The 53,530-nt window shown below is 34.0% G+C and overlaps 3 protein-coding genes across 3 annotated transcripts; all 3 read left to right on the forward strand.

Moving 5' to 3' along the window:
• The first annotated feature begins 11,345 nt into the window (after positions 1-11,345).
• LOC132552799 (uncharacterized) lies at positions 11,346-13,986 on the forward strand. Its single transcript, XM_060216993.1, has 2 exons — positions 11,346-12,530; positions 13,297-13,986. The coding sequence occupies exons 1-2, from the start codon at positions 11,406-11,408 to the stop codon at positions 13,708-13,710; spliced, it is 1,539 nt and encodes a 512-aa protein (XP_060072976.1). The 5' UTR covers positions 11,346-11,405; the 3' UTR covers positions 13,711-13,986.
• A 26,164-nt stretch (positions 13,987-40,150) lies between these two features.
• LOC132552803 (protein shisa-5-like) lies at positions 40,151-44,368 on the forward strand. The gene is made up of 4 exons (XM_060216998.1): positions 40,151-40,205; positions 41,969-42,080; positions 43,325-43,470; positions 44,190-44,368. The coding sequence occupies exons 1-4, from the start codon at positions 40,151-40,153 to the stop codon at positions 44,366-44,368; spliced, it is 492 nt and encodes a 163-aa protein (XP_060072981.1).
• Positions 44,369-46,231: 1,863 nt separating this feature from the next.
• Positions 46,232-51,478, forward strand: LOC132552804 (cysteine and tyrosine-rich protein 1-like). Its single transcript, XM_060216999.1, has 4 exons — positions 46,232-46,286; positions 50,159-50,288; positions 50,937-51,079; positions 51,318-51,478. The coding sequence occupies exons 1-4, from the start codon at positions 46,232-46,234 to the stop codon at positions 51,476-51,478; spliced, it is 489 nt and encodes a 162-aa protein (XP_060072982.1).
• Positions 51,479-53,530: the final 2,052 nt, after the last annotated feature.

Consider the following 53,530-nt stretch of genomic DNA (forward strand, 5'->3'; position numbering starts at 1 on the left):
ACAAATTCTATTTTATTCAGCTGAAATTGACTGGAGGTTTTTCCTGTATACTTCATATGAATAGGTCTGATAGACCAATCTCTCTGGCTTAATGTGGATACCATATCAGTGCAAAATGTCTTTATCTTCTCTAAGTAAATAAACTTAATAATAAATATCATTTTGAAGTATCCTATATTTCTCAATAAAAACTGAGAGGCCTGGTGGCCTTGACGGTTACCGGAGATAAGCAATATTGATTATAAAATTTAAGGGTAAGTAGCTATCAAGTGCCATGAAAAAGAAATTGTGACATTGATGATAGTAAGCCATTGTAAACACATGAAATCCATCAAAACTGCCATCCTATATTGATAACTCAATTGAAAATAAATGTCGTGTTCAAAAATACAATTTTCCTACAAAAATTGATAAAGTTAACCTGCTCCCCAAGGAGAAAGGTGAAACCCATTTTGGTACAGCACCTTAAGATGCTCCCATCCAAGAGAAGCATCTGATTCTAACATGTATGGGTGTTGAGAAGAAGATTTTTAAAATCTAAGTAAATTTGACCCTTTTTGGCCTTGAACATCAGCCCCTGGGGATAAGTCAAGATCATTATCAGCAATCATCCTTTGCTCATAATTTTAATGAAGTTTGAAATATATCCAATGGAAATTAAACCAATTATGCTCAAAAAGATATTTTCCTACATAAAATATAGCAAATTTTACTTCCTTCCCAAAGGGAAATTAGAGATCCTGGGGCCATAAAATGCACAATTTTGGTCAAGCACCTTAAGACACTTCCATCCATGAAGAGTATTTGATTCTACCATTGGGTGTTAAGTAGAAGATTTTTTAAATTTGAGCTAATTTGACACTTTTGCCCCTCCCCTTAGGCCCTTTTGGTTATCTTAGGCCAGGATAGGCTTCAGCAAAGTTTCAATCGGTTCAGGGTTTTTTGAGAAGATGTAAAAAATGTATAAAAGTTTTTCAGACGCATGACGCATGAGGCTGGACAAAGGTGATCGGAACAGGTGACCTTGAGACTTTGTCTCAGGTGACCTAATAATACACTGCACTGAATTGTAATGAAAATATCTTCTTTTCCATAATTTTGTTTATGAATAATTTAATTTATATACATGTCTATAACTTATAACTTACTTGTAGTTTGTGTTGCCTGTATAACAGGTTGAGTAGCAACTATCTCCCTTCTAAGTAAATCCTGTTCTTGACTCTTGCTACCAGTATTTTTTGTGTGCCCTGTGTTGAGTGTGGCTTGACTTGCAGCTGATGTTTGACTAAAAGCTGATGTTTCACCTGCAGTTGCTTGTTGTGACCTTTCCGAGTTTTTCCTCTGGTTATTCATCTGTACCTCAACTGATGCTGATGTAAGTAAATTGAAAACTGTTATGACATTTCGATGTATCATTAATATCTCCTTTGTTCTCCAATCATGAATAATATCTAGAACATTGATCTTGAATGAAGCTTTATTCTAGGAAAATGTATGACAGTTTTATGTTTACCTTCCCTCTCTGTTGTAATATATATATTAACAAGAATCTTGGTACACACCATTGTATGAACTTTAATTACTAAAGATATTATTATTTATTAATATATATATATTTATTAATAAAAGGAAACAAAGAAAACCTATATAACTATGTAGAGAAAAGATCCTTCTTTTACTTAAAAGAAATAATGTTAACAATGTTCAACAGACAAAATCCTAGATGGCTGCCTATCAGCCAATTTTTTTCAGTTTCGTGCCCAAATGGACCACGTGCAACAATGCACTATTGAGAGCTACATGTTTCTTATTGTTCTCAACAAATATTGATAAAGAAACAACAAAAAAATATTTCTGTCAAAATCTTCAATGTACAATGACAGCCTGCCAGCTATTTACTTGTTTACAATCAATCCCTATATGAAAAAATACCAGGGACTAACGAGTACCAACATATGAAAGTTGAGAATTATCCACTCAGTACTTCTCAAGAAAAAGTGATCAACTATTACAGTGTACTGTCAAAATCTATGATGGCAACTTAACAGCTACCTTTTTCTTCTTATCAGTTCCAAAAAGTACAACTCACAACTAGAGACAAAAGGGAACTTACATAAAAAAAATTGAAAATAATCCATTCAGTAGTTCTAAATAAATAGTGATAACAAAACACCATTTGTAAAAATCCAAGATGGCCACATATTGGATATTCAATCCTCATTACTTCAAACAAACACCCAGTAAGGATAGTGATAACATGAATAGTAAATGGATGGACAATAGATATACAGTAAGGTGATGAACCATGGATGAACGGCAATTTGAACAGGCCCCTATCTGATTATGGTGGGCTAAAAATATTATAGACGATCCTTAATCACAACAATTACTTAGTTTTAGCAGTTGATAATCAAATACATAAAATGATGTGATCAGTTTTTAGACATCAAGTGCTAAAAAGTCTGAGATCTTGTTGTAACAAGCATTAGAAATTCTGAACTTGTATTTTCACTTATCTCATACATCTGGAAAAAAGCTTTTCTTAGTAATTGGTAATAAATTACAACTACAAGGGTAAGTAAACCACTATATACCAAGAATTATACTTGATCTTTGCATTTTTAAGTTTTCTAATCAACAACTGAGTTCATTTGTTCCTTACATTGTGCCTGGGGCAAGCTGGCTGCGACATTCCCAACAGCTGATGATCCACCCAAAGCTAATGATCCATCCATAGTCGGCGGCCTTCCCACAGCTGATGATTTGCCAACAGTGGATGATCTACCCTTAGCAGATGAGCAATCAACAGCTGATGACCTGCCCACAGCTGATGACTTGCCCACAGCTGATGAACCTTTCACAGCTGATGACTTGCCCACAGCTGATGATTTATCCACCACTCGTGATCTAGCTGCAACTGGTGATTTGCCTCCAGTAACCTGCTGAGTATTGCTGTTATCAGACCTTTCACCTTCTATTCTCTGTGATCTTTCCCTCTGAGAGCTATGACCATGTGTGTTGGTGGCAGATGCTGTCAGTAAATTAATAAAGTTAATTGGAATTATAGATATAAACAAAGGATTTTTTTTCAATGACATGAAACACTTTGATTGATTTATATATTAGGTAATTATCGTGATAAGAATGCTAACCCTTAAATTATGTTGATTTTTTTTTCTTTTTTACAAAAAACAAAATGGGAGTATTTAATATAATTTGACTCATATGTTATAACAACTATTTTAGTTACCTCAATAGTTTTGTGACAATCAATGTATTCATCCTGCAATGCAAAGTTTGTTAAATGGAGAAAGTTGTTTTTAATCAAACTATGTTTTACAAGTCATACCATTAGCCAACCTTGGCTCATCAGTTTCAAGAGATCTGTTGAACTGGCTAAGGGATGGAGCATTGTCTCCCTGGGATATGCGTAGTAAAGATGTGCTACCAGGTGCTCCTGTTTCTACAAATTTAAAATGAGAAAATCTTCGAAAAAAAAAGAAAGTCAATTAATCAGAATTATTTTCACATGTCAAAATGACTGAGTAAATTTGCAGAGAATGCTATTTCTTTTTTAAAAATATATAAATATCATACCAAGGTTATATGTGTTGATAAAATAAATGTGTAATGTATGCATTCAAATCAATATTTTCTTAAAACAGGGTCCTTTTAGGATTAAATGTGGTCCTTTTTCATGTTTTGAATGACATATATATATTCCTGAAAATATATTGGATCTTTTTAATTTTTCATAACTCTAAAGGTTAAAGGGATGGCTTTAAAATAAACTCTGTATCACTATATACTACTAGTAACAATTATCAGAACTTATGATACATTGTCAGAATTATTGAGTGACTTTTTAACGATGAGATACAAAATAATGTCATACCACCTATTTTATGCAGCTTCAACTTTAGCTGCACCAGTCTGATATACAATGAGGGTCTGAACAGGAGCTGGCTTACATTTTAAAGGTTATCTTTTTTTTTAACAATTACATTATTTCAAATTTTGATTCCTGGATAAGAGAATTCCAGACGCTATAACTTTTCTTTTTTTGTCCTTTTCCTTTTTTTTAAGCTTATATTTCAGTCTTGATAAAGACAAACATCACTTTCAAATATGCCTTTGTCTGCTTTCTTCAATTAACTCTCGCATCACTACTATATATCCCGACTCTTTATTTCACAATATAGATCAGCTATTTTAATGATTTATAAAAGCAAGATACGTAGTTGTCAAGAGCAACATGTATAAATAAATGTATGTAGCTGATCTGCTACATACAGTCACATCTCCATTTTGTAGACACAAAAGAAAGAACTAGTCCTGTCCCCCCAATTTTGATACAAGCTCTTAACTTCAAATATCTATAAGCCATTTATAAGTTGTACCTTGTATTGGTTGCTGAGTAGACTGATGAACATCTCGATAACCATCCGTCTGTCCAGGAATGTGAGTTATATCCTTCATCATCATCTGAACTTTCTTCCATTCTTTTATGTCTGTTCCCCAGTCTGTTGTTGTAAATGATACATACCTGTTTAAACTTAGGTTTTTCAGAATTTCTTGTTCATTTATACCTATCAATATCGGAATCATTTTGCTGGCTGATGATGCAGGGTTGCTGTCATTTGAGTCGAGCAATGATTTGAAGGCAGACAGCTGGCAATAACGTGCCCAGCAATTGGACAAAAATCCAGGTGTCAAAATGACAATGGTGTACACTGACGAATCAATGACTTTAAATAATTCGGTGAATATATTTTGTCCCGGAAGAGCGTCCCTATCAACGTAATACGAGGAATCATAGCCCCATTCTTTTGCTTTTCCAATGAAATATTCTGTGACCTTCAGAGATAGTTCTGTATCTGGGGTTTTCGACAGTTTCGATTTTGCATTATTATATATAACATTGAAATGATAGGTTTTTCCTGTGGGTAATGAAACCCTTCGTCGCGGTCTAGAGCTCATAATGCCGACTAAGAAGACGGGATTCAAGTACTATCATGAAAATATCCACACGTTTACAACAAAACGAAAGTGGCAGATCAGCTACACTTCATAGAAATTTCCAACGACAAATCGTATTCTCGTTCTAGAGAAGTTAATAAATAATACACAAATCATAAAATTTGTGAAACACAGCCCTCACACGTTTTGGGGTATACTACATAAGTGTAAACACCTACATCCTTGTTGAATGTCACTTATCAGAACGAATTTAGGTTGCACAGAGGTCGGGTCTCTCGACTTTCTCCGTGTTCATCGACGTCAAATAGACGCTTATTCACAAATTCATCTGTGTCAGAAAAATGCTCATTTTGTTTTGTGTTCTAGTACATGATGTGTTATAAATCTATACGTCTGATATAAATATTGACATGAATATATGTATCGTTAATTTGTAGTATCGACAATGAATTAATGTCGATGCAACTTTTCACATCAAAAGAAATATGTCTAAATAGGACCAGGGACGTCCCTGATAGGACTATTGAATGAAGTTAGAAAAATGGTTGTCTTCTACGGAATCGCAAGTTCGATTCCCGGCGGAGGCATACTGCTTATTTCCTGTTACATTAAGAATGTCCCGAACCTCCTACATTTCAATTTTACTGTTTGTTTGAATATTTCTGTTCTCAACTACATAATATCTTTATTTCGGGGCTTTGAGTCTACTGAAGTATAAAATACCAATTATAATTATTTCAAGTACGGGCACACATATTTATCAGAAAATAATAGCAACACCTTAACTCTGGATCATCATGATAATCTTACGAAAGTTATGGGTTACAATACAGAACCACTACTCAGGATTGGGAAGTACACTTTAGCTGTAAATAATAGTTTCGAAACTTTAACCCTGTCATGTAGATTTGTTAGAAGAGAGTACTAGACCGACAATTTCTGTTTCAAAAACGATAATTCAATGTCGATATTCACATTTATTATATTGATATTTCATTTTTACTGATTATGTCGATTCTAAAATGAGAATATCTATAACAGCATAATCAATGTGAATATCGACATTGTGTTATTATTTTAGAGACAAAAATCAGTGTAGAAAAGTACCGATACAAGTAGTAACACTACTTTAACTGAAATTAATTCTTAGACAAAATTTCACGGAAAATAATTATACATAGCTTATGTAAGCCCACGTTTTGCCAATATGTTTGTTGGTTTTATATTTTATGTGGACAACCGAGGGGTCAATATCTCATCAAGTCTTGTCTTCAGGAAAAAAATGAATCTGAAGTTGAATGAAAGATGACAGATCATACATATTTTTTTATATAACCAAGGATTACGCACCAAATTAGTACACTAAAAACTATTGACAACTTAACCGCATATAATCTACAAATTGCGATCTGTTAAAAAAGTTAAAGCAGTATGTGCATATAGCCGTCGTTTCTAGATAAATGTATAAATACCATGTTCAGAACTGCATGAAATGAGAAGATCTTACATGGCACTCAACATGGACGAAATATGCTGTGAAATGTTCCAAACCATATCCCGAAATTTCAGTTCCTGGCAAACACACCCCTTTTTTTTTCTATGATTCAGTTTTAAAAAACTCACTTATGTCTCTACTGCATGTCAGATTCCTTAAGTTTTTTCATAAATTGTTAGCGAGCATTAAAACAATACAAATAAATAAATAAACAAATAAAGAAAGAAAGAAAGAAAGAAATAGATATTTAAACAAGAATCCAATAAGACTATGTCGAGTTAGGTTTCACTTTTAACATAGAAGTGTCTATTATTATTTTTATCTTTAGTGAGTGAGATATGGAGGTCATCGCTCCAGTCTACCAGCCCCTCCTCGTCTCTCCCACTCCCTAATTCCTTCACCCATTAGTGTCAGATTGTTGCTTGTCTCTGTTAATGTACTGGTAGAACCTGATAACCGGTCAGGAATATATACATCGTTACCATAATCTGATAGTTTAATGTTGGAAAACATTTTGGTGCTCCGTGAGAATCACACAAACTTTTATAATTATTTTTCCATGCTCGAGTCCTTTCCTGACTGTCAGCTCGCGTCGTTTTTTTTTTTTTTTTTTATTCTTTGTCCTCATCCCCATCTTCCGTTCGCGGTGTTCGTTCCTCCTTTCTCTATCTACATAATCTCCAGTAATTCTCTTCTCCTCTCTGTTCTCCCTATTTTTACTATCAAGCTCTGCTGTAATATCCTTATTTTTTCTTCACATACATTAAGCTCCAACTAGAACACCAGTGATAAATCTACATACGAGTCCAGAGTCCTGTACTCATAGATTTTTTTGGGGACTCATAGAATTTCTAGAAGTACTTAATTTTTACATAATGGGACCCATTGTTTTAGCAATAAAGTTGAAAATATCACAGGAAAATGATTTGTAGATTGATCACTGAAACACGACCATAAACCTTTGTCTATTTTGAATTCCCGATTCCCTAAATTCGTTCGCTTCTTTGCTCACTGGCCTCTTAATTTCTAATAAAACCTCCGTCCTTGCGTCCGTGTCTGAAAGCGAAGCCTATTCTTTGTCATTTCTTTCTATGCCTCGACGGTTTTCTTCAATGTAAATGGTACTCTATGAGCCCTTCTTCGCTTCATGCCTTACCCGCCCTTAATATTTCTGACAAATACACTTTTGTATACTTCCTTGATCTTTATCTGTTCCTTTTCCCTCATATATTTCCCACGTCCAACCCCTTTTCTTATTCTCTTACGCTTCTTGTTCTCGCTCCCACTATCATTTCTACTTTATTGTATTTTCCTTAAGTAAAACAACTAGTTGTCTCCCCTCCCAGTGCCTCAAGTATAGCTTAGATGATGTCCTTACGCAACCTTCAGACAAGTTTCTGTGGTCAATTATCAGATAAACGACCTCTCAGTTTTCTCGTTCCCCTTTCAACCTCCTATTTCCCACTTACTTCAGTAATAACGAGTGATTTTTACCTCTCGATTCTCCTATTTGGGCCCCTGTACACGTGTAGACGCCATCAAAATAACCAACGCCCATGATTAGCGTCCCCACCTGACTTTTCCCCTGGCCCAGGTTATAAGAACCATTATTTAAAGCCAATTGGTAACGTAATGTGTGGTTATGAGTATCTACAAAGGCGCCGTGCCAAGAAATGTCGGGTTTCGATACATGGTCAAACTACGCACTTCATAAACTGGTGCATTCATTGAAGCCTGTGAGGGTAAAATTGTGCTAAACCACTAACCATGTGACTCGGTTTGCGCGCGTATTTACATCACGTGCAATCAACAAAAGATAGCACAGGTATATATAACGCTATTTTAAGACAATCTCCAGATATTTCGTAGATCTACGCATCAGCTGACACTCTTTGTTAAGTTCTGAACTAAGGTAAGTGATATGTTTGTATATATATTGTATAACAGTAATTCCGATCTTACCTACCTGCATAAACAACTACTTAACTAGTTCAAATTTATCTGTACAAGTTAAATATTTGATACAATTAAAGTTATTATGTACACTATAAAACACACATTTACATATTCATTAAACTATTTTTATGAAACCGAAATTACAAGATTTGGGACATTTTTTCGTTCATGTTATTTTTTTTCGTTTAGCCAAGCCAATTTCGAATTTATGACTTAACAAAAAAATCGGCTGGATTTTCAATCTTTCTAAAATTTCTATTAGTCTGATAAAGGTCCCGTATTCAGAATAATTATAGTAAAAGAAAATGATAACAAAACACACCAAAAGAAATTTTAAAAACTGATCTATTCCATCTTTACCATATTGCAGAGAGTGAAAGGAGTTTAATGGTGTAAATTGAAGATGTATGTTTTCACGTGATGTTCACAAGACAAAAATACGTGTAGCGCTTTCGTATACAATGTACATGCTTACTACATGCTACAAAGAAGTTTAAAGTAGGTAGATGGGCAAAATTATCAAAACACTCTCCTTCTTTACATCAATCAGGTTAGCTGAATTCCACAGTATTAAATCGAAACACAGACGCATACACTGTATATAAGTACCAGGTACTTTCGAAAGGCTTTGATCTTAATATAGACACATTTACGTATACAACTATACATGCCTTTCAATAAAACAACACATATACGTTTTAATACGGATATATAGAATAAGATATTCTATCATGTTGAGAACCCTTTGTAAAACGCACGCATGCAAACTCCAACGTACTCATATCAGATGAACTGAGTAAGGTGCATGTGAATATCTAAAATTATTTACCTGAAATTATTATATCGACATACTTGTACATTAATTCCCGAAGAATTTATTCATAGAAAGCCTGGGTTGTTTATCCGAAAATACAGTTAAAACATACTAAACATACCTATTGAAATTGTTTACCTTAGAGAAACCCGATTAGATTAATGGAATAAAACTCTTCAAATATCAACGAATATTCGTCTTATCGAGATGACAATGCTTATTAACCTACAAGGAATGATGATTCAGTCGTGCACTTTCAAGTATTTCAAACTTTATATAATCTTTGTGATTTTCTAATTAATATCAATCCTATTGTTCATGACGAACGGGATCCGAATGTTTATAAAATTTGTTCTCTGCAGGTTCCACTTTGCACATGTTATGTTCTTCGTTCTCCATAATGCTCTCTACACAACTCACTCTCAGGTTTCCAGTGAACAAAAAATAAATAAATATACCCGGAATAGCCAGGTTTTACTGTATGTTGGTTTCCACTTTACAAATATTAAAAGACTTACTATGAAGAGCAGCAAGTTTAACCTAGTTATCGAGGTTTACATATATACAGTGTGTAACAGTGTCACAATTAGCAGGTTGCCTCAATTAAGAACTTCATCTTACATATGGACCTAGTCAAACAAACTGCACTTGAAATATAATCTATTCTTTTTCGCTCCACAAAGTACAACATTTGTTTGTTCTGCGTGAATTATAATTGCTTAATTCATTTATTGAGGGCGGGGTAAATTGAAGTAGTGCCCACTAAAACCACATCACTCTCTGGCATATCTCAGACAGTATTCCAACCTATCATTTTGGGCACAAGATATAAAGAACATCTTGGCTACAAATTATATGACGTACATAAAACCTCAGGACTCTTTTGACGTACAATTCTGTACTTTTAAAGTTTAACACTGAAAAGAAGAATTAATAAAAATCATTTTCTATCGAAATAAATTAATCATAGGTGTATTGTATACGTCTTGTATGTATGTAAACTTCAGTAAATTATATGTATCTTTTGTTTTTCTCTAGCCACCAGAGACATAAATCTTTACCGTTTCAAAATAGAATAACTCAGACTATTTTGCTCATTAGCTCTTATAGACAGGAAAAAACAAAGAATTCTCAGAACAGCAGTAAGCTTTTAGTTAACAACCTATACAGTTTAGGACGTGTGTTTTAAGTATAGTTCATTCTCGTCATATCCTACCTTTACATATATCTCTTTAAAACATAGCTAATTTTCTATACATAGTATCATCTTTGTATCATTTTAAACCCAATTTCTAATGCAATCAGGTAGATCTAAAGTAACATTTACAACACAGTGTCCACATTCACAGAAAAAGATGGCATTCTTTTACGGACAGTTACATATATTATACACTCATCTGAACCTTCCGCCATCCTTTGTTTTGTAAACAAACGCACGTGGCATATAGCCAATTTCCTGAAGCCAGTCGCAAACGATGTTTACAGCAACACCAAAAGAGATAACGAATATTGATTACCGAATTACTTATGCTGTGATATCTATGTTATCTCATTAAGATTCTTGATATTATTAGAAACCATATCAATTTATAAGGAACGCAGACATGACACCATATGTTTTACCTCATCTAAAGATTTCACAGATCTCCTATACTTGTTTAACATGCGGTACACGATAAGGCTTCGAACATGCATGCATGTAAATAAACGTGTTTTTATAATAACGAACGCAGCCTGCGGGCAAGTTTCAAGTGTATTCTGGATAAAAATAACATTTCCAGCTTATACCAAGATCTAAGTGTTCCATTAATGAAACCTAGTCAGGTGCATGTACGAGACCACATATTAGATATTATTGTAGTTTTGCCAAGAATAAAAAGAGATAGTTTTAACCTAAAGTAAATCATGCCTTAAGTGTGAGTCATTCACAGCAAACTTCACTAAGAGTAGACGTTTGTATGTATACATGCAGTTACCATATCACATTACCTTTACTATTTTCAGAATTTTGGAATGCCTGAATCTTCACATCAGCTGAACGCTAGTTCTAGCGTCGTTAGTAGTGGGGCTAACGGGCACGGCGGTAGTCATAGTACTGGGTCGTCCGTACAGGGCGGTACGGCAGTTTACAGAAATAACAACGGAGAGAAGAAATCTAAAATGGCCACTTCACAACCACCTCCGGTTTCAAGCAGTACCGATTTAATGACGCAAAAAGCTATTTTGGAACAAATATTTCTTAAGCGAGCAGAGGAAGGAGATTTTTGGTATGTTATTGTGGCAGAATGGCTTGAACAGTTGAAACGGTATCTTGGTATGCCAAGCAACCGGAAGTACTACCATCAGAGGTCATACCCCGGACCAATTATCACCAGACGAGACTACGCTCATACTGTTGACGTAGTACATGAAGACGCTTGGCGCATGCTCATACAATGGTACGGACTAGCGGACGGACATAAACCAATCAAATTGGTTGTTTATGGCTACAATAGATCGCCTGATATTGAACATAACATCAATGCATTCAAACTGATGTTGTCCAATTCTCCACCAGAAGATTTCCATAATGAAAAGTTCAGTAAAATGGAGAAAGTCGGCCATGTTGAATGGAAAGCACGCGCCTTGTACGGAATAGGGACAGACAAAAAGACACGCTTGTGGGGCAAACCTGATACGGATGGTGAGTGGAGGGCGCTTACGTGTCGAGACAAAGCTATTGGTAAATGTCTGGAAGTTGATTCAGATTTCATTCGCCCGATAGTTGCTATGGAGATTTGTGGGTGTGACGATATATGGGGACAAGCCCCTGAAGGAGTTGAACCAAGTCAGGAACCAGCTATAGGCCCACTCTATGAACATGACATTTTCGATGACGTCACAAGTACATGGGAAATTGACATTCATGATCAAATCGATCATATTGGTAAAAGTGTCATTGATGGCCTACATATGAACTTCAGTGCCTTTGTTCAAAGAGCAAAAGAATTTATTGACCAAAGAGATGCACAACTTCGTCAACGTGAAAGAGACATATCCGCGTGTGAAAACTTCGCTGATGACACGAGAAGGAGATTGGAAGAAAAGGAACGAACGCTGGACGTAGAACTGGCATCATGCCAAACTTTGGCCAAAGATTACGAAACGAAAAAAGCACAGTTAGCTTCCGAGCATGACCAAAAAGTGCAGGAACTGGCAGAGCTTGAACAGAGAAGAAAGGTTGACAATGAAAAAGAAAGAGAGAAATTTGAAACAGAGAGGAAGCGTTTTAATGAAGAGTTGGAGGTAAGTATCTATCAACTATTCAGGTATCATATAAAGATAGTTACAGGATCCCAAACGCTGGTTTCAGTCGGCCAACTCTTAGTAAAAAAGATAAAGGAAATACACGAAAGCTCACAAAATGCATTTTATGTTAAAGGTTAAAACATCTTTTTAAATGACTATTTCACAACGTTATTACACAACTCCTTCAAACACCCATCAGTATCGTGAAATATTTCGTATCGCAGTTTCCTGTCTATATTGACTAAATATTTATCACTACAATCGTATGCCACACTACAATCGTGTCACACTTACCTTAATGAAACGATTATCTGCGGCACATGTAAACCTCTTTGACGCCTAATTCAGTGTCACAAGTACTGCTCACGTCACCTCTTTGTTACAAACTCAAGCCAATACTGGTCACTCCTGAAATACCAGCACTCGTATGTATGATAAACATTTGTCAGTACAGACACACTTTACTTTTGTGATCAAATAAAAATCTGAGGTTTATAATATAACAAAAAAAAAGTGGAAATATTCCGACTTCCAGTCCTTACATTAGACGAACAAGCAATACCGATTTAGGCTATGTGGGCCTCTTGTTAAAATCATCTGTTGAGTTCGGTATCAAAATTACGAAATAATGTTTTTTTATCTGTCCATATCACCCAAAGATCACTCCGTCAGACGTCACAGGTCCATGCCATTGAACACAAGCAACGCTGAGAATATTTTGCGACACTATTACTGTGATCTTGATTTTTGTTTTCATTTCCAGAGAATGACAGAGCTAAATGAAATACAAGAAGGTCGGATAAAACTGGACATTGGTGGTGTACAGTACACGACATCACTGGCCACATTGAAAAAGGACTCCAACTCGATGTTGGCGGCCATGTTCAGTGGACGTCATCAACTTCGGACCGAAGCTGACGGAAGTTACTTCATTGACAGAGACGGTGCCCACTTCCGGTACATTCTTAATTATTTGAGAGACGGCGGAATAAAGGACGGGACATTGCCTAGCAATGACAATTTATGGCGGGAATTACTCACAGAAGCCGAATACTATCAGATCAGCGGGCTGGTCGATTATCTTTACACGTTATTATACAAACAAAGCGAACTCTTTTGTGTTGAGGATAAGGACGTACCGGAAGACGAAGATGATGGAAATGACACTTTTGTTTGAAATGGATACATGGAGTTATGATACAATCTTTTGTAAAATATCATAAAAATATTAGACAACACAGGGCAAGTTTGTCTCGTGATATCATATGCATTGTTGTGACAAACGGAACAAAAGTGTTTCAGAGAAAACAAATCACTTGAGTGCTGTTTAATTCTGAATGATTCGTTTTCACATGACGACATTTTGCAAAATGAAATGTTCACTTTCTCGTGGAACATAAATGAGCTTAATTAAGCATTTTAAAAAACTGTCAAAATGTTAGTAGTCTATACCACGAAGTAATTTTGTAATCAAATTCTTTATGGTATTGTATTGAGACATTAATTAAATTATATAGAAAAATATATACTTTCAAATTTCGTTGCTATTTCCGGTTTCCTTAAATTGATCTAATCTTCCTTTCCTCGGTAAATAGGCGTACCAACGGAACTCAAGATCTTGCTAACATACATAGACGAAGACTAAAAAAGTGGTATTTAAAAAATAACCCAAATAGCAGATATTTCTGAATTAATACTTACATGTACATAAAAATGGTACATCAGTTTTGCTTTCTAGGGGCTCTCAATAACCAGAGGAAAGCCATGCCAGCACAATCGCCGCTTTCTTCCACCAAGACTAAATCGCTATCGGTCATTTCTGTTAAGACGTTACTGACACTACCTAGAAACCAAACTTTCATCTTTGTGAAAATATTTACAGCTGGTTGAGGATTGACTCCATCAACAGCCAGCGAGTGAGTTACTTGAGTAAAGACCACATGTAATGAATGTCTGTAACAATATTACCATAGTTATTACCTTTTTGAGGTTTACGGTATGCTGTACTTCGTTTATATTGATGCCGTCAATTTCAAAAAGTGTCAAATTGTGTATAGATATTCGAATTTTAGACTGTGGTACTTCACTAATGTCATCCCTTACTCAAAATCCCGAATCCGTGCCTCTTTGATCCTGTGTATACAGCATTAACGAAACCTCCTGGTGTATAATCTAAGCAATCATCGGTGATTCTAATAATATTGATAATAAAAGTCTAACTTCAATGAAACATTGCTCGATGTATTAAATATAATCCATATTCGAGTTTGTTCACATTGAAACATGATGTTTCATTTTTCTTTAAAATTAAATTAAAAAGAGCAGGGAGGAAAATAATGAATAAATATCAATGTTTCTCAGTAGGATCGCTAATGATATATATTATATGTTAAGATCACTTACGGTGAAGTGTGCAATCAAGAGAGAACTTCGGGCCGCCTTCCCCTCGAACATGTGTTCGAGACGCACTGACGGCAGTGGATGATTTCAGTCGGGGTAGTTGGTTCCCTACCAATGATACGTTAGATCTTCCTGTGGGTTTCCCTCCAACATCCAAACCAATCCTTGATTATGTTCATTTTACATGTTTACACAACGCGGTGCCTTTTGTATAATGGATAACCAGAGCCTGATTTACTATACATATGAATTGGGCGTCTCATCAAAATTTAAGCGGTACACACAGTTTAGGCCAATCAAATAAATAAATTCCATGTGTAAGATAATTACCTGTTAAAAAAAATAAAAGTTAACTTTTAGACAGAAAACTTATGATTTTCATAAATATATTTACGATTACATACAACAAATTATAGTCATTTTGCGATTTATGGATTTTGATATTTTGGATCACAGGATTGCTTAGTTACCAGGACGTTGTTCTACAATTATGTATTGTTACATGTCCATGATCACTGATATAAATGCAATAACTCAAGGAGATTAATTGATGATATCAAGTTATATCAATTCTGCCAAACAATCTGAAAACTGTCGTAAATATTGACTATAACTAACTATACAAAGCCTAAAATTGGATTTGATTATCTAAATGTGCATTCCATATGTAAATATATGAATGTTATTGATGCTTCTGACAATTAGGAAACATACAATACGGAACACGTGTATACCCTCTATCGTATGTAAATGACCTCAGCTTGATGCACATGATCTTAATCTGGCGATTACCATAAACAGCTAAATGTTATGTAAAACGAAGGAAATGAAACAGTTTATTTGATCATTAATTTCTTTCAAAACTATGAAAGTTTGTATTTTGATTTGGAATCCTCTGCAAATATTCTATAAAAAAAGGTTCCACAATGTGACTTGAAAAGCTAACGAGGCTTCAAAAACTACTCTCCAGTGTATCAGTCGCGATCTCTTAACACCCTTCGCTTCCAAAGAAGTGCTAGAATACACACGTATTGACATGCGATGAGTTGGAACGCCCCGACACATGTGTTATATAGACCCCATCACATCTAGATAATAACCCTATAAAGAAAATGTTCGGCAGAAACAACTATCTGATAAAAATAGTTAGTATATATTGAGGTACGTTCTTTAGTAGGAAATCATCGAATGATAAATTACAATATGTATATACATTGTTGTATATATCAACGCCCTGACAGTAAGCAATGTATACTTATATTTTGTACACGATATTTACTAGATATATTAAATTGCGATTTCAATAAATCCTTATTTAGAAATACACCCACCAAATGGCTTTATTTCAGAATTGAGACGTCAAAATAATTTGTCTTTTTTTATATACATATCAAAGTGGCATTTTATATATGATAAGACTAAGCATATCCGATCCCACATGCAGGGCCCCAATTTCCCTAATACAGGAAGTTTCAATATGGCGACATTCTTTTTATTGTTGACAGGATACATTCTCCTTACAGGTATGTGCGTTCCGAACAAGAAGTAAACATTCTTTTAGATTTATAAAAAAAAAGTCAAATTAATTGTTAAGTCCATACATGAGACATTTATGAGACTTCCAAAAGACTGGATAAGTTGTACATAGACCCGCTAGTTATAACAGATACTGTTGTATGTGTACATTTTCTGACTTACTGAGAGCATTGGGATGTTATATGATATAATGTTAGTTTTGGTTTGTCACTGTTCTGATTAAAACACCTGCAAGTTGTCAAATGGGGAAATTGTTAAGGACAGTCCCATATGATTACACATGAAGCTGACAGAACGTAACACTAAGATTTAATGACTAGGCAGATTCGTTGTATTCATACTTACAGCTTCATACTCGATTAAAAAGAAAACAAAATAGAACGAAACGATAACGGAAATCATTCATGATCATTACTATGAGCGGGATATTGTATGTTTAGCTCGTTTATCATGCCAGGGTCATTTTGAGGCAGGTGCCCCCTGTAGTTGATGGTGGTTACCTCACTGAACAACATACGGGATGCCTGTCACTTGCAATTCAAAACAACTAGAGTTATGTTAAGGACACAGCCACGTCAACACCGACCGGTCCGTTTCTATTGCATATAACAACCCATGATTTACACAATTATTTTTAAACAGGGTAAAATATTTAAAGTAATTTCAACATGGAAGTGAAGTTAACTTTCTCGAACTAAGATACTCTTTCTTCATCAAGTAATTATTTTTACAATTACATTCGTTTGGTCGTGGGCGAGAGGTTTGATTCCTAGTATGGGCAGTTTGTGGAAGCTGATATCAAGGAGCGTTGTCGAGGTTATGCCTTTGTCAAGACAATCTCACAACAATTGGTCTAGAAGCGACAAGCCTCCCACATGATGTTCATTGAGATAATAGCCACCTACTGCAGGGAGCAATCGCTTCAAAATGAACAAAACCTACTTAAAATGACTTTACATCTCTCCCGCCGTTAATGTTAGTTACAGTTCTATCCAATGTATTGGGTTCTTGTTATTTCCATTCGTATTATGTACACTGTTTCACTTAAACATGTGTCACTAACTGGTAACTGACACTATTATATAAATAATAATCTTGCATTTTCTGAAAGGACGATCTGAGCAGCACTGTATATATACTGAATATCTTGCTTTACACGGATGTGAGATCAGAGCAGTGCTGTATAAAATTTGTATAATGACTATATTTACATGTGTACTGACTATATTTACATGTGTACTGACTATATTTACATGTATACTGACTATATTTACATGTGTACTGACTATATTTACATGTATACTGACTATATTTACATGTATACTGATCTGACTATATTTACATGTGTACTGACTATATTTACATGTATACTGACTATATTTAAAAGTATACTGACTATATTTACATGTATACTGGCCTGACTATATTTACATGTGTACTGTGTACTGACTATATTTACATGTATACTGGCCTGACTATATTTACGTGTGTACTGACTATATTTACATGTATACTGACTATATTTAAAAGTATACTGACTATATTTACATGTATACCGGCCTGACTATATTTACATGTGTACTGACTATATTTACATGTGTACTGACTATATTTACATGTATACTGACCTGACTATATTACATGTGTACTGACTATATTTACATGTATACTGGCCTGACTATATTTACATGTGTACTGACTATATTTACATGTGTACTGACTATATTTACATGTATACTGACTATATTTAAAAGTATACTGACTATATTTACATGTATACTGGCCTGACTATATTTACATGTGTACTGACTATATTTACATGTATACTGACTATATTTACATGTATACTGGCCTGACTATATTTACATGTGTACTGACTATATTTACATGTATACTGACTATATTTACATGTGTACTGACTATATTTACATGTATACTGGCCTGACTATATTTACGTGTGTACTGACTATATTTACATGTATACTGACGATATTTACATGTATACTGACTATATTTACATGTGTACTGACTATATTTACATGTATACTGACTATATTTAAATGTGTATACTGACTATATTTACATGTGTACTGACTATATTTTACATGTATACTGACTATATTTACATGTGTACTGACTACATTTACATGTGTGCTGACAATACATCTGTACTGACTATATTTACATGTGTACTGACTATATTTTACATGTATACTGACTATATTTACATGTGTACTGACTATATTTACATGTGTACTATATGTATACTGACTATATTTACATGTATACTGACTATATTTACATGTGTACTGACTATATACATGTATTGACTATATTTAAAAGTATACTGACTATATTTACATGTATACTGACTATATTTACATGTGTACTGACTATATTTTACATGTATACTGACTATATTTACATGTGTACTGACTACATTTACATGTGTGCTGACAATACATCTGTACTGACTATATTTACATGTGTACTGACTATATTTTACATGTATACTGACTATATTTACATGTGTACTGACTATATTTACATGTGTACTGACAACACATGTGTACTGACTATATTTACATGTATACTGGCCTGACTATATTTACATGTGTACTGACTATATTTACATGTATACTGGCCTGACTATATTTACATGTGCACTGACTATATTTACATGTATACTGACTATATTTACATGTATACTGACTATATTTACATGTGTACTGACTATATTTACATGTATACTGACTATATTTACATGTACTGACTATATTTACATGTATACTATATTTACATGTATACTGACTATATTTACATGTATACTGACTATATTTACATGTATACTGACTATATTTACATGTGTACTATATTTACTGACTATATATTTACATGTATACTGACTATATTTACATGTGTACTGACTATATTTACATGTATACTGACTATATATTTACATGTGTACTGACTATATTTTACATGTATACTGACTATATTTACATGTGTACTGACTATATTTACATGTATACTGACTATATTTACATGTATACTGACTATATTTTACATGTATACTGACTATATTTACATGTGTACTGACTATATTTTACATGTATACTGACTATATTTACATGTATACTGACTATATTTTACATGTATACTGACTATATTTACATGTATACTGACTATATTTACATGTATACTGGCCTGACTATATTTACATGTATACTGACTATATTTACATGTATACTGACTATATTTTACATGTATGCTGACTATATTTACATGTATACTGACTATATTTACATGTATACTGACTATATTTACATGTATACTGACTATATTTACATGTATACTGACTATATTTACATGTATACTGACTATATTTACATGTATACTGACTATATTTACATGTGTACTGACTATATTTACATGTATACTGACTATATTTACATGTATACTGACTATATTTTCATACTGACTATATTTACATGTGTACTGACTATATTTACATGTGTACTGACTATATTTACATGTATACTGACTATATTTACATGTATACTGACTATATTTACATGACTATATTTACTATATTTACATGTATACTGACTATATATTTACATGTATACTGACTATATTTACATGTATACTGACTATATATTTACATGTATACTGACTATATTTACATGTATACTGACTATATTTTACATGTGTACTATATTTACATGTATACTGACTATATTTACATGTATGACTATATTTACATGTGTATACTGACTATATTTACATGTATACTGACTATATTTACATGTATACTGACTATATTTACATGACTATATTTTACATGTATACTGACTATATTTACATGACTATATTTTACATGTATACTGACTATATTTACATGTGTACTGACTATATTTACATGTGTACTGACCTGACTATATTTACATGTGTACTGACTATATTTTACATGTATACTGACTATATTTACATGTGTACTATATTTACATGTGTACTGACTATATTTACATGTATACTGACCTGACTATATTTACATGTGTACTGACTATATTTACATGTATACTGACTATATTTACATGTGTACTGTATACTGACTATATTTACATGTGTACTGACTATATTTACATGTACTACTGACTATATTTTACATACATGTATACTGACTATATTTACATGTATACTGACTATATATTTACATGATATATTTACATGTATACTGACTATATTTACATGTATACTGACTATATTTACTGACTATATATTTACATGTATACTGACTATATTTACATGTATACTGACTATATTTACATGTATACTGACTATATTTACATGTGTACTGACTATATTTACATGTATACTGACTATATTTACATGTGTACTGTGTACTGACTATTTTACATGTATGCTGACTATATTTACATGTGTACTGACTATATTTACATGTATACTGACTATATTTACATGTGTACTGACTATATTTACATGACTATATTTACATGTGTACTGACTATATTTTACATGTATACTGACTATATTTACATGTGTACTGACTATATTTTACATGTATACTGACTATATTTACATGTGTACTATATTTACATGTGTACTGACTATATTTACATGTATACTGACCTGACTATATTTACATGTGTACTGACTATATTTTACATGTATACTGACTATATTTACATGACTATATTTACATACTGACTATATTTACATGTATACTGACTATATTTACATGTGTACTGACTATATTTACATGTATTTACTGACTGACTATATTTACATGTATACTGACTATATTTACATGTGTACTGACTATATTTACTGACTATATTTACATGTATACTGACTATATTTACATGTGTATGACTATATTTACTGACTATATATTTACATGTGTACTGACTATATTTACATGTATACTGACTATATTTACATGTGTACTGACTATATTTACATGTGTACTGACTATATTTACATGTATATTTACATGACTGACTATATTTACATGTGTACTGACTATATACTGACTGACTATATTTACATGTATACTGACTATATTTTACATGACTATATTTACATGTATACTGACTATATTTACATGTATACTGACTATATTTACATGTATACTGACTATATTTGACTATATTTACATGTATACTGACTATATTTTACATGTATACTGACTATATTTACATGTATACTGACTATATTTTACATGTGTACTGACTATATTTACATGTATACTGACTATATTTACATGTGTACTGACTATATTTACATGTGACTATATACATGTGTACTGACTATATTTACATGTGTACTGACTATATTTACATGTGTACTGACTATATTTTACATGTGTACTGACTATATTTACATGTATACTGGCCTGACTATATTTTACATGTGTACTGAATATATTTTACATGTGTACTGACTATATTTACATGTATACTGGCCTGACTATATTTACATGTGTACTGACTATATTTACATGTACTACTGACTATATTTACATGACTATATTTACATATACTGACTATATTTACATGTATACTGACTATATTTACATGTGTACTGACTATATTTACATGTGTACTGACTATATTTACATGTGTACTGACTATATTTACATGTATACATGTGTACTATATATTTACATGACTATATTTACATATACTGACTATATTTACATGTATACTGACTATATTTACATGTATACTGACTATATTTACATGTATACTGACTATATTTACATGTGTACTGACTATATTTACATGTATACTGACTATATTTACATGTGTACTGACTATATTTACATGTGTACTGACTATATTTACATGTATACTGACTATATTTACTGACTATATATTTACATGTATACTGACTATATATTTACATGTGTACTGACTATATTTACATGTGTACTGACTATATTTACATGTATACTGACTATATTTTACATGTGTACTGACTATATTTACATGTATACTGACTAAATTTACATGTATACTGACTATATTTACATGTATACTGACTATATTTTACATGTGTACTGACTATATTTACATGTATACTGGCCTGACTATATTTACATGTGTACTGACTATATTTACATGTGTACTGACCTGACTATATTTACATGTGTACTGACTATATTTTACATGTATACTGACTATATTTACATGTGTACTGACTATATTTACATGTATACTGACTATATTTACATGTATACTGACTATATTTACATGTATACTGACTATATTTTACATGTATGCTGACTATATTTACATGTGTACTGACTATATTTACATGTATACTGACTATATTTACATGTGTACTGACTATATTTACATGTATACTGACTATATTTACATGTGTACTGACTATATTTACATGTATACTGACTATATTTACATGTGTACTGACTATATTTTACATGTATACTGACTATATTTACATGTGTACTGACTATATTTACATGTGTACTGACAACACATGTGTACTGACTATATTTACATGTATACTGACTATATTTACATGTGTACTGACTATATTTACATGTGTACTGACTATATTTTACATGTGTACTGACTATATTTACTATATTTTACATGTGTACTGACTACTATATTTACATGTGTACTGACTATATTTACATGTGATACTGACTATATTTACATGTATACTGACTATATTTACATGTATACTGACTATATTTACATGTACTACTATATTTACATGTGTACTATATTTTACATGTGACTATATTTTACATGTATACTGACTATATTTACATGTATACTGACTATATTTACATGTACTATACTGACTATATTTACATGTATACTGACTATATTTACATACTGACTATATTTACATGTATACTGACTATATTTACATGTATACTGACTATATTTACATGTATACTGACTATATTTACATGTATATATATTTACTGACTATATATTTACATGTATACATGTATATTGACTATATTTACATGTATACTGACTATATTTACATGTGTACTGACTATATTTACATGTATACTGACCTGACTATATTACATGTGTACTGACTATATTTACATGTATACTGGCCTGACTATATTTACATGTGTACTGTACTGTATACTATATTTTACATGTGACTATATTTACTGTATACCTGACTATATTTTACATGTGTACTGACTATATTTTACATGTATACTGACTATATTTTACATGTGTACTGACTACATTTTACATGTGTACTGACTATATTTTACATGTATACTGACTATATTTACATGTATACTGACCTGACTATATTTTACATGTGTACTGACTATATTTTACATGTATACTGACTATATTTTACATGTATACTGACTATATTTACATGTATACTGACTATATTTTACATGTGTACTGACAATACATGTGTACTGACTATATTTTACATGTGTACTGACTATATTTACATGTATACTGGCCTGACTATATTTACATGTGTACTGACTATATTTTACATGTATTCTGACTATTTACTTTGACCAGAGGCGCGATCGGAGGAGTACTGCCACTACAGTTATACTGACGGGTCTGGTAACCAGCAGGAGGGAACATTGTTCTGTCCAACTGGGTGCTGCGGAACCCCTCAGGAAAGATCATGCTGTTCCTCGTAAGTTATAAGGATCACCATAGCTATCATTTTCTCTTTTCGGTTTCAAAACCATGGTTTTTGACGAATACTACGCAAATGAAGCTGTGTGTATATGAAAAAAACACGAGTGGCGTGCGCCTTTCCAAGAAGCGGTCAATATCAATCCTTTATCTTCATTATAACCTAGTCTTTACATCACCTCTTGGCGGATACCAGTTATAACTCATCGAGCTTGGTTCACAAGTGTGTAGTTTTCATCTCATGAAATGAAATATAATTGTTATTTATAAATTCAAGGAATACATTTGTATTTGCTTTATACATTTTTTCACATCTTTCATTGATGTCAGTTTGAAGTAGTATACTTGTGTGATCTGTTATAATCACTACATGGGATAAATTAATTATCTATAACAGATGTTACTCAAAACAAAGTTAATTCGGATTCGCAAGTATAAATACAAAAGACACACGGTTACAAGTTTCATATTTCACAATCTCTACCAGAGTTGTCTCTCTTTAGGTGTGTTGCCATACACTCAGGGAGATACCATTGATATTTCCACTGTAAATTCTGCAATCTGATTGGTTAAAAACGAATGGAAATATAATAAAAACTTTCATTGCGGAAATTTGTTATTAAAAAATACTTACTAAAATTTCATTTTGGTCACTTCACAATAGTTATGCATGTTTTATAAAAGGAAGCATATTAATTAAGAATGCTCGGGTTTAGTATTTCCAGTAGTAATGAGGTAATTTACTTACCACGGAAACTACTTATTTTAAGGAATGACGTCACGAGACGGTTGTAAAATCAAATAATGATAAGTAATATAAATCATCAGTTTATTCATTTATTTATATTTATCTATTTATTTGTTTATTTACTTTTGTTTCGGTGTTTGTGTTTTTTCCAGAGTTACGGCGACTGTGATCGGTATAGTGATATGTGGGACTGTATTATTGATATCAACAACAATCATTGTCATATGTTGTTGCTATAAAGCATCCAAAACATCAGTACAGATGATCAACGTCCCATCCGAGTTCGAGAGCAGTTTAGAATGTAAGTCAAGGACATATGTTTATACAAACCACTGACTTATATTTAGAGCTAAGTCCGTTTATAAACATATTGATTGACAGACGAGGTTTTCCTTGATCTGTATGAAATTTGTAGGCTCTCCGTCCTGGTGGAAAAGATAAGATATCTTCAATAGGTATGTTTTAACAACAATATGCAAACTGTTAAAACAGAGTATAATGTTCGAGATAAACAAGGAATATACTAGAATGAATTCTTGACATAATGTCTCTTTATAAACTGCAGAGCGGTTGAGTGACACAAGTCCATCGGAGCTCAAGTGTTATTTAGAATTAACCAATAGTTAGTGAAAAATTCACATTAATGCCAAGACAACATACAGCTGTGAAATGATTAAAAAAAGTTTCCAATTGAGGTCAATTAATGTTTAATCACTGGCTATCTGTCATCCCCCTTTTAACAACCGGGGCCAGTGGATCGCATTACGTAAGCAAGATGTATTTACATTTGGAATAAAGCTATTTCTTACTTAACAGGTGTGTCAAGAACCGAGAGCACATTAACACCTGCTGCGAGACATCCTCATTCCAACGACTACTACCCGCCGATACAGGAGGATGGCATAAGTCTTCCAAGCTATGATCCACCGCCATATTCCCTACATGAAATGAAAGAAACATGAACCTTCGTCTTAACCAGTGATCAGAATTCTTATAAATTTACATAGAAACAGATGTAATGGCATCAAGGCAGCAGGCGGAAATCTTCATACCGCCATTATCGCTCCGGACTCTACTGCAGTCGAAAGCCTTCGGACCGCCATTATCGCTCCGGACTCTACTGCAGTCGAAAGCCTTCGGACCGCCATTATCGCTCCGGACTCTACTGCAGTCGAAAGCCTTCGGACCGCCATTATCGCTCCGGACTCTACTGCAGTCGAAAGCCTTCGGACCGCCATTATCGCTCCGGACACTACTGCAGTCGAAAGCCTTCGGACCGCCATTATCGCTCCGCACTCTACTGCAGTCGAAAGCCTTCGGACCGCCATTATCGCTCCGGACACTACTGCAGTCGAAAGCCTTCGGACCGCCATTATCGCTCCGGACTCTACTGCAGTCGAAAGCCTTCGGACCGCCATTATCGCTCCGGACTCTACTGCAGTCGAAAGCCTTCGGACCGCCATTATCGCTCCGGACACTACTGCAGTCGAAAGCCTTCGGACCGCCATTATCGCTCCGCACTCTACTGCAGTCGAAAGCCTTCGGACCGCCATTATCGCTCCGGACACTACTGCAGTCGAAAGCCTTCGGACCGCCATTATCGCTCCGGACTCTACTGCAGTCGAAAGCCTTCGGACCGCCATTATCGCTCCGGACTCTACTGCAGTCGAAAGCCTTCGGACCGCCATTATCGCTCCGGACTCTACTGCAGTCGAAAGCCTTCGGACCGCCATTATCGCTCCGGACACTACTGCAGTCGAAAGCCTTCGGACCGCCATTATCGCTCCGGACTCCACTGCAGCCGTACTACTGTATTATCACAATAATCTGCCAGGGTTTAAAACGCTATAAAAGTTTTATATATCTTAATTTGAAATTTCATATCATCATTGGACACGTGATCACTGGATTCATTTGAACGCCTTGAAAGCTTATCATCGTGAAATCGACAGCATTCGTCCATATACAATTCATAACTCCTCCGTTTCTTTCGTCCTAAAAGTGTCCCAACTTCGTCATTCATTACTCTGCTCTAATTTGAACGCTAGGGTGTATGGTTGTCTTCCATGTAAATGAGTTTATCGTACATTTGTAGATAACGTACATTGTATGTATGGTCACCATGCTTTTCATACAATTAGCTTTCAGTTTCAAGCCACTGGATCTATACAACACATTCAAGATTAATTCGGTCACTCGGCTCACAGAATAGTTCTACTCGCGGCAAATAAGATGTGTTCAGTTAGAGAAAGTAGATTTGGGTAATTATGTCTGTATGGTAAGTTAGAGGAAAGACGGGGTAATTATGTCTTGTATGGTAAGTTTTATGAAAGAGGGTAATTAAAACTGATGGTAAGTTATATAGGAAAGACGGGGTAATTATGTCTGTATGGTAAGTTAGAGAAAAGACAGGGTAATTATGTCTGTATGGTAAGTTAGAGGAAAGACAGGGTTATTATGTCTGTATGGTAAGTTAAAGGAAAGACGGGGTAATTATGTCTGTATGGTAAGTTAGGGAAAAGACAGGGTAATTATGTCTATATTGTAAGTAAGAGGAAAGACGGGGTAATTATGTCTTTATGGTAAGTTAGAGAAAAGACAGAGTAATTATGTCTGTATGGTAAGTCGGAGGAAAGACGGGGTAATTATGTCTGTATGGTAAGTTAGGGGAAAGACGGGGTAATTATGTCTGTATGGTAGGTTAGAGAAAAGACAGGGTAATTATGTCCGTATGGTAAGTCAGAGGAAAGACGGGGTAATGTTGTCTGTATGGTAGGTTAGAGAAAAGACAAGGTAATTATGTCTGTATGGTAGGTTAGAAGAAAGACAGGGTAATTACGTCTGTATGGTAAGTTAGAGGAAAGACAGGGTAATTATGTCCGTATGGTAAGTCGGAGGAAAGACCGGGTAATCATGTATGTATGGTAAGTTAGAGGAAAGACGGGGTAATTATGTTTGTATGGTAGGTTAGAGAAAAGACAGGGTTATTATGTCTGTATGGTAAGTTAAAGGAAAGACGGTAATTATGTCTATATTGTAAGTAAGAGGAAAGACGGGGTAATTATGTCCGTATGGTAAGTTAGGGGAAAGACGGTAATTATGTCTGTATGGTAAGTCAGAGGAAGGACAGGGTAATTATGTCTGTTTGGCAAGTCAGAGAAAAGACGGGGTAATTATGTCTGTATGGTAGGTTAGAAGAAAGACAGGGTAATTACGTCTGTATGGTAAGTCGGAAGAAAGACGGGGTAATTATGTCTGTATGGTAAGTTAGGGGAAAGACGGGGTAATTATGTCTGTATGGTAGGTTAGAGAAAAGACAGGGTAATTATGTCTGTATGGTAAGTTAGAGGAAAGACGGGGTAATTATGTCTGTATGGTAAGTCAGAGGAAAGACGGGGTAATTATGTCTGTTTGGTAAGTTAGAGGAAAGTCGGGGTAATTATGTCGGTATGGTAGGTTAGAAGAAAGACGGGGTAATTATGTCTGTATGGTAAGTTAGAGGAAAGACTGGGTAATTATGTCTGTATGGTAAGTTAGAGGAAAGACGGTAATTATGTCTGGACGGTAAGTCAGAGGAAAGACGGGGTAATTATGTCTGTATGGTAGGTTAGAAGAAAGACAGGGTAATTATGTCTGTATGGTAAGTTAGAGGAAAGACAGGGTAATTATGTCTGTATGGTAAGTTAGAGAAGAGACAGGGTAATTATGTCCGTATGGTAAGTCGGAGGAAAAACCGGGTAAACATGTATGTATGGTAAGTTAGAGGAAAGACCGGGTAATTATGTCTGTATGGTAAGTTAAAGGAAAGACGGTAATTATGTCTGTATGGTAAGTTAGAAGAAAGACGGGGTAATTATGTCTGTATGGTAAGTTAGGGAAAAGACAGGGTAATTATGTCCGTATGGTAAGTTAAAGGAAAGACGGGGTAATTATGTCTGTATGGTAAGTTAGAAAAAAGACAGGGTAATTATGTCTGTATGGTAAGTTAGAAAAAAGACAGAGTAATTATGTCTTGATGGTAGGTTAGAAGAAAGACAGGGTAAATACGTCTGTATGATAAGTCGGAGGAAAGACGGAGTTATTATGTCTGTATGGTAAGTTAGGGGAAAGACGGGGTAATTATGTCTGTTTGGTAAGTTAGAGGAAAGACGGGGTAATTATGTTTTTATGGTAAGTCAGAGGAAAGACAGGGTAATTATGTTTGTATGGTACGTTAGAAGAAAGACGGGGTAATTATGTCTGTATGGTAAGTTAGAGGAAAGACGGGGTAATTATGTCTGTATGGTAGGTTAGAAGAAAGACAGGGTAATTATGTCTGTATGGTAAGTTAGAGGAAAGACGGGGTAATTATGTCTGTATGGTAAGTCAGAGGAAAGACCGGGTAATCATGTTTGTATGGTAAGTTAAAGGAAAGACGGGGTAATTATGTCTGTATGGTAAGTTAGAGGAAAGACAGGGTAATTATGTCTGTATGGTAAGTTAGAAGAGGAAAGACAGGGGGTAGTTAGAGAAAGAGTAATTATGTCTGTATTATGTCTGTATGGTAGGTCAAGGAAAGACAGGGTAATTATGTCTGTATGATAAGTAAAGAGGAAAGACGGGGTAATTATGAGTAGAAAGACAGGGTAATTATGTCTGTAAGGTAAGTCAGAGGAAAGACGGGGTAATTATGTCTGTATGGTAAGTTAGAGGAAAGACGGGGTAATTATGTCTGTATGGTAAGTCAAAGAAATAAAGGGTAATTATGTCTGTATGGTAAGTCAGAGGAAGGACAGGGTAATTATGTCTGTATGGTAAGTCAGAGGAAAGACGGGGTAATGTTGTCTGTATGGTAGGTTAGAGAAAAGACAGGGTAATTATGTCTGTATTATAGGTTAGAAGAAAAACAGGGTAATTATGTCTGTATGGTAAGTCAGAGGAAAGACGGAGTAATTATGTCTGTTTGGTAAGTTAGAGGAAAGACGGGGTAATTATGTCTGTATGGTAAGTCAGAGGAAAGACAGGGTAATTATGTCTGTATGGTAAGTTAGAGGAAATGTCTGTATGGTAATGGTAAAATATGTCTGTATGGTAAGTAAGACGGGGTAATTATGTCTGTATGGTAGGTTAGAGAAAAGACAGGGTAATTATGTCTGTATGGTAAGTTAGAGAAAAGACAGGGTAATTATGTCCGTATGGTAAGTCGGAGGAAAGACCGGGTAATCATGTATGTATGGTAAGTTAGAGGAAAGACAGGGTAATTATGTCTGTATGGTAGGTTAGAGAAAAGACAGGGTAATTATGTCCGTATGGTAAGTCAGAGGAAAGACAGGGTTATAATGTCTGTATGGTATGTCTGTATGGTAGTTAGAGAAAGACAGGGTAATTATGTCTGTAAGGTAAGTCAGAGGAAGGACTGGGTAATTATGTCTGTATGGTAAGTTAGAGGAAAGACGGTAATTATGTCTGGATGGTAGGTTAGAAGAAAGACAGGGTAATTATGTCTGTATGGTAAGTTAGAGGAAAAGTAATTACAGTAAAAGAAAGGGTAATTATGTCTGTATGGTAAGTTAATGGATAGACGGGGTAATTATGTCTGTATGGTAGGTTAGAGAAAAGACAGGGTAATTATGTCTGTATGGTAGGTTAGAAGAAAAACAGGGTAATTATGTCTGTTTGGTAAGTTAGAGAAAAGACAGGGTAATTATGTCTGTATGGTAAGTCAGAGGAAAGGCAGGGTAATTATGTCTGTATAGTAGGTTAGAGAAAAGACGGGGTAATTATGTCTGTATGGTAGGTCAAAGAAAGACAGGGTAATTATGTCTGTAAGGTAAGTCAGAGGAAGGACTGGGTAATTATGTCTGTATGGTAAGTTAGAGGAAAGACGGTAATTATGTCTGGATGGTAGGTTAGAAGAAAGACAGGGTAATTATGTCTGTATGGTAAGTTAGAGAAAAGACAGGGTAATTATGTCCGTATGGTAAGTTAGAGGAAAGACGGGGTAATTATGTCTGTATGGTAAGTTAGAGGAAAGACGGTAATTATGTCTGGATGGTAAGTCAGAGGAAAGACGGGGTAATATTGTCTGTATGGTAGGTTAGAGGAAAGACATGGTAAGTATGTCTGTTTGGTAAGTTAGGGGAAAGACAAGGTAATTATGTCTGTAGGTAAGTCAGAGGAAGGACTGGGTAATTATGTCTGTATGTTAAGTGAGAGGAAATTCGTTAGAAGAAAGACGGGGTAATTATGTCTGTATGGTAAGTTAGGGGAAAGACGGGGTAATTATGTCTGTATGGTAGGTTAGAGAAAAGACAGGGTAATTATGTCTGTATGGTAAGTTAGAGAAAAGACAGGGTAATTATGTCTGTATGGTAAGTTAGAGAAAAGACAGGGTAATTATGTCTGTATGGTAAGTTAGAGGAAAGACGGGGTAATTATGTCTGTATGGTAAGTCAGAGGAAAGACTGGGTAATTATGTCTGTATGGTAAGTTAGAGGAAAGACAGGGTAATTATGTCTGTATGGTAAGTCAGAGGAAAGACGGGGTAATTATGTCTGTATGGTAAGTTAAAGGAAAGACGGGGTAATTATGTCTGTATGGTAAGTCAGAGGAAAGACAGGATAATTATGTCTGTATGGTATATTAGAGGAAAGACAGGGTAATTATGTCTGTTTGGTAAGTTAGAGGAAAGACGGGGTAATTATGTCTGTATGGTAAGTTAGAGGAAAGACAGGGTAATTATGTCTGTATGGTAAGTCAGAGGAAAGACAGGATAATTATGTCTGTATGGTAGGTTGGAAGACAGACGAAGTAATTATTTCTGTTTGGTAAGTTAGAAGAAAGACGGGGTAATTATGTCTGTTTGGTAAGTCGGAGGAAAGACGGGGTAATTATGTCTGTATGGTAAGTCAGAGGAAAGGCAGGGTAATTATGTCTGTATGGTAAGTTAGAGGAAAGACGGGGTAATTATGTCTGTATGGTAAGTTAGAGAAAAGACAGGGTAATTATGTCTGTATGGTAAGTTAAAGGAAAGACGGGGTAATTATGTCTGTATGGTAGATTAGAGGAAAGACAGGGGAATTATGTCTGTATGGTAAGTTAGAAAAAAGACAGGGTAATTATGTCTGTATGGTAAGTTAGACGAAAGACCGGGTAATCATGTATGTATGATAAGTTAGAGGAAAAGACTGTATGGTAAGTTAGAGAAAAGGGTAATTATGTCTGTATGGTAGGTTAATGGTAAGAGGAAAGACGGGGTAATTATGTCTGTATGGTAAGTTAGAGGAAAGACAGGGTAATTATGTCTGTATGGTAAGTTAGAAGAAAGACGGGGTAATTATGTTTGTATGGTAAATCAGAGGAAAGACAGGGTAATTATGTTTGTATGCTAGGTTAGCAGAAAGACGGGGTAATTATGTCCGTATGGTAAGTTAGGGGAAAGACGGTAATTATGTCTGTATGGTAAGTCAGAGGAAAGACGGGGTAATTATGTCTGTATGGTAAGTTAGAAAAAAGACAGGGTAATTATGTCTGTATGGTCAGTAAGAAAAACGAAAGGTTAATTATTTCTGTATGGTAAGTCAGAGGAAAGACGGGGTAATTATGTCTGTATGATAAGTCAGAGGAAAAGCAGGGTAATTATGTCTGTATGGTAGGTTAGAGAAAAGACAGGGTAATTATGTCTGTATGGTAGGTTAGAAGAAAAACAGGGTAATTATGTCTGTTTGGTAAGTTAGGGGAAAGACGGTAATTATGTCTGTATGGTAAGTCAGAGGAAAGACGGGGTAATTATGTCTGTATGGTAAGTCAGAGGAAAGACAGGGTAATTATGTCTGTATGGTAAGTTAGAGGAAAGACGGGGTAATTATGTCTGTATGGTAGGTTAGAGAAAAGACAGGGTAATTATGTCTGTATGGCGGTAATTATGTCTGGACGGTAAGTCAGAGGAAAGACGGGGTAATATTGTCTGTATGGTAGGTTAGAGGAAAGACATGGTAATTATGTCTGTATGGTAAGTTAGAGAAAAGACAGGGTAATTATGTCTGTATGGTAAGTTAGAGGAAAGACGGGGTAATTATGTCTGTATGGTAAGTTAGAGAAAAGACAGGGTAATTATGTCTGTATGGTAAGTCAGAGGAAAGACAGGATAATTATGTCTGTATGGTAGGTTAGAGAAAAGACAGGGTAATTATGTCCGTATGGTAAGTCAGAGGAAAGACGGGGTAGTGTTGTCTGTATGGTAGGTTAGAGCAAAGACAAGGTAATTATGTCTGTATGGTAGGTTGGGTAATTACGTCTGTATGGTAAGTCGGAGGAAAGACAGGGTAATTACATGTCTGTATGGTAAGTTAGAGAAAACAGGGTCTGTATGGTAAGTCAGAGGAAGGACAGGGTAATTATGTCTGTATGGTAAGTCAGAGAAAAGACGGGGTAATTATGTCTGTATGGTAGGTTAGAAGAAAGACGGGGTAATTATGTCTGTATGGTAAGTTAAAGGAAAGACGGGGTAATTATGTCTGTATGGTAAGTCAGAGGAAAGACCGGGTAATCATGTATGTATGGTAAGTTAGAGGAAAGACAGGGTAATTATGTCTGTATGGTAAGTAAGAGGAAAGACGGGGTAATTATGTCTGTATGGTAAGTTAGAGAAAAGACAGGGTAATTATGTATGTATGGTAAGTTAGAGGAAAGACAGGGTAATTATGTCTGTATGGTAAGTTAGAGAAAAGACAGGGTAATTATGTCTGTATGGTAAGTCAGAGGAAAGACGGGGTAATTATGTCTGTATGGTAAGTTAGAGGAAAGACAGGGTAATTATGTCTGTATGGTAAGTTAGAGGAAAGACGGGGTAATTATGTCTGTATGGTAAGTTAGAGGAAAGACCGGGTAATTATGTTTGTATGGTAGGTTAGAGAAAAGACAGGGTTATTATGTCTGTATGGTAAGTTAAAGGAAAGACGGGGTAATTATGTCTGTATGGTAAGTTAGAGGAAAGACAGGGTAATTATGTCTGTATGGTAGGTTAGAAGAAAGACAGGGTAATTACGTCTGTATGGTAAGTCGGAGGAAAGACGGGGTAATTATGTCTGTATGGTAAGTTAGAGACAAGACAGGGTAATTATGTCCGTATGGTAAATTAAAGGAAAGACGGGGTAATTATGTCTGTATGGTAAGTCAGAGGAAAGACCGGGTAATTATGTCTGTATGGTAAGTCAGAGGAAAGACAGGGTAATTATGTCTGTATGGTAAGTCAGAGAAAAGACGGGGTAATTATGTCTGTATGGTAGGTTAGAAGAAAGACGGGGTAATTATGTCTGTATGGTAAGTTAGGGAAAAGACAGGGTAATTATGTACGTATGGTAAGTTAGAAAAAAGACATGGTTATTATGTCTGTATGGTAAGTTAGAGGAAAGACAGGGTAAGTATATCTGTTTGGTAAGTTAGAGGAAAGACGGGGTAATTATGTCTGTATGGTAAGTCAGAGGAAAGGCAGGGTAATTATGTCTGTATAGTAGGTTAGAGAAAAGACGGGGTAATTATGTCTGTATGGTAAGCTAGAGGAAAGACGGGTAATGATGCATTGGTGGTAAGTTCGGGGAGAAACAAGGTCAAAGGGAAGTAACTCTTTTGTGACTTGATACAATATTTGGTAACATTAAGGCATGATTTGAGAAAAAAGATTTTTAAGGAAGTGAAATGATATGAAAATGTTTATCAAACCATTGATGTTTCTCTCAAAACCTGTACTTCAAAACTTCATCAACTATACTCGCCCAGTAATTCTATGTCATTTAAAGTAAGATTTAGTATGTATCTGTTAAATATAAACTTTATTTATTTTACAACAATTGCGAAACAAGTTATGTCAACTTATACTAATCACTCTTGTTGGCCTGGATGTAAGCGCGCGAGGGGTCTTATTGTACGTACATGTCAAGTTGTGACAACCAGAAAACAAGTATCACGATGTATTGGAAACAGGGTAACAGGTGTTACACAAAGGTTTTGGAAATAGGAAAGTTACTATCTACAAGTGGAAAATTCATATTAGAAGAGTTGTTGCTTAGCAGAGACGAAGTACATGGTAGTATCGTTGAACTTAGATTTCCCAGTATACACAAATGTAGTTTTACTGTCATGAGTTCTGTACATACAATTTAACGAGATATCCATGAGCTTTGATTTGAACGATTCATAGGTATTCAGCTAAAGAAATTCTTAACATATTGCGTTTCGGAACCATTGATCATATATTATCAATACTGCTAAATTTTTGAAATTAACAAGATAAAATACATGTTTACGAAGATCATTAGCGCCATTTCAATAACAGCTATTTAAGTCAGTAATTCTCTCCTGTAAAAATGCAATAATGTATTAAAATTATAACAAATATATCGTCCAACGAAAAAAAATATCTCGACTATATTGGTTTCGTATAATCAGCTTACGACAAGTTTAAATCCCCTGTTGTCGGTTAGGTGAACTCGCTGTGACGTGTATGTCCACTTACGTACATGTATACTGAGAAATTAAGGCCACATGCACGAACACATGGCGATATCAGCTGGTCCTTTTAAATATAACCTGGCCTAATTTGTGGTCATAACAGTAGTTTGGACATTGTCCAAACAAACAAAATGGCGTCCAGGACATATTGGTTTTTGGTGATCGTTCTTTATGACTTTTTAACTGGTAAGTATTTTTTTTAATTTTGAAACTTTACATCTTTCTTTCTGTATAAAATATGTTATTAAATGTGATATTTTTCTTTCAAATTGCGATTGTCTTAAACAGAGATGGCCAGATCTACAACTCTATACAACCTCTATCTTGTGTTTACAGTGGACGAATGCGCTATCCTTAGGCTACCTAACTATAATACTAAATGACTTTTATCGAATGACATGAATGATTCTTTATAAATTTTTATATCAACATATTTTAACATTTGCGATTTCTTTTATCATAAAAAAAAAGAATTATACGTTATAAACAGATTTACTTGTGTTGAGCCCTAAGGCAAGAATCAAATCCGAAAGGTCAATCACACATGTACTGAATACAACACTTACATCAAACCCATTAATTAGAAATGGACACTCCGAAGCTCCATGGCTTATCTACTTGTGTCCGTATAGAAAGTCATATTAATCTTTGTTAGTAATAAGAAGAAAATAATTACACTCTTTATCAACTGGTTAATTTGTACAGCTCATTTAGATTTTTCCAATTCACACGTACTTATATTTTCAAAGTACATTAATGTGGTCAATGCATAGTCTATGTATCATTTCGTGTATATCTTTTTGATTTTGTCTTGTTAACCATTTTCCTTTTATTGAAACGGGGTATCTGTACCATTGAAAAATGGAAGTTTTAGTTTAAACAAAGGGGAGATAACTCGTTTAGATTAGACAGGAACTATATGGCTACCATTGCGATATAACTGTTTTGTTTACAGGTAATGAGGGTGTGTGTGCTTAGAACTATGACTATCGTAACAGTATATCTTCGTTTTTTCAGTAACTAAGGCGGACGTGTGTTACTATGGTTACTATTACAGCTATTATACCTCCCACTATTACTGTGACTCGGGATGTTGTGGGTACTATTACAACCGAATCTGTTGTGACTAGTAAGTAATCTTTCAAACACTGGCATAGTTATGAATTCGAAATACAATAATATACACATGACTAAAAGTTAACACACGTCAATCTCATTACAAATTACGTTCACCTTATCACTTACTTCTGTATGTATAATTTTGTATAATTCTTCTCTTAACGGAAGTATCTTTTAATGAACATATCTTTTACTAAACTATGGTCTTAAATGATGGTCCACATACTTCAGACTATCAATAGATTGACCTAACTGATATTGAGGAAGATAGCATGCTACATGTACGATATTTACAATACACAACATTGTGTACATGCTATGAAACAAACGCTCTATTTAAAAAAAGATACAAATATGTATGTAATTATAATAATCAAAATCTTAAAACTTTTATGTGTACTAAAGTTATTTTTCCGTGGATGTTTGTTAAGAGTATCTTTTATTTGAGAAAACATATTTAGGCTCAAACAAACAAACAAACAAGATGATGGATGTTATAACAAAAATACAATAATTTGGGTTTTTTCAGCACAAACACTGGACAAATCGTCGGTTATGTATTCGGCGCCATGCTGGTATTCGGGTTTATCGGAGTTGTAATTTTTTTGTGTCTTATAAAAAAGAACCGCAGCCAGGGGGCAATCATCCGTCCCGCTAATACAGTGACTGTTGGTAAGTCGAACGACCACGGGTGCGTAAGATATCGGTGTAATTAGGGTTTTGCTTTTTTCGACACATTTTTTAGCTACTATACTTCTTCTGTCTATTTATTTATTGTAAAGCTGACGAATGCAAGTTAAAAATTGTTCATGTTAAGGAAAAAAATTGTGTTTCCCAAATGCTTAATGAGGAGATGTCCCTACGATAACGACCTCCCCGTCACAAGTCGTATCTCTGGCGGACATTTTAGTTCAAGACTTGCCTGGAAACGAGACGTTCAGAGAGGGTTTGGATGGTTATGAATTTATTTGTTGATATATTGTGTCAATTTTTTTTTTCTGAACATACACGGATCATTTCATCATAAAATTGAAAGGCAACTCAATAATTTAAAAAAAAAATGTCAAGAGATAGGCATTTTGATGGGTTCGTCTGCTTTACCACACATACTTCACAAGCTAATCAGTATCCATTTTCTATTTTCTGATGAAAAAAATGCTTAGTTTACCAAAAAATATATATATATATCTTCAGTCACTGATTTTGGTGCTTTGTTTTAGCCACTGTTAACCAGATACAGCCGCCACCATATGGTCATCCGCAGCATTATGGCCAGCCAAGTCTTCATGGACAGCCACAACGTGTTGGTCATTCACCACAGTTTGGAAATCCATCTTATCCCCCTCAAAGTACACTTCCACCTCCGCCGGCCTACACTGCACCTTCTCATCCACCTCCGGCTTATTAGCCCACCGAAATACAGCATCGTGAACTTTCGCCTTCGCCTTCGCACCCGCCTTCACATCCGCCGACCTACAGTGCACCATCTCATTCGCCACCGGCTTACGAAAACATCAATGGCCGTTTCCGCAAGCCTATAACTCGCCATTCTGCAAGTTCCTCACGTGACAGACACACCATTCACTTCCGGTTTCGAAAGCCTACTCTTAGCCATACCGTTCTCAAGCTCTCTGCTAGCACAGATACTGAATTTCGCCCGCACTTGCCAACAATTCACTATTCATTTCATCCCAACATCCACTGCCGTTCTAATCATACAGCACTGTAATGACCACAGACCATTTCAAGATTTTTCAGAAACATACTTATATCATCTGTAATAAAATCACAAACTTCTGTCTAGTATAATCACGTTTGGTTGTATCCGCTTTGGATGATGATCAATTCAAGTCGAGGAGAATACAGACAGTTAGCAAAGTCGGAATAATTTGTCTAAATCGACATTACTTATATTTTTGGGATATATCGTCTATGTTAAAACTTGTATTGAAATATGCTACATATTCAAGCATGCTTGTGGTAGACAATGCTACCGGACAACCTGCATGGCACGTTTCAGAATATGCCCAAATACTTGACACTCTTTCAATTTAAGTAATTATTTTTTCTAGTGTACCACTCCAAAAAGTTTTTTTTTTTCATTTTTCTTCTGAAAATGTATTTGCTGTCCTTTGTTTATCCTACACTTCAACCGTCTTACCGAAATGTTCTAAAATATAGCAAGATTTTACTTACATAATACAATGAATTATATCTTTGTTGATTTTGTAGAAATGACAATATATGTAATCACATTTGTAAGATTGATTATTAAATATTATTGTCAATTAATTTTTGTTTATCTTTTTCTTATTTAGGATATTTTCTTTATTTTTCTTTGTTTTTCCTTGTGTTTTACAATACATTAGAGAGAAGACATTATCACACACAGTATGACAGTACACTATTACAAATATCGTACACAACAAAGTAGTCTAACGCTTACTTTGATAATAACTAATATTATAGTACTGAACAATAATTAATAAAGTAATGGACAATAACTCATAAAGCAATGGACAATAATTTGTATTATAATAATGGACAATAATTTGCATCATAGCAATGGACAATAATTCGTATTATAATAATGGAATATATTCATATTACACCGTACTGGACAATGATTCGTAATTACTAACCCGAGTCGGTTGGAGACAAACGTAATAGAACATTCTTAAATAACATGCCAAATCTAAATACAAGATACACGCTCTTTGAAAATATTATATTAGTAATTTCTATTATAGATTAAAAAGAACATTTTAACAGAAACGTCAAGCGTTTATGGTAGAGAATCTCCCTATACATCTGCTGATTTTGTCCTCATTTCTATTGCATTTCTTTGTCCATTTCTAACATAATTATATACATAGCACTTGCATAATGAGCCGTCTATAAAAAGGGGAGATACGAATTATTAGCACATCAATACATTATCTCTCGATAATAGTATGTGAAATAAATGTTTATAAAACCGACCATTCTTGTATAAGGACTGACTGTATTGTTGACAAAGTATTCCTTTGGAGCCCTGCAGTAAAAGTATGAATACCTTTAGCACGTTAGTTAACGATTACGTCGGCACTAATGGGAGGTGATTGAGGGAATGTTTATCAGTACTATCAATCTTTACAATAGATAAGCTGTAGGTAATTGCTATTGAAAAATACACGTTATAGATATTATATCTGACATGCAATCATTACTTACAGTATTGATCTTTTCAAGATGAAATAATTCGTAAATTCTCAAACTTGGCAAATTTACCAGCAAAGTAAATGAAAATATCAATTTTGTACAAATTACGGTTATCATTTCACACACAAAAAACTAGTAAGGTATATTCAAATGATCATATTTGTATTATACATACAAACATATCTTAACTCTCTAACGAATCTCTTGTGAATCTAACGCTTATATACCGCGAATAGTCATACGCTGAGAGCCACTACATAAATTACTTATACACCGTGATTACATGTGAATAGGTTGTCTATATATGTCCCCAGTCACTGTGAAAGTATAGGACGGGTGACGTGTTTTAATAAAAGGATTTTGGAATGCCCTCCTTGGATGTGTAAATAACGACTGTTGCCCTGGTCATAACATAAACAATTAAAATGGCGGCCGAAGCTACATGGCTGTGGTTTGTGACACTTTTCCAGCTTATCTCACGTAAGTTCTAATATATCAATACATATAACTTAATCAGAGTTCATAGTTGTAACATAAAAATGAACATATTATTCTTTTTATCAAAGATCTGTGGTGAAACACACCGTAATTGTACCATGTGTAAGGGGTCTGAAAATAGTTCTAAGTTATTTTCTCAGTGGTTTTCAAGTTTCAAGTTTTATTATATCCAAATGCAATACAGCATATAGGTACAAGTACATTGTATACATAATTAAATGATAAAAATTCAAATATGTAATGTACAAGATGGCGAAGGACAATTCCATTCAAATACACAAAAATATGTATTAGATATATATATCTAGTACTTGTAGTACCGGTCAGTTACGTGATGAAATACAGTATCTATGACGTTACTACAGGTATATATGTGACGTCATGAAATAATGACAGCAACATAGAAACAATACATAAAAAGCACCGTGGCATATCAATAAAGTAATATTTCGGAGTTATTGACAGATATCAAATAACTGTTATACATTTATATGTATAACTTAATTAATCCTTTCAAATGATATCCCAATATAATGCAGTAGCATATAACAAATATTTATCCAGTCTGTTTAAAGATTTAACCCTTTTACAGGTAAATAATTTTATTAGTTTATAAATACTTGAACGTCTATAATAGTACTTTTTAATGTACGGGATGTGGACATTGGTATCACCGTTAGCCTATCTATACCTGGTGTTTCACTTTCATGACTGCTCTGATCAGTTATTTACGACACTTATATTAAATTGTCTCCTGTTTTCGAAAAAAAAGTCTACCTTGTCATTGATACTAAAATTAACAGGAACGCAACCTTTTTTTTCTAAATATGTAAATAAACCATCGACATGATATGGTGAATCCTTTGAGATATGGGTTATGGTGGGAGATATCTTAATATTTACACTTGTGATACGGAAAAACTGGTCACGGTTAATAAAAAATCAAACATTTCTATTTACCACTTCGAAGACAATGTTTAAAAGATATCACGGTGTTGGAAAATGTCCAATTCCGCCTATTTGTACTTTTGTGTGTCATGTAAAATATCTTTAGTATGTAATTATTAAAAAAATATCAAGAGTGCTATTTAAAACTGTGATGTTTATTCTATACACTAAACGCCCTAGAGTGCTATACATAAAAACGTGAAGGACAGAGAGGTGAATTTCTTATTTAGGTTACGGACGAGTTATCCAGACCAACACCTGTATACCCTAGTTAAAGCGGAATTAAAAATTCTTTAATTGTACAACTATTTAAATTCATTATACACGAATTAAAATGAAGAATCGTATTTGAGCATTTGCTACTTTCAGGTGTCCGCTCTGTGCGGAAATACAGTTTCTCACTACAATGGCTAAAGCATTTTTATGATCTTTCGCAATTAGATTTGTTTGTTACAACAAATAAACTCACTTATTTAAGCAGGTATTTGTATTTCTAAATGAAATATTTCAGGAAATCATAAAGTCATTTTGTGAAATTAATGCACGAGCTAAAATAAAGTTGTTTTCCGTCACTGCCGAATACAGCTAAAAATACATGTGGCAGGTGTATTCCGACAATGGAGGCGCCAGTTGCAGGATAAAGATGTAAACATAATATATGACAATGTCCAGCCTAGTCAGACTTACATAGCACTATGAACATTTCAATATCAGAATTAACACCAAAATAATATCAATGTCTACCAAAAGATATATTATGAAGTGACAATTATTTAAAAAAAATGTTTGTCTTCCAGTTGCCAAGTCGAGCGTGTGTTACTATGGTTATAGCTACAGCTACTACCAACTGTCTTATTACTGTGATAACGGCTGCTGCGGATATTACTACAGTCGCTACTGTTGTTCCAGGTAGATTAACATAAAATCCATGAAGTACCTGTTCATTGTCACTCTAAGTTAACATATCCACATGGTGTGTTTATTCTATAAAACTTTTGGAGAGAGAGAGAGAGAGAGAGAGAGAGAGAGAGAGAGAGAGGGAGAGAGAGAGAGAGAGAGAGAGAGAGAGAGAGAGAGAGAGAGAGAGAGAGAGGGAGGGAGGGAGAGAGAGAGAGAGAGGGAGAGAGAGAGAGAGCTCCTATGATAGTCGAGGAAACTGACGGTTACCACTTTTCAGAAATTGTATTCATTTCCACATCTTATATTGAGGATTATTTTGATTTGGAAAAATAAATTAGCATATTCTGTAATTTAAATGCACATAATCGGAGATTTATTTCATCACATAGTAAGTCATAAAAGGAGACCAGAAACTCTAAATTAAGGGGGATGGGATGGGGTTTGGGTTAGGGGCTTGGGGTTAGAATAAATGAGATACATAGTGGCTGTCATTTGTAACACAAATACTATAATAGATGTCAATAGCAGTATTCATATTGCTAGCCACAAGTGTCCATCAAACTCATACGTTAACAAAAACCTTCATGTTGTTTAACGTTAACTCATTACAAATTATGGATGGGAACAAAATTATCGTCGTGTATTTTATATTATTAACATTTTAATAGATTTACTGAAATCCGTATTGTTTTAAAATAGCATATGTAGATGTAATTTTTGATTGTCACCCTAATGGAGTGTAAACAAAGATTTCATTTTCATCAATGCCAAAGAAAAGATTAGCGTTTCTTATACCCTTTTCTCACTTGAAAACGTGACATTACTTACTCGGATTGACCAAGATTTACATGGCGGGTGTCATCGATGAAGAAGACACTTACTCTTCTGGAACACCTGTTTTTCATTGTACTTTTAATGGATTTCCTTGTAAATTGTTCATATTTTGCCCTAGATTTATTGAATTTGAGTTTATATTGTGATTACTTTGACAGACTGGTATTTTGTTTTGTATCTCTGACATCTGATAGATGCATTTCAATCAAAATTAATATAAGATAAAAAGAATTTTTTAAAACGGAAGTATGATCAATTTGTTGATAAATTACCTTGTTATTAGGAGCAGTTTAGTATCATATCTTAAAATCTAGCCAGTAAAGAATAAAGTTATTTGCCGATTTCATTCCTTCAATAATTCAAGCACGATAACACTTTAACAGAAAGACCGACTTATTGGTTCAATAATTTTTTTTCAGCATAAGTTACGGAGCCATTGCCGGCGCGGTCGTGGGAGGTATCATCCTCATCGCCATTATAGTTGTTGTAGTTATCATCTGTTGTAAAAACAAAGTTTCAACGAGACGAAACGGTGTCGTGATTCCTCAGAACAGAACCACTGTCGGTATGTATAGATAGATAGAGAGAGAGAGAGAGAGACAGAGAGACAGAGAGACAGACACAGAGAGAGAGAGAGAGAGAGAGAGAGAGAGAGAGAGAGAGAGAGAGAGAGAGAGAGAGAGAGAGACCTTAGGTATTACCAATGCCTAAAGGCTAAAGGAAAGCCTGTACAATAATCTTCAAAAGTAATGGCTGTTAGACTGAAGAAGATCTGTACAATAATCTTCAAAAGAAATGACTGTTAGGCTTAAGAAGATCTGTACAATAATCTTCAAAAGAAATGACTGTTAGGCTGAAGAAGATCTGTACAATAATCTTCAAAAGAAATGACTGTTAGGCTGAAGAAGATCTGTACAATAATCTTCAAAAGAAATGGCTGTTAGGCTGAAGAAGATCTGTATATTAATCTTCAAAAGAAATGACTGTTAGGCTGAAGAAGATCTGTACAATAATCTTCAAAAGAAATGACTGTTAGGCTGAAGAAGATCTGTACAATAATCTTCAAAAGAAATGACTGTTAGGCTGAAGAAGATCTGTACAATAATCTTCAAAAGAAATGACTGTTAGGCTGAAGAAGATCTGTACAATAATCTTCAAAAGAAATGGCTGTTAGGCTGAAGAAGATCTGTACAATAATCTTCAAATGAAAGGAAATACTATTTATAAGAGAATTGATTGTATTCAAGATTTCAAACCATGTATATGAAATCTTTTCTATTTCAGCTACAGTTTCAAATGTACAGACCGTGCCGCCACCACCGCCACCACAACCGCAACCTTACTACACCCAGCCTCCGCCCTACCAACAACCTGGAGTAGCCTACCCGCCACCACAGATGTATCCACCAGCACAAGCAAGCAACGATCCAGCATACCCTCCTCCTCCTCCACCGAAATATTAGGACACAGGGTAACTCACCAAATGTGGATACTTAAATGGCTTGATTCGTTGACTGGGCTTACTTTCTTCAGAAGACAGTCGTGGTGATGGTCCATATTTTCCTTCATGAACCCTGTTGGATGTGGACCATATTTCTTGTTTACGTTAGCGAGACGAAATGGCCATTCACCATATCCATTTTGTGGGGATGTTAATATCACGGAATTGCTATAGACAATCTATCCTACACTAATCAACCGATATTGATAGAGCTTAGAATTGACTCTTCTGTCTTTTTTCAATGTAATTAAAGTATCTCATTTTTGTATTTGGAAAGGGGATGGGCATCCTAGACATTTTAGCTACAATAATCATCACTATCAAATATTCATACGTAATATATCTATACTAGTACGAATAAATTTAAAGGATTACATCGTCAGCATGCCTATCGCAAAATGGCCAGATACAGTATTTTTAACTGTTTCTTATAAGATATTAAACTTTATAAAGACAATATCCGTATACTAGCAAAATGTCAAGCGAGAATGCTTTCATCATAGGACAAGAACGGATTTATCATTGGTAATACTTATAAAACATGTAAACTATCCAAAACCTTGGCTGAATGAAATATCAGTTCATCGCGCGAAGATTATTTTGTGCCATATTTGAACAATTTAGTATATAAAGTATTTCAGTGCGTTGATGGTTGAGATAACACCAAGAAAAGGAAGCTTTACTTATAAACGGGACACAGAGATTTGACACGTATATGTGTGTCATCATTATCATATATATGTATGATGTCAAGTCCCTGTAATATAGAATGATTTACAGAAGTCTGTGTTCTGCCTGATTAAAACTTATGTTCGCGGCTTGGAATATGAAGCCACTCTTATCCATAATGCCATGCTTGTATATAACTGTTATAAACGGTTTACTTCCAAAACAATATGTTTATCAATACATATTTTGATGTATTTAATTCATCAATAATAACAATTTTTTCACCGAAATTGAAAAAAAAAAGAAATGGGCTTCTCGCACCTGAAATACAAGTGTGAGAATTACAAAAGAAAAATATGATTTTTTTCTTACCTTCAAGTATTCCTGATAATGTTTAACTTTCAAAGGTGAATAATTCCGCACATTTATCAGTAAACACCTTCAGTGATGAAAATATCAACTTTTTGAATTATAAGGTAGTGTCGGTATTTGTATGTTCTGTATCTTTCGTAGAATCTCAAAACTGGTGGGTACATGGTCATATTTGCTCTATTGCAATGTTCACTGGTACATATTTAAACTCCATTGTTAACATATTTGTTTAGTAAAATAAAACTCCATTGATTATTTATTGATGAAAATATTTGTAAATAATGAGTATTGACATACTGTTATTTGTTCGTTTATAGAAGTGTATTGTTTTTAATGTGAATCAATGATGATGACAAAGTTTGAACATTCCGTTTTAATCAGTTAATAAAACTACATCTCTTATCTCCATACATCGGGAACTATCTCGTATGGTGATATAAACAAAAAATAAATAAATAAATCTATCCCAGTAAAAAAAACACGTTCGGAAGATAACCATAATATAAAACAGAAAGAAATTCAAAATGATTTAATATTGATCACGAGTATAATGATCGATCTGGTGAGTGTTATGCTTTTTGTAGTTACCAGCTTAGCGGTAATCTTCTATATAGGTTTTTCTACATTGTAACTACATATATGTACATACACTGAATACTCTGGCTATGTAAGTACCTGGCCATTGTAAAAGTATGGGTCAGGTGACGGTTGTTTAATAAAGGGATTTTAGCTTGCCCTCATTGTGAATGACGACTGTTGCCTGGTCATTTAATAAACAATCAAAATGGCTGTCCAAACTATGTGGCTGTGGTTTGTGACACTTTTCCAGCTTATTTCACGTAAGTTTGTGTTTTATTTTCATTTTTATATGTGTTTTCATATCGGTTTTACACACATACGAGAGAAACTATAAATACTTGTCTACCAGCTTACATAATTCTACTAACTCTTTACATTGAAGTTTCGCATGTATAAGCCAAGTATCGATCACTTGTAAATCTTGCGTGATAAAGGTTTGTATCGAATAAATTCTGATTCCTAGTAATTATTTTGTAGTTACGCCATCATGAGCCCTTCCTATACCAAGCCTTTGTAACCAAAACTCGTCCTTCGTTTGTTTTTCAAACGTCCTTTACTTCTTTAAACGTATTCTTCTTATGTATAACCATGTGATGTATATTTTTCCCTAAGCAAATTGCACATACTTTATAGCATTTGAAAAAAAAATCAGAATAGTTTATCTAATGAAAAATATGTAATCCAATTTATATTTGAGTTAAATATAGAATCACAAAATTGTTTAATGTTGTAAGCTGTTTGTTTGAATGAAATAATTTTGTTTTAATCGTGATATTTAGAGCTCAACATGTCTGTAAAACTGAGGTATGTGATTAATAAACTTTCCTACAGTATAAGTATCATTTGTGCGATATAAAGCTAGACTTTTTGATACTCGCTAGTTTGCCTGTTGGTTCTGTAGTTATATACCTTGTTCTCATTTGAGAACGTGACATTGCTTACTCGGATTGACCAAAATTTGTACGGAGGGTGTCGTCGATGGACCAGAAAACACGTACTCTTCCGAAACACCTGGTCTTATTCTCCTTATACTTTATTCAGTGGTCTCTGTATGAATCTATCCCTTTTTCATCTTCCTGCTCTAGTTTTATTGAATAGGACTTTTTGAGTTTGAATTACGATTAAGCTGACATGTAGGTGTTTTCTTGTTTATTGTGAAGTGCAACTGATAATGAACAGCTCCATGGGTCCCTCCTTTTCTCCTTTATCTGCGTTTTACTTTCTTCTCTCATTTCAACAATCGAAATGTTTTTACCGCATTGCCGAATGGGCACTAGGCAGTATTTGGTGATATCCTCCACCGACCCTTTGAAACCTATTATTGTCCTTACGTATGCACTTTCTAGGCTATAGATATCTTCAAAAGATAATGAACTGGACCGGTGTTATAACATCTAAATATTATCATGAAAAGTATTTTCAATTTTGAAAAAAAACAAGTACATGATTATTACAAGATAAATCGATAAAAATTTCCAGAACAATTTTGCGAGCAAAATGTAATGAAATACATATATTACAGTACATGTGTTTTTGGTAATAATTCAGTGTCAAACTCCACCTATTATGATATATCTCGATTCACAGTTTTCTTCTAAATATGATATATTGTCGGTCGGTGCTTTTGTTTAATTTTGTATTTTATATTTAAAACAAGTTATATTCTCTTAAAAATCAGTTTTTAACATTTAACGTTATAATTCTATGTCTATAATACATGTGTTTTATGTACATATATACACAAACCGCGTAAGAAAGTATTAGGACTGACAGAGTGTATTTAGGTCACTTACGGACTATCCGAGAACCTTGTCAACACCTATACACTCGATCTATTGTTACCACCCGCTAAGGTAATATGATCTTAAATGTATTCACTATATTGAATATGTATGCACTGCGTATTAATTCTATTCATTAAAATGAATAAAAGATTAATACTGTCGACACGAAAACCCGTGATCGGGAGAAGTTAAATAAGTTAATAAAAATTGTAAAAACAACTTACAAAATACCGACATATCACCAAAAGCTTTATCTGAACACAAAATCGATGAAATTTTACAATGTCAAGGACCAAAGACCATGTTCACGAATGTGATGGCACCTGTGAAAGTCATAGGTCATATTCTAAGATCATGGCAGCTGAATGTTGATACAACATGCATTCACATATACGCATGCATTGCTAAATCCTAAACAGCCTTCAAAGAGTTGTTCCAAATATTTAACACAAGGTAAAATTAAAGTGTAAAGGTCAAAATCATGGTAGATGTAAACACAGCTTATTTATATATATCTAGGTAACTTCTAACAGTTGATAATTACATCAAACTTATAAATAACACTATCATGTATAAATGATTGTGAAAATTTAACAAAATATTACAATATAAATGCGATATATTTCATAACAGTTTACTAAAGCTAAGCACTGACAAGTTTTGCTGGTACACTCAACAGCATATTTGTTCACCAATCTGATTCATGATTATTATTGACAACGTGCACATACAAACGGTCACCTGTTGCTAAGGGACGCATGAAGTTATTGTTTATTAAACATTTTGTGTGCACGAATAAAAACATCTTGACACTGCTTTACTTAATAAACATTACTATGTAGAGGGAGTTGACAGAAAGTTTTTTTTTTAAATGGTCACCCGAAGTAAGTTTACCTAGAGTAAACAAACTTTCACAAATGATTGAGTTTTTATCAAAGTGCTCACTTTATAGATATATTAACGGTAATTTTTTCTTAAGCAATATTTAACAAAAGCAATTTGTATACAAAATATCAAACAAAAATCAGATTTTCACCTCATATTGAATAATGTTGAATTAATAAAGTTTGAACGTATTTTATAATTGGTAATATTGAGGATGAGTATCTCTTTATCATAAAGAGCGAGCGTTATCAAATTATTAGAAAATGTTTTATCATAAAGTATTATTATTTGAAACCTTGATGGCAAACTTTCTTGGAAACAGAAAATGATAAAGATTTATCGAATTTAGGAAAATATATCAGTCTTATTAACAAAAGGCGAGTAAATAATGCTTAAGAAATATATAAACATACATAAATATATTTTATTTAGATATTTGGAATTATTATCTACACTTTGATCGGATATGTGTGATCTGTGTGTGTTATAAGCTATGTTTCTCATGTTTTTGTTATGTTTGTGCCTGCACTGTAAATATATGCACTGTACTGTTAAACCATAAGGCCTAACGGAATACATTAATTGAATTGAATTGAACATATCCTCAAATTCTATTATTTAATGTGATTTAAGACTACGGTCTGTAGTAGGGATTTAGCGTTTTGATAAAATGACACAAAACCTGGTAAAATATATCGATGAATAATACTTGATTAGATTTTCATGGTGGGTGTTCAGTATCATCGAGTTTAAATTTGAATTAAGATTCTAATGGCATGCCAGTGTTTTCTTGGTTGGTTTTGGTTAAGAAATACGGCTTATGACATAATTTGAATTATTTGGCTTTAGACAAATAGGTTTATGATACTTACAACTCACCTCAATAAAATGAAAGCTGGTTGTATGAAATTCATATTATTTCTATTATGCGAGTCCCCTTAATATCTGAAAATATCATACCAGATCCATTTATCTTTAGTCATAAATAATGCATACCGAATTAATTGGTTTTTTTCGAAGGTTCTATTTTTTCGCTATGTTCGATGATAGAAGAATATCACCAATATTAGACTACTTGAAATAAAATTATCAGGGAAAGTTTCAGAAAATGATAAACTGATTGAGCTTTGAATTAAACCGCTGAACTTTGTTCCATCCCATAAGATGACATGTGTATCGATTTCGCAATCTCTTTTCTTATTATACTAAAATATCACAATACAAGTGTTTCAGTTACTACTTCGTGTCATTTTCTGTTTGGTGTTAGGAATTTATCAAATCTTTCTCATCTCTTGTTTTCTGTTAGAGTTGCAACGTTTAAGATTCTTTTTGTTTTTCGCTGTTTTCTAAAATGGAATAAAATCCGATGCTTTGAAAATTAAGCTTTAGATTTGTTTTTAACGTTTCCAGATTTTCATGCGAGGAAAATATTCCAATACAAAACCGGTTATGTTTTCTTTCAGTTTCCAAGTCGAGTCTATGCTACTACGGCTCCTACTACTACTATTATTACTACAACAGCTACTACTACCAGTCCTACTATTGTGACAGTGGCTGTTGTGGATATTACTACAGTCGATACTGTTGTTCCAGGTAAATATAGACATAGAGATCGTCGGACTTGGGTAATATATCGATGTTCGTCACTTTTTTAGAAAACCTATTGTAAAATAAAATTTCGCTTAACGCTTCGTGGACATTTAAATTAAGAATAACCATGATTTCAAAGAAATAACTCCGCGAAAATGAACGAGTTTACATAATTGATTGCACAAAATTTTACGATGACAAATCCCCTTTAAAATGCCAATCATCCGCTAATTACAACGATGAAGGGTAAATCAGTATTAAAGTTTTCACCAATTTTGAAGTTAACATAGTTTCGTATAACTTCTTCAGTTTATATTGTGATATCTTCCGATCAAATTATTTGTAATCCATCTTTGTTCGAATTCAGTTTGCTCTAGTGTTTCGTACGATCGAAACCAATTCATGACAGTACTATGATAGTATATCATACTGCAGTATAGTATGTTAAATGACATTAACTTATTTTGATTGGTAAATATTAAATGAGCATATGTGGTTTCAGTTGTTTTATGGTAATATGATTTCATCGAGCAGATTTCATTCCTGCAATAAAATGCTGTACACAAGACATGATATGTATGAATGAAAAATTACATAATCTTATAACGCATAAGCATGTATATGTTTCGCCTTCAAATCCGTTCTCTCCAGTGTCAGTTCTGGGACCATTGCTGGGGCCGTCGTTGGAGGCATATTCGTCATTGCCGTCATAGCTGTTGTTGTTATCATCTGCTTAAAAAGCAAACATAACACGAGGCGTGGCGTCGTGATTCCTCAGAACAGAACGACTGTTGGTAAGTGTTGAAAGGATTGTGAAGATAGATGATGATTTACTGGTCTATATTTTCATCGATACAACAGTCCGACTAATAACCATTGTCTAGTTAGCAGAAAATTACAAATAAAGATATAACAGTTTCCTCACCTTAGGGGTAACTCGGCTAACTGAAAAATTGAAAAGAAAGTTATTGTACTAAAACGATAGATATTTGTCATGATTTTCAACATTATATTCAATAATTTCCATTTTAGCAACAGTTTCACACGTACAACCACAGCCACCGCCACCACCACCACCACAGCCATACGGCCAGCCACCACCATACCAACAACACGGAATGGTCTACCCTCCACCACCTCCACCACCTCCAGCCGCCGACCCAGCCTACCCTCCTCCTCCACCAAGATATTAGGTTGCAGTTACAACTTCTGTATATGGATCACCTCTTCCTCTCCCAATGACGTTTATCGGATTCTTCTGAAGACATTGTACAGGGTCATGGTCCATAGTAATTCATTGGACACTGTGGAAATTGTCCATATAATTTCCGAATCCTTCTGATTGGTGTTGATTAATACTTTTATCATACTGACAACTCGACAATAGCTAGTCGATATTTCGTCCGTAGTGCTATACATTAAAAGTGTTCGCGTGATTAGTCAGTCATGCGCTGCTGTGTACATACATATCTGAAATATGTGTCGTGCAAAAAAGGAGAATTGAAAAGTCTGCATTTTATACTACTGGCAATGTTCATCATCATATGCTATGTATTCAGTATATCGTATTTATAATTTTGACCAAATCACGCCATTGAAAGTGACAACTGCTGTTAATTTCACAGCTTCTCCAACTGCGGGCAGTTTTATAATTTCAGAATAATGCACGTGCTACATTGAGTTTGATTTCACACTCAGCATTTGGTTTTAAAAATCTAGGATGTAAAATATGTGTTGAGGGGTATTAAAACACGTTTACAAAGAATTTGGCTCTAGTCTTGATATGTTTTACACATATGAAAATCTATTATTCCTAATAATATGATAATCAACAGACAAAATGCTTTGTAGTTCTTTTTTAAGACTCTTATACTTAGCCTCGGTGTCATATGTATTAAGTATCGTAAGATGATGACGACGATCCTGCGGAGTAGTAACTAATTACAAAACAGTTGTTGATAAAGTCATTTTTTATTTCGTCAATTCCTTTGATATATGAAAGTCATCTTTTAAAACCTCAACACTTAATAGTCCAAGAGACATTGTCTACAGGGTCCAACTTCGTTTTTGGTAAAATAATGCGTTTTTAAAATCTATTTTTATTTACTTATGTTTTAGGCGTGATTTCGGTTTGATTACAAAGTGGAAAACACATTATAACGATTTATATTAAAGCACAGGGTTTATCCAAATCCAGCTACATCGAAATCATGTATGTTAATTTGATAAAACAAATTATTGTTGGTTCCCAACCAAAAGCTGTGTACATTGACAAATGAAAGAGAAAACCTTGGACGTATATAAATTTAAGTAAACTTATTTTTCCATATTTGTGCATACCAGAGAGTTTGTTTTTTCCAATTTTACAATACAAAAAAATATTCAAATATTATTTCTCTGAATTAGCAAAAGACTAATATGTTTAGATAAATAACTTTATGTCAATAGCACAATTCAGCTTCTTCATTACAAAACTTGCAACAAAAAATACTACATAAAGAATTGATCAACATATCAATGCTAAAGATATAAAACATTCCACAAATTATTTTAAATCTTTATATATTTTAAAGAATTTTCATCCGAACGTTATATTTAATAAGTTCATATTACATTGAACACTGCTAATAGAACTGACCGGATTTTATTATTCGTCACGTATGACTTAGTCAACTAATGTTGCCCGAACATGTTAATTTACACACAAAAAAAGAGACATGACCTTTAAATATTCTTTTTTCAATAGTAAGAAACGGCACAATGTCTACAGACACCACTTAAAATACAACCATGAATTTAACTGTATACAATGACACATAAAGTAATTACTTCAATGTTTAATGCAGAGAATAACTTAACACACAGCACTTGTCAATTGCTTCAATTTCCCCTGTTAATGACCTGTAAGACATACAACACATACATGTGTATCCACCGAAAACAGCACGTGAGTTTGCTATCGAGTTTCTAGGGTTGTTTGTTTCATATTTTATCAGATGTAAGACAAAGAAATAAGCACAAGAGAAACAAGAATCATTTTAGATGTCATATTCATCATATCATATAAATTGAAAATAATTGAAAACAAGTTTATCTATTTCATAGCTATACTTCCAGTTACTCGTAATAAGGCCAACAAAGGAAATACCAACACGTCAACAAAATAAAAAAAATCCACTCAATTTCATTAAAACTATGACAAAACATAAATTAAAGGAATATTTACACACAGACGACTGGAAAAG

This window comes from Ylistrum balloti, unplaced genomic scaffold (genome assembly GCF_031769215.1).
Source record: "Ylistrum balloti isolate Yb309-2 unplaced genomic scaffold, AGI_CSIRO_Ybal_v1 Utg370280, whole genome shotgun sequence".
Classification (NCBI taxonomy): Eukaryota; Metazoa; Mollusca; class Bivalvia; order Pectinida; family Pectinidae; genus Ylistrum; species Ylistrum balloti.

Excerpts from the sequence above, each read along its gene's own strand:
- LOC132552799 (XM_060216993.1), top strand. The coding sequence starts at position 11,406 with ATGGCCACTTCACAACCACCTCCGGTTTCAAGCAGTACCGATTTAATG. Across the intron at positions 12,531-13,296 it reads GTTTTAATGAAGAGTTGGAG|AGAATGACAGAGCTAAATGA; the intron begins GTAAGTATCTAT and ends TTTCATTTCCAG.
- LOC132552803 (XM_060216998.1), top strand. The coding sequence starts at position 40,151 with ATGGCGGCCGAAGCTACATGGCTGTGGTTTGTGACACTTTTCCAGCTT. Across the intron at positions 40,206-41,968 it reads ACTTTTCCAGCTTATCTCAC|TTGCCAAGTCGAGCGTGTGT; the intron begins GTAAGTTCTAAT and ends TTTGTCTTCCAG. Across the intron at positions 42,081-43,324 it reads AGTCGCTACTGTTGTTCCAG|CATAAGTTACGGAGCCATTG; the intron begins GTAGATTAACAT and ends ATTTTTTTTCAG.
- LOC132552804 (XM_060216999.1), top strand. The coding sequence starts at position 46,232 with ATGGCTGTCCAAACTATGTGGCTGTGGTTTGTGACACTTTTCCAGCTT. Across the intron at positions 46,287-50,158 it reads ACTTTTCCAGCTTATTTCAC|TTTCCAAGTCGAGTCTATGC; the intron begins GTAAGTTTGTGT and ends GTTTTCTTTCAG. Across the intron at positions 50,289-50,936 it reads AGTCGATACTGTTGTTCCAG|TGTCAGTTCTGGGACCATTG; the intron begins GTAAATATAGAC and ends CGTTCTCTCCAG.